Source organism: Triticum urartu, chromosome 3A, assembly GCF_056163025.1.
Source record: "Triticum urartu cultivar PI428250 chromosome 3A, HENAU_Tu73, whole genome shotgun sequence".
Taxonomy (NCBI): Eukaryota; Viridiplantae; Streptophyta; class Magnoliopsida; order Poales; family Poaceae; genus Triticum; species Triticum urartu.
In genome coordinates, this window is record NC_141875.1 from 192,485,945 (window position 1) to 192,558,033 (window position 72,089).

Sequence of the window (72,089 nt, forward strand, 5' to 3'; positions counted from 1 at the left end):
AATATGTCATGCAAGTTCTTTTCCATAAGCACGTATGACTATATTCGGAATACATGCCTACATTATATCAATGAACTAGAGCTAGTTCTGTGTCACCCTAGGTTATGACTGTTACATGATGAACCGTATCCGGCATAATTCTCTATCACCGAACCATTGCCTATGAGCTTTCCATATATTGTTCTTCGCTTATTTACTTTTTCGTCGCTATTGCTATCATCACTACAAAATACCAAAAACATTACTTTTAGTATTGTTACCTTTTTCTACCGTTATCACTACTATCATATTACTTTGCCACTAAACACTTTGCTGCAGATATTAAGTTTCCAGGTGTGGTTGAATTGACAACTCAACTGCTAATACTTGAGAATATTCTTTGGCTCCCCTTGTGTCGAATCAATACATTTGGGTTGAATACTCTACCCTCGAAAACTGTTGCGATCCCCTATACTCGTGGGTTATCAAGACTATTTTCTGGCGCCGTTGCTGGGGAGCATAGCTCTATTCTTTGAGTCACTTGGGATATATATCTGCTTATCATTACAAAGAACTTGAGAGATCCAAAAACCAAGATCTATCCCTCAACTACGAGGGGAGGTAAGGAACTGCCATCTAGCTCTGCACTTGATTCACCTTCTATTATGAGTAAGCTTGCGACACCTACACCTTCTTCTGCTATTCGTTCTGATATGTCGCATGTTATTGATGATGCCACTTCTGATAAGCATGATACTTATGATGAAACTACCTCTATGTCTGATACTACTGTGCCACTTAGTGATTTTCTTGATGAACAACTTGCTAGGGCTAGAGAGATTGAAAATATTGAATCTGATGATACTGATGAAAGTGATGATGAAGAATCACTTGTTATTCCTAAGGGTTATGTTTTTGATCAAGAAGCTTCTTTAGCTATTTTAGCTTGTAAAGATAGAAATGAACTCAAAAGGTTATTAGCTAAATGGAGTAAGCAATCTCTAAATGCTAGAATGAAACCTGACCCTGCTTTTGCTACTTCACCTATCTTTGTTACTGATGAGGATTATGAATTCTCTGTTGATCCTGATATAATTACTTTAGTTGAATCTGATCCTTTTCATGGTTATGAATCTGAAACTGTTGTGGCACATCTTACAAAATTGAATGATATAGCCACCATGTTCACTAAAGATGAGAGAACTCGTTACTTTTATATCCTTAAAATATTTTTGTTCTCATTAAAAGGTGATGCTAAGATATGGTTTAATTCTCTTGATCCTGGTTGTGTGCTTAGTCCCCAAGATATGATTTATTACTTCTCTACTAAATATTTCCCTACTCATAAGAAACAAGCTGCTTTAAGGGATATATATAATTTTGTGCAAATTGAAGAAGAGAGTCTCCCACAAGCTTGGGGGAGGCTTCTCCAATTACTTAATGCTTTGCCTGATCATCCTCTTAAGAAAAATGAAATACTTGATATCTTTTATAATGGACTAACCAATGCCTCCAGAGATTACCTGGATAGTTGTGTTGGTTCTGTTTTCAGGGAAAGAACACCGGATGAAGCGGTAATTCTATTGAATAATATGTTGACAAATGAAAATAATTGGACACCTTTGGAGCCTATTCCTAAACCAACTCTGAAGAAGAGGGGTATTCTATTTCTCAGTCCTGAAGATATGCAAGAGGCAAAGAAATCTATGAAAGAAAAAGGTATTAAAGCTGAAGATGTTAAGAATTTACCTCCTATTGAAGAAATACATGGTCTTAATTTACCGCCTATTGAAGAAACATGTAATCTTAATCCTTTACCTATTGAAGAAACTCATGGTATTGATAACCCGACACAGGTAGTAAAGGTAAATTTTCTCTATAGATATGATAAAGCTGAAATCCCATTTACTAAATTTGCTAGCCCATGCTTAGATGAGTTTGATAAATTTATGGCTAAGCAAGAAGACTTTAATGCTTATTTTGGTAGACAATTGAAATACAATTCAAATATGCTTGAACACTTGGGTGATTATATGGCTAATGTTAAAGATGAACTTAAACTTATTAGTAAACATGCTTCTATGGTTACCACTCAAGTAGAACAAGTACTTAAAGCTCAAAATGATTTGCTCAATGAATTGAATAGTAAAGATAATGATAATGTTGTTAGAGTGGCTACTAGAACTGGTAGAATGACTCGGGAACCTTTGTATCCTGAAGGCCACCCTAAGAGAATTGAGCAACATTCTTAGAGAAATAACATAGATGTACCTAGTTCTTCTAAAAAGAAGAAAAAGAAAAATGATAGGACTTTGCATGCTTCTAGTGATCCTATTGTTGAAACACCTGAGAATCCAAATGATATTTCTATTTCTGATTCTGAAACTCAATCTGGTAATAAACCTGAAACTAGTGATAATGCTAATAATAATGTTCATGATGATGCTCAACCTAGTAATGATAATGATATAGAAATTGAACCTGCTGTTGATCTTGATAACCCACAATCAAAGAATCAACGTTATGATAAGAAAGACTTTGTTGCTAGGAAACATGGTAAAGAAAGAGAGCCTTGGGTTCAGAAACCCATGCCTTTTCCTCCCAAACCATCCAAGAAAAAGGATGATGAGGATTTTGAGCGCTTTGCTGAAATGATTAGACCTATCTTTTTGCGTATGCGATTAACTGATATGCTCAAAACCAATTCTTATGCTAAGTACATGAAAGATATTATTACAAATAAAAGAAAGATACCGGAAGCTGAAATTTCCACCATGCTTGATAATTATACTTTTAAGGGTGGAATATACCCAAGAAACTTGGAGATCCAGGAGTACCCACTATACCATGCTCCATTAAAAGAAACTATGTTAAAACTGCTTTATGTGATCTTGGAGTCAGTGTTAGTGTTATGCCTCTCTCTTTATATCGTAGACTTGATTTGAATAAGTTGACACCTACTGAAATATCTTTGCAAATGGCTGATAAATCAACTGATATACCTGTCGGTATTTGTGAGGATGTGCCTGTTGTAGTTGCAAACGTTACTATTTTAACGGACTTTGTTATTCTTGATATTCCCGAGGACGATAGTATGTCTATTATTCTTGGAAGACCCTTTTTGAATACTGCAGGGGCTGTTATTGATTGCACTAAAGGCAATGTCACTTTTCATGTTAATGGTAATGAGCATACGGTACATTTTCCGAGTAAACAACCTCAAGTTCATAGTATCAACTCTATTGGAAGAATTCCATCGATTATATTTGGAGGTTTTGAATTTCCTCTTCCTACTGTCAAGAAGAAATATGATATTCTTATTATTGGGGATGTGCATATCCCCGTTGAGGTAACATAGTGTTATTCAAAATTTCTCCAGTTCCCTGTTATTCGGAATGAATTCATTAACAAGACTTGATCAACCTTGTTAGTGGATTCCTTTTGATGATCATGAGATGGATGAAACTAGAAGGCACAACCTTCTGTACCCCACTTTTACTTTCTGTTATTTATATTAAATAAAATAAAAACAAATATTTTTTTTGTCTGTTATCTGATTATCCGTGCAATATAAAAATACCTCGAAAATAAAAGTTCTCCAAATGCCCTAAAATTTAAATATGATTTTTTTCTAGAATATTTGAGATTATTTGGCACTGAGAACACGGCAGGGGGGTCAACCACCTGCCCACGAGGGTGGAGGGCGCGTCGTACCCCCCTGGGCGCGCCCCCCTGCCTCATGGGCCCATGGTGGCCCTCCTCCACTTATTCCTGTGCCCACACACTTCATCTTCCTCCCACAAACATGAATATCTAGCTCAAGCACGAGTTCTAGCTCACTTTGCTGCCATTTTCGATCTCCTTGCTCAAAGCACCTCTCACAAAACTGCTTGGGGAGATTGTTCCTTGGTATGTGACTCCTCCATTGGTCCAATTAGTTTTTGTTCTAGTTCTTTATTCATTGCAATTTTTTGCTTCTTAGGTGACCCTGTTCTTGAGCTTGCATGTCAAATTTATATGGTCAAGAGTAGTTTTGATGCATGATATAGGCCCTAGGCACTTGTAGGAGTAGTTGCTATCAATATTATTGATTTTGGTTTACTTTTATTTTGTACTAAAAATTTCAGAATTTTTCAGAAAATGATGAGGAGACTTTTGAGGGGCTCATCGAGCCAAAGCTCGAAGGAAAAGGCACCGAAGCCTAAGTATAATCTGCCTCGCAACGCGGAGGTTCGGGCGTGTGAATGGCCTTCCGACGATTTCTTGAGAGCAGCCGGGATTTATGAAGATTTTCATGAATTGGCTAAGAATGCAGGCCTTACCGCTTTCCTCCACGACCAATGCGATCAGTATCTCTTACTCACAAATATCTTTGTGCAAAACATTCATTTCCATTCTAGGAGCTCACCACCTACGGTGGAGTTTTATTTATATGATGAGCATAAGGAGATCTCACTTTATGATTTTTGGCGGGTTTGTTTAGTCCCTTTTGAGGGCAAGACAGAAGAACCACATCGCGATGACGTGGAGGGGTTTATTGATACTATCACTGTAGGGGAAACAAGGAAGGTTTCCGATGCACGAATCACTAGCATACATTTTCCTGTTTTATGTTATTTTGCATTATTTGCTAGTCGTTGCTTAATTGGTCGCGGAAACTGTGGAAACCTTAGTATCCCTGATATTATTATTTTTCTCCATGGTTTATATGGTGATAATCTGTTAGTATGGGCGGCATTATTGCCAAACGGTTAAGTCTGAACCGTACAAAGGGCCCCATCTTTGGAGGCATCTATGCTTCACGCCTAGCTGCACATTTTAACATACCTGTTAGGCATTATGAGAAGAAAGAAAAAGTGCTGCCTCGTGTTTATCTAGATTATAAAAGTATGGTGGCACATGATTTTATTGTTAAGAATAGGGAAGGAGAGCTTAAATATCAATTGTTCTTTAATAAACACCATCTTGAGACTATTACCTTGCCTGCTTCTTCTTCGTTTGATTTATCTATAGGCACGTACCTTGTTCCGTTGAAGGCTATTCACGCCTACCGGAACCCTGCACCAGCTGAGGAGCCAGAGCCGGAACCACAAATTGATCCTTCACGACAGTCTAATTACCAGTGGGATCCGGAGATGATTGTCAGCCAGTGGCAATCGGAGTCTTCCTCTTCTTCTTCTCAGTACGACCCCAACTATTATTATGGTTATCCGCCAGGCCAGCCGTGGCCATAGACCAACTTAGGCCAAAAGCCTAAGCTTGGGGGAGTATGTATTTCCCACCGACATTACATTTATGTTCACACACTCATTGCTAGATGTCGGTGCTCATACTTTTTCATTGTTCATCCATGCTAGTTTATTTTCCTTTTTATGCTTTCTTCTTGTGTGTTTAATAAACCTTAAGAAAAACCAAAAAAATTAGTTGTATCTTTTAATTAGTTTACTTTCCATGCTTGTAGTAGTAATTAAAAAGAAAACCCAAAAAGATTTCATGTTCTTCTTTTGCTTGTTGGGAGCTTTCCCGTGTAAATAGTTTATTTCTTTTCTTTTCTTTGGGGGTCGATAGGAGAAGACCAAAATTAAATTTTTGAAGTGGCTCTTATATGCATTATTGTTTATCTGACAAAGGAGCCCATATTGCCTTGTCTTCCCCTGTTTATTGAATGCTTGCAGATTCCAGCTTAGTCCAATGCACGTGCACTATTATTATTATTCACATCATTCGATCGTGCAAGTGAAAGGCAATTATGATGATATATGATGGACTGGCTGAGATGAGAAAAGCTGGTATGAACTCGACCTCTTTTGTTTTTGTAAATATGATTAGTTCATCGTTCCTGATTCAGCCTATTATGAATAAACATGTTTGCAATGACAACTAGAGATCATAGTTTCTTATGCCATGCTTGATTAGCTATGAGTTATAATGGTTTACCTTGTGTGCCAACATGCTATTAAAATGGTTATGATGTGGTATGATAGGGTGGTATCCTCCTCTGAATGATTTAAGTGACTTGACTTGGCGCATGTTCACGCATGTAGTTGAAACAAAATCAACATAGCCTTCACGATATTTATGTTCATGGTGGATTATATCCTACTCATGCCTGCATTCGGTGTTGATTAATTTTAATGCATGTTCATGACTGTTGTCGCTCTCTAGCTGGTCGCTTCCCCGTCTTTTGCTAGCCTTCACTTGTACTAAGCGGGAATACTTCTTGTGCATCCAAACTCCTTAAACCCCAAAGTTATTCCACATGAGTCCACTATACCTACCTATATACGGTATCTACTTGCCGTTCCAAGTAAATTTGTATGTGCCAAACTCTAAACCTTCAAATAAATATCCAATTTTGTATGCTCGAATAGCTCATGTATCAACTAGGTCTGCCTGTATCTTCCATGTTAGGCGGGTTATTCTCCAGAGGAGTGGACTCTGCTCCTCACTCACGAGATAAATGGCTGGTCATCGGGATGCCCAGTCCCATGCTTTATGCAAACTAAATCAAAATAATTGCAAACAAAACTCCCCCTGGGACTCTTGTTAGTTGGAGGCACTCGTTGTTTCGAGCAAGCCATGGATTGATGCTTGTTGGTGGAAGGGGGAGTATAAACTTTACCATTCTGTTTGGGAACCGCCTATAATGTGTGTAGCATGGAAGATATCGCCATCTCTTGGTTGTTATGTTGACAATGAAAGTATACCGCTCAAAATATTATTCACCTCTATTTCAAAACCGAGCTCTGTCACCTATACAAATCCCTGCTTCCCTCTGCGAAGGGCCTATCTATTTACTTTTATGCTGAGTCATCATCCTCTTATTAAAAAGCACCAGTTGGAGAGCACCGTTGTCATTTGCATTCATTACTGTTAGTTTACATTGAGTATGACTTGACTGGATCTCTTTTACCATGAATTACAATGTCTAGTCAGTCCTTGGTCTTTAAAGGTGCTCTGCATTTATGTTTTGTGGTCTCAGAAAGGGCTAGCGAGATACCACCTTGTTATATCATATTATGATTGTTTTGAGAAAGTGTTGTCATCCGAGATATATTATTATTGATCGCTGGTTGATTATGCCATTGATATGAGTAAAACTTGAGACCTAAGCGTTATTGTGAATGTGGTTAGTTATAATCTTTGCTGAAAACTTGAATGCTGGCTTTACATATTTACAACAACAAGAGCAAACAGAGTTTGTAAAAGTTTTTCTTTATCACTTTCAGTTTATCAACTGAATTGCTTGAGGACAAGCAAAGGTTTAAGCTTGGGGGAGTTGATACGTCTCCGTCGTATCTACTTTTCCAAACACTTTTGCCCTTGTTTTGGACTCTAACTTGCATGATTGAATGGAACTAACCCGGACTGACGTTGTTTTCAGCAGAATTACCATGGTGTCATTTATGTGCAGAAACAAACGCTCTCAGAATGACCTGAAACTTCACGGAGCCACTTTTTAGAAAATAAGAAAAATACCTGCAAAAGATGAAGGCCAGGGGGCCCACCACCTCTACACGAGGGTGGGGGTGCGCCTGCCCCCCTAGGGCGCGCCCCCCTACTTCATGGGCCCCCTGTTGCCTCTCCGACTCCAACTCCAACTCCATATATTGAGTTTCGGGGAGAAAAAATCAGGGAGAAGAAATCATCGCGTTTTACGATACGGAGCCGCCGCCAAGCCCTAAAACCTCTCAGGAGGGATGATCTGGAGTCCGTTCGGGGCTCCGGAGAGGGGAATCCGTCGCCATCGTCATCATCAACCATCCTCCATCGCCAATTTCATGATGCTCATCGCCGTGCGTGAGTAATTCTATCGTAGGCTTGCTGGACGGTGATGGGTTGGATGGGATCTATCATGTAATCGAGTTAGTTTTGTTAGGGTTTGATCCCTAGTGTCCACTATGTTCTGAGATTGATGTTGCTATGACTTTGCTATGCTTAATGCTTGTCACTAGGGCCCGAGTGCCATGATTTCAGATCTGAACCTATTATGTTTTCATCAATATATGAGTGTTCTTGATCCTATCTTGCAAGTCTATAGTCACCTATTATATGTTATGATCCGTTAACCCCGAATTGACAATAATCGGGATACTTACCGGTGATTACCGTAGTTTGAGGAGTTCATGTATTCACTATGTGTTAATGCTTTGTTCCGGTTCTCTATAAAAAGGAGGCCTTAATATCCCTTAGTTTCTGTAAGGACCTCGCTGCCACGGGAGAGTAGGACAAAAGATGTCATGCAAGTTCTTTTCCATAAACACGTATGACTATATTCGGAATACATGCCTACATTATATCAATGAAATGGAGCTAGTTCTGTGTCACCCTAGGTTATGATTGTTACATGATGAACCGCATGTGGCATAATTCTCTATCACCGATCCATTGCCTATGACCTTTCCATATATTGTTCTTCGCTTATTTACTTTTCCCTTGCTATTGCTATCATCACTACAAAATACCAAAAACATTACTTTTACTACTGTTACCTTTTGCTACCATTATCACTACTATCATATTACTTTTCTACTAAACACTTTGCTGCAGATATTAAGTTTCCAGGTGTGGTTGAATTGACAACTCAGCTGCTAATACTTGAGAATATTCTTTGGCTCCCCTTGTGTCGAATCAATAAATTTGGGTTGAATACTCTACCCTCGAAAACTGTTGCGATCCCCTATACTTGTGGGTTATCAACTGTCCCAACTCTTCTTCCGCTGCACGGCACTGTGCATCTAGTGGTAACGATCTGTGATCCATTCCCGTAGCATGTTCTTGGTTGTTCTATGCGTAGAATTTTTATTTGCAGTCGACGCACCCTACCGTAGATTTCAACAGGGAGACCGAGAGGGAACCACTTTTCGAGATCAAAACCGATAAATTCCAAACATTTGGATTTTAAGCATGGCAGCCCGAACGTTTTTCATGGCATATAGATTTCCCATTCATAGAGATCATCCGCTAATGATAGCGCTTCTTGGACTGTGAGGACTTCTGGGACCGTTGTGTGCGTAGCGCCTTGTATTTCGTACATGATCAGTCAAACCAGTAGAATGCGATTCTATTTTGCAGGGTTTGATGTGAATAGTATGGCTCATGTGTATGTAATGCATGTGTGTAAATTATACATGACCTGCGTGTCATGTTTGTCAGCCGGCGAGAGCCAAAGTGTTGTCATTATGTTGTATAACGACTTGCGTGTTGACTTGTGACTCTATGTAAAATTCATTACTAGTTGTAGTAATTGGATAATAGAGATCGGGTTGGTGGCTTGGCGTCCCAGTGTGACAAATAAGATGGAGTTCCTAGATGGTCATCGGAGTCGGAGCCAACCTAGAAGGGAGCCATACTATTTCACAATATATGTTTATTTGTGATTGTTATGCTTCTTGTTTTCTATGCATGTTAGAATGGTAGAAAGATCCCTCATTAATATCAAGCAATTTGCCATTCCCGATGTTGCACCTTCGCACGTCAAGTACGTCTAGTAGTGGGCTCATAAAATTGGGGTGCTGCTAGGTGTCCTTGAACTGAAGGGTTCGTGTCGGACACAGACATGCACTGCATCAGGTTAACTTGATAAGGCTATCAAAATGGTTTTGGGCCTTGTGGCAAAGAAGGTTGGGGGCAGGGTATGAGATACCTTCTCGACCGACAGGAGTCGTATAGAGATACGATTAGCAAGGAGTTGCTTACCGGATAGGCATGTTGTCTAGCAGTGATGCTAAATCTCACTAGTTGCATGTGCTAGTCGGATCCTGAATCACTAAGAGTTTGTGGAGGGATGCTAACTTTAGTGGGAGTATTTATATTTAAGGCTTGAATTACTCTACATAAACACATTGCTTAGTGATTGCATATTTTCTATTGTAGATCAATGGCACCACCTGCTCAACCCAACTTTGCATTGAAATCAATTCTGGAAAATGATAAACCGAATGGAACAAACTTTACCACCTGGTATAGAAATTTGAGAATTGTTCTCAAGAACGATAAAAAGGAACATGTTCTAGAGAATCCACTTCCAGAGGAACCTGTCAATAATGCTAATGCCACAAATAAGAATGCCTACCAGAAACTCGTTTATGAATCAACGGAGATCAGATGTCTGATTCTGGCTTCTATGGAGCCCGATTTGCAACAGCATTTTGAAAATGTTGAGGCTTATGATATGATTGAGAGTTTCAAGAGCATGTTTCAGACAGAGGCTAGGACCGAAAGGTTCAACGTCTGATGATCCTTCATGGATTGCAAGCTGAAGGAAGGTGATCCACTGAGCCCACATGTGATCAAGATGATCAGATATGTGAAAGCTTTGGATCGACTGGGCTTCCTGCTCTTGGATGAGCTGGCTATTGATGCAGTTTTGGGTTCTCTTCTGCCCAGCTATCGGACGTTCATCTCAAACTATCATATGCATGGCATGGATAAGAAGCTCACTGAATTGCATGGGATTCTCAAAGTGGAAGAGCAAGATATTAAGAAAGGCACGCATCAAGTGTTGATGGTGCAGAAATCGGCTAAGTTCAAGAAGAGTTGGTCCAATAAAAAGGCTAAGGCAAAGGGCACAGAGACGGTAACCTTCGCCGCTGCGCCGAAGTCTGGACCGAACTTGAAGACCATTTGCTATCATTGCAAGGGGACCGGTCGCTGAAAGAGGAACTGTAGCAAGTGGCTTGTAGAGCATGGCAAGAAGGTCGGAAATGCTTCTTCAGGCAAAGGTACACTTGTTGCATATGTTATAGACATTACCTTGCTGACATATCTAGTAGCTCTTGGGTATTTGATACCGGATCGGTTGTTCACATTTGCAACTCGATGCAGGGGTTGGTAAGAACTAGGCATGCGGCACAAGGGGAGATTGACATCAAGGTCGGCAACAAAGCAAGAGTTGTTGCGTTGGAGGTCGGCATGATGCAGCTCCAGCTTCCTTCTGGATTTATTTTGGAATCAAATAATTGTTATTACATCCCTGCACTTAGTCGGAACATTATTTATGCCTCATGCTTGATGAGTCGGGGTTATGAATTCAATTTAAAGGATAATGGTTGTTAGTTTTTTTTTGAATGGTATGTTCCACGGCTATGCACCCATTGTTGATGGGCTATTTATATTGAATCTAGAAATGGAATCGGTCTATAACGTGAATGTCAAGAGGCATAAGCCAAACGACATAAATCCGACATACTTCTGGCATTGCCGGTTTGGGCACATTAGTCTGAAACGCATGAAGAACCTTCATGATGATGGACTCCTAACTTCGTCCGACTTTGGGTCGTTCGAGACATGCGAATCATGCTTGCTCAGCGAGATGACTAAGTCTCCTTTTGCAAAGAGTTGCGAGAGGGCGTCCGAGCTGTTGGAGCTTATACACAGTGATGTGTGTGGTCCAATGAGCACAACTGCCAGAGGCGGCTATCAGTACTTCGTGACTTTTACCGATGACTTGAGTAGATATGGGTATGTATATTTGATGAGGCTCAAGTCCGAAACTTTGGAAAAGTTCAAAGAGTTTCAGAACGAGGTTGAAAATCAGCTCGGCAAGACTATAAAACTTCTATGATCAGATCATGGAGGTGAGTACATGAGCCAGGAGTCTGATGATCATCTGAAAAGACGAGGTATAGTACCTTAGCTCACACCTCCGGGTATGCCACAGAGAAACGGCGTGTCAGAACGGATGAATAGGACCTTGTTGGACATGGTACGGTCAATGATGAGTGAATCGGATTTACCCTTGTCATTCTGGGGATACGCTCTAGAAACTGCAGCTTTCACACTTAACATGGTACCATCAAAATTCGTAGATAAGACGCCACATGAGATGTGTACCGGAAGAGTCCCAGTTTGTCTTTTCTAAAGATTTGGGGTTGTGAAGCATTTGTCAAGCGACTTATGTCAGACAAGCTTACACCCAAGTCGGATAAATGCATATTCGTGGGATATCCGAGGGAAACCTTGGGATACAACTTCTACAACCACGAATAGAATAAAGTGTTTGTTGCTCGGAACGGGGTTTTCCTTGAGAAAGAGTTTCTCGGTCGAGAGGCTAGTGGGAGGACGGTCCGACTCTAAGAAATTTGAGTACCACTCGGGGACGGCTCGACAGGTGATGAGATCATACCGGAGTCAGTCAGGGAACCCGTAGTGGAAGCGGCACCGGAACCATGGAGATCGGAAAGGTTGCACAGAGTGTGTGATGTATTGTTGCTAGAAAGCGACGAGTCGGGCACATTTGCGGAAGTGATGGTGAGCCCCGATTCCGAGGCATGGCTAGAGGCCAAGAGATCCGAGTTGAAGTCCATGGATGAGAATCAAGTTTGGGACTTGGTTGATCTGCCACCTGGCGTAAAGGCCATTGGCTGCAAATGGGTCTTTAAGAAAAAAACCAATGTCGATGGAAATGTTCAGATCCACAAAGCTCGGCTTGTCGTAAAAGGTTATAGACAAGTTCAGGGAATTGACTACGACGAGACTTACTCGCCGGTAGCGATGCTAAAGTTGGTATGGGTCGTACTAGCTATAGTTGCATATTTTGATTACGAGATATGGCAGATGGATGTCAAAACGGCTTTCCTTCACAGAAATTTAACCGAGGACGTGTATATGATACAGCCCGAGGGTTTTGTCGATCCGACTAGCACTAGTAAGGTATGCAAGCTCAAGAGATCCATTTATGGGTTGAGGCAAGCATCTCGGAGTTGGAACATTCGTTTTGATGAGGTTTTCATTGGTCTCGGTTTCATCAAAAGCGATGAGGACGCTTGTTTATACAAGCAGTTAAGTGGGAGCTCGATAGTGTTTTTGATCTTGTATGTGGATGACATACTAATGATCGGAAATGATGTTTCGATGCTGATCTCGGTCAAGGAATCATTGAATGGCAAGTTTTCAATGAAGGACCTTGGTGAGGCATTTTACATTTTAGGCATCAAGATCTATAGAGATATATCGAGGAGGCTGCTCGGCTTAAGCCAGAGCACGTACATAGATAAAGTGTTGAAGCGGTTCAACATGAGTGAGGACAAGAAAGGGTTCTTGCCTGTCTCACATGGTATAAGGCTAAGCGAGACTCAGAGTCCTTCAACATCTGATGAGTGAAGCAGGATGAGTCGGATTATGTATGCCTTGGCAATTGGATCCATCATGTATGCCATGATATGTACACGGCCTGATGTTGGTTTTGCAATAAGCCTAACAAGTAGATACCAGGCCAACCCAGGTGAGATTCACTTGGTAGCGGTAAAGACTATTTTGAAGTACCTGAAAAGGACTAAAGAGATGTTCCTAGTTTATGGAGGTGAGGAAGAGCTCGTCGTAAGGGGTTACACCGATGCTAGTTTCCAAACCGACAGAGATGATTGTCGATCACAGTCCGGATTCGTGTACGTCGTGAACGGAGGAGCAGTGAGCTGGATGAGTTCCAAGCAAGATACGGTGGCCGATTCTACCAAAGAAGTCGAATACATTGCAGCTTGTGAAGCTGCAAAGGAAGGTGTTTGGATCCGGAACTTTATGGATGATCTTGGTATTCTCCCAGCCTCGGTAACACTGTTGGACCTTTATTATGATAATTCTAGTGCCATCGCACAAGCCAATGAGCCGAGGAATCACCACAAGACCAGACACATAGGTCGGAAATATCACCAGATACGAAAGATCGTAAAGAAGAGTGATGTTGAGTTATGCAAAATTCACACGGATGCAAATGTTGCAGATCCGTTGACTAAGCCGCTTCCACAATGCAAGCATGAGGGGCTCGTTAGAGCTATGGGCATTCGATGCCTATTTGATTGACTTTAGTGCAAGTGGGAGACTGTTGGAGATATGCCCTAGAGGCAATCATGTATGATGATATTTCCTATGTGTTTATGAATAAAGATAGTTCTTGGACATTATCAATGATGTGTATCAGCAAGTATGTGACTTGTTTGTGGGACTATGCATTGTATGATGACTATCCTAAAAGGTCCCTAGTCGAAAGGGCTGTGTGGACGCGCAGCCGACTAGACTAGCATATGACACGGTCGATGGTTTGGTATCACAAGCCATGGAGCATTGGATGCTAACCGAATAATATGGACTCGGAAGGATCTGGTTGGATTCGATGTAGTCGGATCCGAGTCGAGATAAGGTCCGAGTCGGACAAACCCAACTATGAGATGCGACGATATGTCATCTGTGAGTCTCTAGTATAACATATGTTCTATGTCCTAAGACCTGAGCTGACGCATCTACTCGAGATGGTGACAGACCTGCTTTTGGCCAACCAAACGCTACTCCGTGACTGGGTAGTTATAAAGGTAGCTTTCGGGCTTGTCCAGACCCATGCTGCGAGACATGGTCGAGCAAGATGGGATTTGCCCCTCCAATCAGGAGAGATATACTCTCGGGCCCTCGTGTGATCCGACCAGGATAAGCATGGCCATGCGACAAGGATTATGAGATAATCCGGTTTTTGGTCGGCTTCACTGGAATGAGAAAGAGGTCGGGCTAGCACAAGGTGAAGGAAATATGCCCTAGAGGCAATAATAAAGTTATTATTTATTTCCTTATAATCATGATAAATGTTTATTATTCATGCTAGAATTGTATTAACCGGAAACATAATACATGTGTGAATACATAGACAAACAAAGTGTCACTAGTATGCCTCTACTTGACTAGCTCGTTAATCAAATATGGTTATGTTTCCTGACCATGAACAATGAGTTGTTATTTGATTAACGAGGTCACATCATTAGTTGAATGATCTGATTGACATGACCCATTCCATTATCTTAGCACCCGATCGTTTAGTATGTTGCTACTGCTTTCTTCATGACTTATACATGTTCCTATGACTATGAGATTATGCAACTCCCGTTTGCCGGAGGAACACTTTGGGTGCTACCAAACGTCACAACGTAACTGGGTGATTATAAAGGAGCATTACAGGTGTCTCCAAAGGTAGATGTTGGGTTGGCGTATTTCGAGATTAGGATTTGTCACTCCGATTGTTGGAGAAGTATCTCTGGGCCCTCTCGCTAATACACATCACATAAGCCTTGCAAGCATTACAACTAATATGGTAGTTGTGAGATGATGTATTACGGAACGAGTAAAGAGACTTGCCGGTAACGAGATTGAACTAGGTATTGGATACCGACGATCGAATCTCGGGCAAGTAACATACCGATGACAAAGGGAACAACGTATGTTGTTATGCGGTCTGACCGATAAAGATCTTCGTAGAATATGTAGGAGCCAATATGGGCATCCAGGTCCCGCTATTGGTTATTGACCGGAGACGTGTCTCGGTCATGTCTACATTGTTCTCGAACCCGTAGGGTCCGCACGCTTAAGGTTACGATGACAGTTACATTATGAGTTTATGCATTTTGATGTACCGAAGGTTGTTCGGAGTCCCAGATGTGATCACGGACATAACGAGGAGTCTCGAAATGGTCGAGACGTAAAGATTGATATATTGGAAGCCTATGTTTGGACATCGGAAGTGTTCCGGGTGAAATCGGGATTTTACCGGGTTACCGGGAGGTTACCGGAACCCCCCCGGGAGCCATATGTGCCTTCATGGGCCTTAGTGGAAAGGAGAAAGGGGCAGCCCAAGGTGGATGCGCCACTTCCCCCTCCCCTAGTCCTATTAGGACTAGGAGAAGGTGGCCGGCCCTCCTCTCTCTTTCCCCCCCTTGGGGAATCCTAGTTGGAATAGGATTGGGGGGGAGTCCTACTCCCGGAAGGAGTAGGACTCCTCCTGCGCCTCTCTCCCTGGCCGGCGCCCCCCTCCCCCCTTGGCTCCTTTATATACTGAGGTAGAGGCACCCTAGAACACACAAATTGATCCACGTGATCTATTCCTTAGCCGTGTGCGGTGCCCCCTGCCACCATATTCCTCGATAATACTGTAGCGGAGTTTAGGCGAAGCCCTGCTGCTGTAGTTCATCAAGATCGTCACCACGCCGTCGTGCTGACGGAACTCTTCCCCGACACTTTGCTGGATCGGAGTCCAGGGATCGTCATCGAGCTGAACGTGTGCTCGAACTCGGAGGTGCCGTAATTTCGGTGCTTGATCGGTTGGATCGTGAAGACGTACGACTACTTCCTCTACGTCGTGTCAGCGCTTCCGCAGTCGGTCTGCGTTGGGTACGTAGACAGCACTCTCCCCCTCGTTGCTATGCATCACATGATCTTGCGTGTGCGTAGGAAATTTTTTGAAATTACTACGTTCCCCAACAGTGGCATCCGAGCCTAGGTTATTTATGTTGATGTTATATGCACGAGTAGAACACAAGTGAGTTGTGGGCGATATAAGTCATACTGCCTACCAGCATGTCATACTTTGGTTCGGCGGTATTGTTGGACGAGACGACCCGGACCAACCTTACGCGTACGCTTACGCGAGACCGGTTCCCTCGACGTGCTTTGCACAGAGATGGCTTGCGGGCGACTGTCTCTCCAACTTTAGTTGAACCGAGTATGGCTACGCCCGGTCCTTGTGAAGGTTAAAACGGAGTCTATTTGACAAACTATCGTTGTGGTTTTGATGCGTAGGTAAGATTGGTTCTTACTTAAGCCCGTAGCAGCCACGTAAAACATGCAACAACAAAGTAGAGGACGTCTAACTTGTTTTTGCAGGGCATGTTGTGATGTGATATGGTCAAGGCATGATGCTGAATTTTATTGTATGAGATGATCATGTTTTGTAACCGAGTTATCGGCAACTGGCAGGAGCCATATGGTTGTCGTTTTATTGTATGCAATGCAATCGCGATGTAATGCTTTACTTTATTACTAAACGGTAGTGATAGTCGTGGAAGCATAAGATTGGCGAGACGACAATGATGCTACGATGGAGATCAAGGTGTCGCGCCGGTGACGATAGTGATCATGATGGTGCTTCGGAGATGGAGATCACAAGCACAAGATGATGATGGCCATATCATATCACTTAAATTGATTGCATGTGATGTTTATCTTTTTTATGCATCTTATCTTGCTTTGATTGACGGTAGCATTATAAGATGATCTCTCACTAAACTATCAAGAAGTGTTCTCCCTAAGTATGCACCGTTGCCAAAGTTCGTCGTGCCCAGACACCACGTGATGATCGGGTGTGATAAGCTCTACGTCCATCTACAACGGGTGCAAGCCAGTTTTGCACACGCAGAATACTCAGGTTAAACTTGACGAGCCTAGCATATGCAGATATGGCCTCGGAACACGGAGACCGAAAGGTCGAGCGTGAATCATATAGTAGATATGATCAACATAACGATGTTCACCATTGAAAACTAGTCCATCTCACGTGATGATCGGTTATGGTTTAGTTGATTTGGATCACGTAATCACTTAGAAGATTAGAGGGATGTCTATCTAAGTGGGAGTTCTTAAGTAATTTGATTAATTGAACTTAAATTTATCATGAACTTAGTCCCTGATAGTATCTTGCTTGTTTATGTTGATTGTAGATAGATGGCTCGTGCTGTTGTTCTGTTGAATTTTAATGCGTTCCTTGAGAAAGCAAAGTTGAAAGATGATGGTAGCAATTACACGGACTGGGTCCGTAACTTGAGGATTATCCTCATTGATGCTCAGAAGAATTACGTCCTGGAAGCACCGCTGGGTGCCAGGCCTGCTGCTGGAGCAACACCAGATGTTATGAACGTCTGGCAGAGCAAAGCTGATGACTACTCGATAGTTCAGTGTGCCATGCTTTACGGCTTAGAATCGGGACTTCAACGACGTTTTGAACGTCATGGAGCATATGAGATGTTCCAGGAGTTGAAGTTAATATTTCAAGCAAATGCCCGGATTGAGAGATATGAAGTCTCCAATAAGTTCTATAGCTGCAAGATGGAGGAGAACAGTTCTGTCAGTGAGCATATACTCAAAATGTCTGGGTATAATAATCACTTGATTCAATTGGGAGTTAATCTTCCGGATGATTGCGTCATTGACAGAATTCTCCAATCACTGCCACCAAGCTACAAGAGCTTCGTGATGAACTATAATATGCAAGGGATGAACAAGACTATTCCCGAGCTCTTCGCAATGCTGAAAGCTGCGGAGGTAGAAATCAAGAAGGAGCATCAAGTGTTGATGGTTAACAAGACCACTAGTTTCAAGAAAAAGGGCAAAGGGAAGAAGAAGGGTAACTTCAAGAAGAACGGCAAGCAAGTTGCTGCTCAAGAGAAGAAACCCAAGTCTGGACCTAAGCCTGAAACTGAGTGCTTCTACTGCAAGCAGACTGGTCACTGGAAGCGGAACTGCCCCAAGTATTTGGCGGATAAGAAGGATGGCAAGGTGAACAAAGGTATATGTGATATACATGTTATTGATGTGTACCTTACTAGAGCTCGCAGTAGCACCTGGGTATTTGATACTGGTTCTGTTGCTAATATTTGCAACTCAAAACAGGGACTACGGAATAAGCGGGCACTGGCAAAGGACGAGGTGACGATGCGCGTGGGAAACGGTTCCAAAGTCGATGTGATCGCGGTCGGCACGCTACCTCTACATCTACATTCGGGATTAATATTAGACCTAAATAATTGTTATTTGGTGCCAGCGTTGAGCATGAACATTATATCTGGATCTTGTTTAATGCGAGACGGTTATTCATTTAAATCAGAGAATAATGGTTGTTCTATTTATATGAGTAATATCTTTTATGGTCATGCACCCTTGAAGAGTGGTCTATTTTTATTGAATCTCGATAGTAGTAATACACATATTCATAATGTTGAAGCCAAAAGATGCAGAGTTGATAATGAAAGTGCAACTTATTTGTGGCACTGTCGTTTAGGTCATATCGGTGTAAAGCGCATGAAGAAACTCCATACTGATGGACTTTTGGAACCACTTGATTATGAATCACTTGGTACTTGCGAACCGTGCCTCATGGGCAAGATGACTAAAACACCGTTCTCCGGTACTATGGAGAGAGCAACAGATTTGTTGGAAATCATACATACCGATGTATGTGGTCCGATGAATATTGAGGCTCGTGGCGGATATCGTTATTTTCTCACCTTCACAGATGATTTAAGCAGATATGGATATATCTACTTAATGGAACATAAGTCTGAAACATTTGAAAAGTTCAAAGAATTTCAGAGTGAAGTTGAAAATCATCATAACAAGAAAATAAAGTTTCTACGATCTGATCGTGGAGGAGAATATTTGAGTTACGAGTTTGGTGTACATTTGAAAAACTGTGGAATAGTTTCGCAACTCACGCCACCCGGAACACCACAGCGTAATGGTGTGTCCGAACGTCGTAATCGTACTTTACTAGATATGGTGCGATCTATGATGTCTCTTACTGATTTACCGCTATCGTTTTGGGGTTATGCTCTAGAGACGGCTGCATTCACGTTAAATAGGGCACCATCAAAATCCGTTAAGACGACGCCTTATGAACTGTGGTTTGGCAAGAAACCAAAGTTGTCGTTTCTTAAAGTTTGGGGCTGCGATGCTTATGTGAAAAAGCTTCAACCTGATAAGCTCGAACCCAAATCAGAGAAATGTGTCTTCATAGGATACCCAAAGGAAACTGTTGGGTACACCTTCTATCACAGATCCGAAGGCAAGACATTCGTTGCTAAGAATGGATCCTTTCTAGAGAAGGAGTTTCTCTCGAAAGAAGTGAGTGGGAGGAAAGTAGAACTTGACGAGGTAACTGTACCTGCTACCTTACTGGAAAGTAGTTCATCACAGAAAACTGTTTCAGTGACATCTACACCAGTTAGTGAGGAAGCCAATGATAATGATCATGAAACTTCAGATCAAGATACTACTGAACCTCGTAGATCAACCAGAGTAAGATCCGCACCAGAGTGGTACAGTAATCCTGTTCTGGAAGTCATGCTACTAGATCATGATGAACCTACGAACTATGAAGAAGCGATGGTGAGCCCAGATTCCGCAAAGTGGCTTGAAGCCATGAAATCTGAGATGGGATCCATGTATGAGAACAAAGTATGGACTTTGGTTGACTTGCCTGATGATCGGCAAGCAATTGAGAACAAATGGATCTTTAAGAAGAAGACTGACGCTGATGGTAATGTTACTGTCTACAAAGCTCGACTTGTCGCAAAAGGTTTTCGGCAAGTTGAAGGGATTGACTACGATGAGACCTTCTCACCCGTAGCGATGCTTAAGTCCGTCCGAATCATGTTAGCAATTGCCACATTTTATGATTATGAAATTTGGCAGATGGATGTCAAAACTGCATTCCTGAATGGATTTCTGGAAGAAGAGTTGTATATGATGCAACCGGAAGGTTTTGTCAATCCAAAGGGAGCTAACAAAGTGTGCAAGCTCCAGCGATCCATTTATGGACTGGTGCAAGCCTCTCGGAGTTGGAATAAACGTTTTGATAGTGTGATCAAAGCATTTGGTTTTATACAGACTTTCGGAGAAGCCTGTATTTACAAGAAAGTGAGTGGGAGCTCTGTAGCATTTCTGATATTATATGTGGATGACATATTGCTGACTGGAAATGATATAGAATTTCTGGATAGCATAAAGGGATACTTGAATAAGAGTTTTTCTATGAAAGACCTCGGTGAAGCTGCTTACATATTAGGCATTAAGATCTATAGAGATAGATCAAGACGCTTAATTGGACTTTCACAAAGCACATACCTTGACAAAATTTTGAAGAAGTTCAAAATGGATCAAGCAAAGAAAGGGTTCTTGCCTGTGTTACAAGGTGTGAAGTTGAGTAAGACTCAATGCCCGACCACTGCAGAAGATAGAGAGAATATGAAAGATGTTCCCTATGCATCAGCCATAGGATCTATCATGTATGCAATGCTGTGTACCAGACCTGATGTGTGCCTTGCTATAAGTTTAGCAGGGAGGTACCAAAGTAATCCAGGAGTGGATCACTGGACAGCGGTCAAGAACATCCTGAAATACCTGAAAAGGACTAAGGATATGTTTCTCGTATATGGAGGTGACAAAGAGCTCACCGTAAAAGGTTACGTTGATGCAAGCTTTGACACTGATCCGGACGATTCTAAATCGCAAACCGGATACGTGTTTACATTAAACGGTGGAGCTGTCAGTTGGTGCAGTTCTAAACAAAGCGTCGTAGCGGGATCTACATGTGAAGCGGAGTACATAGCTGCTTCGGAAGCAGCAAACGAAGGAGTCTGGATGAAGGAGTTCATATCCGATCTAGGTGTCATACCTAATGCATCGGGTCCAATGAAAATATTTTGTGACAATACTGGTGCAATTGCCTTGGCAAAGGAATCCAGATTTCACAAAAGGACCAAACACATCAAGAGACGCTTCAACTCCATCCGGGATCTAGTCCAGGTGGGAGACATAGAGATTTGCAAGATACATACGGATCTGAATGTTGCAGACCCGTTGACTAAGCCTCTTCCACGAGCAAAACATGATCAGCACCAAGGCTCCATGGGTGTTAGAATCATTACAGTGTAATCTAGATTATTGACTCTAGTGCAAGTGGGAGACTGAAGGAAATATGCCCTAGAGGCAATAATAAAGTTATTATTTATTTCCTTATAATCATGATAAATGTTTATTATTCATGCTAGAATTGTATTAACCGGAAACATAATACATGTGTGAATACATAGACAAACAAAGTGTCACTAGTATGCCTCTACTTGACTAGCTCGTTAATCAAATATGGTTATGTTTCCTGACCATGAACAATGAGTTGTTATTTGATTAACGAGGTCACATCATTAGTTGAATGATCTGATTGACATGACCCATTCCATTAGCTTAGCACCCGATCGTTTAGTATGTTGCTACTGCTTTCTTCATGACTTATACATGTTCCTATGACTATGAGATTATGCAACTCCCGTTTGCCGGAGGAACACTTTGGGTGCTACCAAACGTCACAACGTAACTGGGTGATTATAAAGGAGCATTACAGGTGTCTCCAAAGGTAGATGTTGGGTTGGCGTATTTCGAGATTAGGATTTGTCACTCCGATTGTTGGAGAGGTATCTCTGGGCCCTCACGGTAATACACATCACATAAGCCTTGCAAGCATTACAACTAATATGGTAGTTGTGAGATGATGTATTACGGAACGAGTAAAGAGACTTGCCGGTAACGAGATTGAACTAGGTATTGGATACCGACGATCGAATCTCGGGCAAGTAACATACCGATGACAAAGGGAACAACGTATGTTGTTATGCGGTCTGACCGATAAAGATCTTCGTAGAATATGTAGGAGCCAATATGGGCATCCAGGTCCCGCTATTGGTTATTGACCGAAGACGTGTCTCGGTCATGTCTACATTGTTCTCGAACCCGTAGGGTCCGCACGCTTAAGGTTACGATGACAGTTACATTATGAGTTTATGCATTTTGATGTACCGAAGGTTGTTCGGAGTCCCGGATGTGATCACGGACATAACGAGGAGTCTCGATATGGTCGAGACGTAAAGATTGATATATTGGAAGCCTATGTTTGGACATCGGAAGTGTTCCGGGTGAAATCGGGATTTTACCGGGTTACCGGGAGGTTACCGGAACCCCCCCGGGAGCCATATGGGCCTTCATGGGCCTTAGTGGAAAGGAGAAAGGGGCAGCCCAAGGTGGCTGCGCCACTTCCCCCTCCCCTAGTCCTATTAGGACTAGGAGAAGGTGGCCGGCCCCCCTCTCTCTCTTTCCCCCCCTTGGGGAATCCTAGTTGGAATAGGATTGGGGGGAGTCCTACTCCCGGAAGGAGTAGGACTCCTCCTGCGCCTCTCTCCCTGGCCGGCGCCCCCCTCCCCCCTTGGCTCCTTTATATATTGAGGTAGAGGCACCCTAGAACACACAAGTTGATCCACGTGATCTGTTCCTTAGCCGTGTGCGGTGCCCCCTGCCACCATATTCCTCGATAATACTGTAGCGGAGTTTAGGCGAAGCCCTGCTGCTGTAGTTCATCAAGATCGTCACCATGCCGTCGTGCTGACGGAACTCTTCCCCGACACTTTGCTGGATCGGAGTCCGGGGATCGTCATCGAGCTGAACGTGTGCTCGAACTCGGAGGTGCCGTAGTTTCGGTGCTTGATCGGTTGGATCGTGAAGACGTATGACTACTTCCTCTATGTCGTGTCAGCGCTTCTGCAGTCGGTCTGCGTTGGGTACGTAGACAGCACTCTCCCCCTCGTTGCTATGCATCACATGATCTTGCATGTGCGTAGGAAATTTTTTGAAATTACTACGTTCCCCAACACAAGGATGACACACTCGCCTTGAGCCCGACAACATATATCGTGTGGCAAAGGGAACAGAAGTGTGACATGTTGTACAGGTTCGCCTAACCAGCTTCATAATCTAATTTGTGGTTGGCACGCCTTGCTAGAGGCCGCTACCAACCGTGCAGGTTGGAGGTGATCCGAACTGCGACCAAGCCGACTTGAACCTAAGCGGTCGCACGCTTAAGGGAAGGAACCCGTGAGGACCGGTCCGACTCCACAAGTCAGAAGTGGTCCTACTCGGACTCGGATTCAGGCCGAACAGACTTTGGGCTTTAGGATCCGTGCGAGGCCCAAGTGTTGAGCCCACGACAGATGCCTATATAAAGTGGGGTGCGACACACTCATGCGGTTGATCGCTTTAGCGCTGTCACTAGGGTTTGCATGTGTTACGAATAGCTACCTCCACTCGCCGCCGACTGTGTGATCGGACCTAGCAGTCCGCTGCACGATGTTCCTCCTACACGCGGATACTGTTAGAGGAGGTGCACTTGCGCCGCTCCGGCGAATCTGTACGTGGGATCCGACGACCGGTTGTTCGAGGGAGATCGGACGAGGAGGAGACGATCCACACGGATGCGCTGCCCCAACTCTTCTTCCGTTGCAAGGTATTACGCGTCTAGTAGTAACGATCTGTGATCCATTCCCGTAGCATGTTCTTGGTTGTTCTGCGTGTAGGAATTTTTATTTGTAGTCGATGCATCCTATCGTAGATTCCAATAGGGAAACCAAGAGGGAACCTCTTTTCGAGATCAAAACTGATAAATACCGAACGTTCGGATTTTAAGCATGACAGCCCGAACGTTTTTCATGGCATATAGATTTCCCATTCATAGAGATCATCCGCTAAAGATAGTGCTTCTTGGACTGCGAGGGGCTTCAAGTGTGGTTGGATCCGAAATTCCCAAAAAGGTGATCGTCGAGGCTCTGATATAATTTCCCTGTGAATTCCTACACACGCAGCAACAGCTCCTACAAACATGTACGTGAGGTGAGGAACCTATGTGAAAACCGTTTTCATGGCCCATAGCTGCGTGCCACACGGGAGACCGAGAGGGAACCGCTTTTAGAGATCGAAAATGATAAATACCAAACGTTTGGATTTTAAGCTTCAGTTCACGCGAGGTTGACAATCATGGCAATTTTCAAACAAAAAAATGAATTGGGACAACATTGCCATGTTGTAACAACTAAAATTGAAACCTCGCGTCAGTTGCCATGAAGAAACGTTCAAGATGACATGTTTAAAATCCGAATGTTCGGGATTTATTGGGGTCAACATTGTGGTTGATTCCAAAAAAATTAGGAGCTTTATGATAAAACGTTCAAGATAACATGTTTAAAATCCGAATGTTCGGGATTTATGGGGTCAAGATTGTGGGTTGATTCAAAAAAAGTTAGGAGCTTTTTTGTTAAAGATGCATGACGGATTAAGTATACCACATCTCTCCCTTTAGTAGTAGGTATTGATAGAAGCGGAACCACAAAGAAGACCCGAGAGGTATGTCTATATATTCATCTCCAACCCTGCACATCATACAACTCCGCCCACAGCCCTAATCAATGCTAATTCTTCTTCAGTAGCTAGTGACATCCGCTAGATCTTACTGTTATATATGATCATTGTAATAGAGAATAATCAGGCAGCTAGCTCATGAAACTGGCTAGGATAACTAGATCCCCTGCCCGTCTCGGGATGGGATCCACCCCTGACGCAGTTATAAATGATGCTAACATCCTTATGAATGAATAAAGGAGATGATTGTCAAGAAAAAAGACCGCATCATGTTCATACATTAACCACAGCCGGAACTATCATTCAAGATACGATGCACCGAAAGAGCACGTGACTAACTACTGCCAAAACTATCATTCAAGATACGATGCACCAAAAGAGCAGGTGACTATGGTAATATACTGTTTAGTTCAGCAGCAAGCTGCAGCCAACTTGCTCACCCCGAAACCTGGCTACAACATGTACATGATTCCGTAGGGTGGTTTTAGGACAGGACAATTATGAAAGGCAAAAGAGCAGGACGAAAGCAGCCTGAAAGCAGCCCTAAGCTAGTATCTACTGCAAGATCTTCCATGCCATCCAGCAAAGTGACAACATACCAACAGACATCAGCATGGAGCCGCCCAAATACCACCAGCGGTTCAAAGCCACATTCCCCCCAAAGTTATTGCGCTTGAAAATATGTTGCTGCTGCTTGTGAGTCCTTTTCTTAGCACGGTTTCGCGTCTTGCTGTGGCAAACCTTCTCAGCATTAGAGCCAAACGACTGGTGGCCCTTCTTCGTATAGCCTGACTTCTCATATTGTTCAAATATTCCTACTCCTTGGTACCTTTCTTCAGGAGTCACTGATGGTAGCATACTTTGCAGAAGACTGCAAAGAGGGGAAGATATAGAAAGATGAACAAATAATTATTTTTGGTGATAAAGAAGACACATGTGTATGGTTTTCACTTACTTGTCTAAAATTGGAAGGGCCACAATGATTTTGCTCCTCAGGGTCTCATCACTTGCCTCCTCATTAAATGACTCGGTTAGCAGCATATCAAAACCCTCAAATGCACTAGGAAACATAGACATTAGTCAGAATATAATTGCAGTAAACAAGTGCATGAACAGGTTTCTACGTTTATATACCGTAAGAGATGTTGCATATTATTGGAGGCTTCATCAGTGCATGTAGCATATTTCAGTAGCTGCATCAAAATGTTATAGGATTCAGGAAAAATTAAGATATCATAATAAACCAAGAGCATATTAGAGGAATATAAATTTGCTAGCAATCATGTGCGTAGTTCAAAGAGATGATAAATAATTTGAAGCTTGTGGGAGAAAACATAAATATACGTTTAAGGAGTACATCTATGAGTCACCAGAACAGAGCTTACCGCATGAATATGTACACACAAAGAGGATACTGGGCAACACTCGGTAAGCAGTGCTTTGGATTCCTTGTAAGTTGGCAAGTCACAATCTAAGAATAGATCTGCAAAGCACCACATAGACGTGAATCTTCTATTCATGACAGTCACAACTTTGTAAGAACGTATATGTGCAGCAGCAGGAAATAATGCTTCAAGGGCAGTACTTGCTTAACATTTCTATCGGACACAAATGAAGGGGGAAATCAAAAGATATTATACTTGACCCGATCATAGTGATATTGCATATTAAACTAACACATTTGCATATTGCCACAAGGAAAAGGAAAATCATTTAAGGTCAAGACCCTAAATATCCACTTGGTTGAAGTTGGCAAACATTCGCTTGCACATGTGATATATTAGAACAGAAGTCAGTATAAAAGGCTAAATATATCAAGAGCGGACTAATACCAAGTTCCCTAAACCATTCTCGAGTCTGCTGCACTTGCATAACAAACTGCGCCAAACTCATCCTGGCAACAGACATGCAACATCAGCATCAAAGTTCAACAAGATGTCATGCAAATAAAAATAGAGAACTAGAACAAGTGATGGTAGCATAGCAATACATGAATTACCTCTTAAAGTGCATTTCCATGGGATCATACATTTCTGTCCCTGAAAAATTAAACAAATAAATAGTTACATACACAAGATTGGGGAGAACTGCAATTAACTTCTCAAGGGAGCAATTTTAATGGAAGAAGGCATCAACCTTAGTGCCCCCAGAACCATAGGATCGTAATCTAATCATGAAGACAACATGAACGCTTTTGAGATAAAGCCCTAGGCTACAGAAGTGTAACGCCCTCGATGCGACTATATCTCCCACGTGTCGAGGCACGACTTAGAGGCATAATCGCATTGAAGGCATATGTCGCAAGTTAGGCAATCTTCACAACATCCCATGTAATATAAATAATAAAGGGGAGATAACAATAGTTGGCTTACACTCGCCACGTCAATCAAGTACATAAATAACATTACATCATCCAAACACTCATGGCCCGACTACGGTGCCAAAATAAAAGATAACCCAACATGCGACACGGTCCCAATCACCCCCAACTGGGCACCACTACTGATCCTCGGGAAAGGAAACATAGTAACGTTGAGAGTCTTCGTCGAACTCCCACTTGAGCTCATACGCGTCTGCTAGAGCGGAATCATCAGGCCCTGCATCTGGTGTAATAGTAATCTGTGAGCCACAGGGACTCAGCAATCTCGCACCCTCGCGATCAAGACTATTTAAGCTCGTAGGTAAGGCAAGGTAAATATGAGTGGAGCTGCAGCAAGCGACTAGCAAGTATGGTGGCTAACTTATTCGCAAAGGAGAGCGAGAAGAGGGGGCAAAGCACGAGCGAGAAACTAGAGAGCAATCTGCGCAAACATTACTCCAACACCGTGACCACTTCCCGGACTCCGCCGAGAAGAGGCCATCACGGTAACACACTCAGTTGATTCATTTTAATTAAGTTAAGGTTCAAGTTATCTACAACCGGACATTAACAAATTCCCATCTGCCCATAACCGTGGGCACGGCTTTCGAAAGTTCAATCCCTGCAGGGGAGTCCCAACTTAGCCCATGACAAGCTCTCACGGTCAACGAAGGAATAGACCTCCTCCCAAGACGTTCCGATCAGACTCGGTATCTCGGTAATTCAAGACACTTCGACAGGTTAAAACAAGACCAGCAACACCGCCCGAATGTGCCGACAAATCCCGATAGGAGCTGCACATATCTCTTTCTCAGGGCACACTCAGATGAGCCAGACATCGGGTAGGCCAGCCCAGAGTTGCCCCTGGTAGCCCCGGACATCGCTCAGTTGGACCAACACTCAGAGGAGCGCTGGCCTGGGGGGGTAAAATAAGATGACCCTTGAGTTTGCAGAACCCAAGGGAAAGAAAAGGGCTAGGTGGCGAATGGTAAAACCAATGTTGGGCATTGCTGGAAAAGCTTTAATCAAGGCGAAATATCAAGGGGTTCCCATGATAACCCAACCGCGTAAGGAACGCAAAATCCGGGAACATAACACCGATATGACGGAAACTAGGGCGGCAAGAGTGGAACAAAACACTAGGAGAGAGGCCGAGCCTTCCACCCTTTACCAAGTATATAGATGCATTTAAGATAACATAGCAATATAATGATATCCCAACAATTAAATAAAAGATGTTCCAATAGGGAACGGCCTCCAATCTTCACCTGCAACTAGCAACGCTATAAGAGGGGCTGAGCAAAGCGGTAACATAGCCAATCAACGGTTTGCTAGGACAATGGTGGGTTAGAGGTTTGACATGGAAATTTGGGAGGCTTGCAAGCAAGTGGTAGGCATCGTAGCAATGGCATAGCAAAGAGCGAGCAAACTAGCATAGCAAAGATAGTAGTGATTTCGAGGGTATGATCATCTTGCCTGCACAGCTGTCAGAGTTGACTGGATCCTCGAAAGCAAACTCAACGGGCTCCTCGTTAGCGAACTCGTCTCCCGGCTCTACCCAAACAAGACAAACAAGCAACAAGGATACAATCAACCACGTGCAAAAACAAGCAATATGATAAAATGATGATATGCTATGCGAGATGCGATGCGGGATGCAGAATGCAAGATATGACAGGAAATGCATGAACCTGGCCTCAACTTGGAAATCCAAGTGTGCCACTGGAAAGATGAGATGAAATCGTTTGAAAACGATATAAAGAACGCCGGAATCGGAGTTACGGTTTGGAAATGGCAAGCGATTCAAAAATGACACCGGTCTGCGATTTACAGCAAGTAGGCCTCTAAATGCAATGAAATGAACATGCTACAGCACCCAAACATAACAACAAAATACATGGCAGGGATGCACACAAGATGCTTAACAAAAGTCTAGCACTGAGCGGCCAAATCATCCATTAACAGGTTCAAACAAGCATGGCAAAAATGCAAATGGCAAACAGATCTCGGACTTAGTGAAATCAACACTTGTCTGAAATTTCAGATCAGGTAGCCCTCTTCAGAGCAACAAAATTATATGCTACAGGATCTGATCATGGCATGGAGCTACTCAAAGAGCTTAACAAAAGTCCCTTAGTGACCTTGAGCCAAAAAGGATCAGAAAATACAATTGCAAGCATGTGAACATAGCAAAAACATAATCAGTTTCAGACTTAGTGAAAAACTGACACATGCTGAAATATAACTCAAGTAGGCATGTTTACGAGCTCGATGCACTCACTACGGTGCAAGTCATGGCAAGGCAAGCATACACCCATCAAGAAGGCACAAAATGCAAGCTAGACATGGCAAGAACAATAGCATAGCATGCACGGATCAACTACAACATCACCGGCAAAATTGCAAACAAGTTGACAATCTGCCCAGATTCACAAAGTAGCAAAAGTAGAGCTCGATTGACTCAAGCTAGGGTGCTCCATAATTGTGAACAAAGACATGGATGAATAGAGCACTACAATCTTAACAAAACTCCCTTACTGATCCTCCTCAAAAGAGGCACGGATCACTAGAAAACAAGAAGAACATATGGCATCATGAGATAAACAGCTCCAGGACTAAGTCCCTGAAAACAGACTTAGCAAGTGCACCACTTTGCAAGCTTGCACAAGTCACCACACACATCCTAAAAATACATGGGTTGCACCTCTGGAAAGATGACAAAACCCCTAACAAAACACATGTAGAACTCACGGACATATCATGCACACAATAATCATGGCAAAAATGAGAAAAGTGCTAAACGGAGTAACAGATCTGACAATTAACTCAAGTAGCCCTCTTCTAACAGCATTTCGGGCATCAAGATGAACTCAAATGAAAAAGATGCAATGGAATGAAATGATGTACTCCCTGAGATGAACATTTTGATATGCTATATGCATGAATCGGAGCTACGGATGCAAAGTTACGGAGCCGCGAACATGGGCATATGAACTAAAAATTCTGAGGAAAATTCAACCTCCGGATCTGGATCTAGGGTTTCGGGGGCACGCAGGCCGAGGTTCGCCGGCGCGAGCTGGAGCTCGCCGGAGTGGCCGGGGAGCAAGGGGCCGGCCAGATCTTCGCCGGATCCGGGCCGGCCGGCGGCGCGCGGCGAGGCGGCGCGGTGTGGGCGAGGTGGCGGCGCGGGGCGGCGGCGGGGGGGTGCCGCGGTGTGGGCGAGGCGGCGGCGCGGGGCGGCGGCGGCTGGGCGGCGCGATGCAGCGGCGGCGGGGCGGCTCGGCCCAGGCGGCGGAGGAGGAGGGCCCGCCCCGGGCCTGGCGGGCCGGCGGGAGGCGGCGGCGGGGAACGAACGCGGTGGCGACACGTGGCGGCGGCGGGGACGGCCGGACAATGTCCGTCGGCAGATTTTTGTCCGGCGCGGCGTTGGGACGATTTCTAGGGTTTCGGAGGTAGGAGGAGATCCGAAAACGGAGGGGTCTATTTATAGGCATAGAGGGAGCTAGGAGAGTCCAAATGAGGTGCGGTTTTCGGCCACGCGATCGTGATCGAACGCTCTAGATGATGGAGCAGAGTTTGGTGGGTTTTGGGCCAAATTGGAAGGGTGTTGGGCTGCAACACACACGAGGCCTTTTCGGTCCCTCGGTTAACCGTTGGAGTATCAAACGAAGTCCAAATGGTACGAAACTTGACAGGCGGTCTATTGGTAGTAAACCAAGGCCGCTTGGCAAGTCCCGGTCCAATCCGGAAATGTTTAATCCCCACACATGAAAGAAAGCTAGAAATGGCCACCGGAGGAGAACGAAGCGCCAGAATGCAAAACGGACAACGGGGAAAATGCTCGAATGCATGAGATAAACACGTATGCAAATGCAATGCACATGATGACATGATATGAGATGCATGACAACGACAACAACACACGGAGACAAAGACCCAAACCCGAGAAAATTAAATAACTTAACGCCGGAAACGGCAAGAGTTGGAGTACAAATAGGGAAAGTTACATCCGAGGTGTTACAAGAAGTTGCTAGCATAGCCACAATCACAGCAGTGAGCTATACATTGGTACCAGAGAGCGACACAGCCCAACAGTCAAGGCCATCCACAGTGGTAAATTGGGGTTTGGGATGTGCAGAAGTTGGTCGACCAGAAATGGCATGAAGGACCGACAACGTAATGATGAAAGGACACTAGATCTAGCCGACTGCTGTAACACACGAGGCTTGGATGACAACGTGGTGGCATTTTCATGATAGATGTGGCACTGTGCAATTTGCACAAGAGCTACTTGTGCTTCGGTATTGTGTAGTGCAAACGACACTTGAGGATAAACTTGTCTCTCATTTGATACTTTATTAATTTTATTCAGGGAATGAATTTGAATTGGAATCAACAATTCCTTTCTGTTTACGCAAGGAATGGAATGAGCCGGTTAATTACAGCCTCAATTAACATAACATTATGCTAGTAGAACAAGTTAATTAGCCCTGCTGACGACAACAGCTGTATCACCTTGCATACTTTAAACATGCAGTAGGTCTACCTATATGACTGAGGTCTTTATAAATAAAGGGTCCATACTGGCAGAACATTTTGTGTGTGCCGTCTGCTGCCTCATGCCAGTTTCTATCGCGTAAACATGTATGATGAAGGTTAACAAACAGCTAAAAAGTCCAATGGCAACAGCGTCAATACTCGGTACTGAAACGTACATTCAGAACAAACAGAAAATCAAGAATCCAAGTGATAGCATAGTATGAATCAATGCATGGGAAACCCTAATCTATTTCTAATGTTAACGAACAGCTAAACTAATTAACCCGAAGAGCCCAAATAGTGTCAAAACTGAGACGTTCACATGAACACTTACAAGTTACGTATATGACTAGCGTACTAACATACAGACCAAGAATTCAAAGATAGCATTGCTGGTTAAATGACATGGGGAGAAAGAAGGAAGAAGCACCTGGGGGAATGTTGAGGTACTTGGGGAAGACGCATGAGAAGCAGAGTGTAGTGAGGAGTTGTTTCTTCGGTTTGACAGAAAACTTTGCCAGTGCCTTGAGAGCTGCATGTTTCATGTCAATAGTGATGGCCCAGGCTGTGTCGTCTTCATCATTCACCTTGGCCATCATGTAAAGCAAATCGTCATTGAGCATGCTCAGAATTGGGCCTTGGAACATCAGGTTCTTCAACTGCAGTTGTTGAGTCTCATCATCCCACAGCTCAGGCAATTTAGCAGGAAAGCTTTTGTCAACCGAGATTTTGGCAACATCAACTGTGTAGCGCTCGCACCAATTTTGCTCAGAGACCTTCATATTCCACATTGTGGCTTTCCAACCTGAACCTCTGATCATGGCATCAGGGTCATCGTATTTGATGTGGACGAATTTGATGAGATCATCGCAGCAGGCAACATTGTAAAAGTACTCAGGGGCACAGTAATAGTCATACGGCTTGGTTGGCTCGGGCAAGCCAACGGTTGTCACTGGTAATGGGATTATCTTGATGACAGGATGCCTGCCAAACAGGTCGTCCAGAAGGAGAATGCCATAGCGGGTATCAACCCAGCCCAGCGCGCTTGCTCCAACCCTGATCTGCTCGAACAAGGCATGTCGACAACACAATGGCTTGTCAGCAGGGTCTGATAAGTGGGCCTTCCTGGTCGTCCATGCCTGTGTTTGAGACGAGAAGACATAGGCATCAAATCGGCAAACATTGTTTTGGATATTCCACTTGAGGTCGAGGAAGGCCACGGCAAAGTGCTCGTCGTCGGCGTCACCACAAGGCAAGAGGCCAAACTGCTGCCCGCCGAAGTAGGCATGGTTGGGGTTTGGGAGCAGCCGCAGGGACTGCTTCCCGGCCGTGTAGACGAAGAAGCGGGCGGGGCCCCAGAACTTGAGGCTGAAGAGGACGAAGGCGTCCTCGGCGCAGATGAGCCAGGCGTGGTACTCGTGCTTGATGCTGGGGCAGTTGACGGAGAAGTAGGAGATGCCCGGCGGGTCGACGAGCCAGAAGGACACCTCCACGGCTTGGCCGTCCTCGGTGCGGCACTCGGTGGTGGTCGCGTTCCAGTCCGCCGACACACGCGCCACCCTGCAGAGGATGGCCGAGTCGGGAAACCCGGGGCCCATCGGGGTGGAGGGATTGAAGGGCAAGGTGGGGAGCGCCATGGATCTGGAGGTGTTGAGCTCGCCGCAACAGGCTAGGGCAGGATTTGGGGATTAGATTGCCTTGCCTTTTGAACACGGGATCGGTCGAGTCGGGGAAGAGGAGGATGGTGGTGGCGCGACTCGGAGTCGGACTACTGGTGGGGAGGGGGGATTGGCAGCAGCGAGTCGGCGGGGAAGAAGAGGCAGGGGCGGATCGCCGGCGCCGCCGATGCGGGCGCTGAGAGGACAAAGGGGATCCGTCTCGTCTCACACAGATTTTATTTTCTTTTCTTTTGAGGCTAAACACGCTCCGCTCTACTCCTATTATAAATCAAAATCAATCAATAACACACACAGTAAATCGGAATACAATTCTTTTTTAGGATCAAATCAGAATACAGTTTTTTTTGATAGGATCAATCGGAATACAATTGATCGCAGGGGCAGCGACGCCGATTCACTTTGCAGTTTTACAATATAATTCATTCAGGCGTTTGGTAGCCTGCATATACCTTAATTAGATTTCATGGATGTTGTTTTAGGTTGTTTGAATGTTTGGCATGCATGGACGGGCGAGGCGGTGGCGATGGCGCCGACTCCAAATCGCTTGTTGGCAAGCCAGCCTATATCCGGCTGGCTCGTCGGGCCACTCAGTCGACTGCAATATCAGAAAGATCATTCTTCTGTTCATCGGAGAGGTCGTCCCACAAGGCTTTGGAGCCGGATGCCATGGCTGGTGTGGTGCAAAGAGGAGATGGAGTGCGAAGTTCCATGCAAAAATCTGAATAAAAAACAACATTTAGTCAGCATAATGTATGTATGCACGTGACAAATCAACTCTTCATCTGGATTGCATAAGATATGTTGTCGATTTCGTTAGAGCATCTCCAACAGCATGTGTAAATTATGATGTATATATATTCATATTGACAATGGTTTATAAAGATTCTCTGATATACATGTCTAGTTTTGCAGCAGAATGTCTATGTACATAACATTTATATTCTCTCTTCTATATTTTAATATTATTTTATACTTCCTCTTAAACTAATATAAGAGTGTTTAGATCACTATAGTATTCTAAACGCTCTTATATTAGTTTACGGAGGGAGTAACTAGCATCGGAAGTACTCTGCACACGACAGTGCATGGACGAGATCCGGACGATGTCCATCTTAAACGGTGCTGATTTGCTGAAAGATGCCATCCAACAATAATTTGATCCATCGTCCAGCTTTTGGCTGGAGATGTGTCATCCCTGTAGCACTGCTCAACTAGCATTTCAGTTTCAATGGTAATTTAAATGATTTATAATTGCATTGGTTTCACTGATGAATTCATTAATAAAGTCATATTCAAATCCACGTATACCACACTAGTAAATAAATATATCAATTGGAGCTCTCCTACCATACTCCTGCAATGTGTGACTATATATAGTCTACACATAAAGCTCACAAGTTAGCTATGATGGCAACAAAATAAAAGAGAAACAGAATTTACACAAGTATACAACCATTTATACTTGACGTAGGCCAAGCATTACCACATCGTATATGTCTTTAGGAAAAGGAGGCACTGGGGAATGGGGAGGAACTACATGGACTGAAACGGTGACAGTGAAATCAAAATGCCCCATGGCAGTGTGCACCTCCTCCACACAGGCGCTTTGAACATATACCGAGCATCTCCATTGACCTTCCGGTACGAACACTGATAGGCGCCGGCGCGCTGGACCAAATTTGGACCAGACGCACGACAGCCACACGATGCGTGCATTCCGCCCCTCATGATTCAGCCCCTCAAGCGCGTCGTTCCCTCCTTCTTCCTCCTTGATTCTTTCTTCTCCCGCATCGGGAGCAGCCGCCGCGCGCCGGAGAGAGAGAGGCTGCGACGAACGCCTGCGACCCTCGTCATAATCCCCTCGTCGGAGATTGAAGCACCGCCCGCGCTCGCGTTGGCTTCCCGCACTCGCCGTCTTCTGTCGCCAGATGTAGCACGCGATTTCAGCAAAAAAATGAATGTATGTAGCAAAAAATTTCATAGGTCTCAGCAAAAAGAAGCAATGGTTGCAACAAGAAAACATCGTCGCCGCCGTCGAGCCTGCAACTCCATCATGAAAAAAGGATGTAGCAAAAATTCTCGACGGATGTAGCAAAAACTACAATGGTTGCAGCAAGAAATTCGCCGCCATCACGAGACTCAGCTCGGCCGTGAATGAATGTACCAAAAAAATAAAACGGTTGTAACAAAACAAATCACCGGTCGCAGGAAAAACATATACCGGTTGCAACAAAAAAAGAAGCAAAAAAACATCATGGTTACCGTGGTCACCATGGGCGTCGTTGAAGAAGAAGCCCGTTCCAGCAATTCTGGATGCCGGTTCCAGCAATCTCTGCGGCTGGTTGCAGCAAAATGATACGCTCGTGACATAGATTCCAGCAAGTGTGATTGCCGGTTCCAGCAAATCGAGAAGCCGATTCCAACAAATCTCGACGTCGGTTCCAACATTACAACACACCCCATTGTAGCTTATGTGAGCCGGTTGTGGCTTTTTCGCCGGCCGATTGCAGCTTTTCCATGGCCCATGTAGCACAGGTTGCTGCCGCCATTGTAGCACGCACGACGGGTAATCCTTCCTGTCGGTGCTTCCGCTCCGGCCAATGGCGGCAACGACACATTACAGCTTGCAGCTTTTTTTTTACCTATTCACCGCAGCGACGGCCGCTATCGAGCCGGTGGCCGCATGGTGCGTGAAGCAAGGGGCAGGGAGGAGCAGAGGTGTTCTAGCGCAGGGCGAGGTAGAGGATTGGGAGCTGCCGTGGGCGCTGAGAGAGAGAGATGTGTGTGTGGAAGAAGATGCAGAAGGGAAAAGGGATAAGGCTAGGTGTGATAATTCGGTGCGTGGGGCCAATAGGCAGTACGCGAGCAAGGGAGTCGACCGGCGCTGTTTTCAGCCAGTGTGTCGACGCGAAATGTTTTCCTTCCTGTACTGCGCTGAGGGTGTATTGTTGCCAATGTCCGTAAACATGTACATAACTTACTTGCTACTTCACTCATCGCCCATGTACGCTGCACTTTGTTTAAGTTCTACATTGGGTTTGATTAAGTCTTACCTTCTTATCTCCTCTTTACATGAAAAAAAGGGGTAAGTGGGAGCATGTTAAAATTGCTTTCATGTACATATCTACCAGACAAATTTTTACATGCCCCTATACATAAGCCACAGCCTATGCGTATGGCATAGTGGCGTATGACGGGGATCGATCAGTTTCATATATTCTTTTCTGCAGCTTCAACCAGTTACCGTACATTGGTTTAGGATGAAGAAAACATAACACCGTTTAGGACGAAGACCAACACAGAGCCCGCCAAAAATCTCGAAAGTCGACCTTCGACACACTCGGGGACTACTGACGGTGCAATACAACGGGGGTGGCTTCTCCATGGGAGCTCGGCAGCAGACCTACCAAAGGGCCCACCATACCCTTGGCGGCAGCTAGGAGTCCGGAGCCCGGAGGACTGGATAGACACAAGATCGGATCTCTCTATTGTAAAATCCTAGCCCCCACCGAGCATATAAGGTGGAGGTTGCAGGGCTCTCATTTCCCATCAGCTCGCTTAGAAATAACTCACGATAGCATACCATAATCTTCATTGCAATCCCTCACACAAGATACACCCACCATAAATAATAGTAACAAGCAGGACATAGGGTATTACTCCTAACCTAGGTAAAACCCTTGTGTGATCCCCGATCTGAGACTATCGGATCATGCACCGTTATCTACAAACTACAAAGATCCCATATAAGTATGATGGGATTAAGATAACAACTCCAATGAAGATTTCCCACGGGAGGTTACATAAGAACACTATCGGTATGAGTAACCAGCAAATGAGAGACAGGAACCAGCGACAACCCAAGACCACAGCTCCTTCACAGCTCGGTTTCTCACAAGTTTCATATATTGTTTTTCCTCTTTTTTGGTCCCTGGCATCTCCGAGCATCCTTCCTTTCGGCATCAGCTTTAATGGCACAATTTGCAAGATACTAAAAGGATTGAAAAATTATAAAATTAGGATGGCTAGATGGTTCCTTTTAATACTAAAGAAGAGAAATGACTCGTTTTATTGTACTTGTCCAAAGCTTCAATGATGTCAATGATTTTGCTCCTCATGGCTTCAATAGATGCTGACCCATTGCTTGGTGATTCATGTAGTGCCAAGTGAAAATCTTCCAGAGCTCTAGGGAACACCTGACACTTGGTCAGATATAAAGCTAAGTTATCACAAACAATTTTCTGGTTTCCGCATCCATATACCGTAAGCAAAATTCGACAGTCTCCGATGCAGCTTCACCTTGACCAGAATGTTTTACCATCTGCATCAAGATTTTCTTTAGGATTCATAATATTAATTCAAGCAATTGCTCATGAAAGTTGAGAGACCATAATATTGAAATTAAGCAACTGCTTTGTAAACACGTTAGCAATGGCTGTCTCCATAGTTTGGACCCAAAAAAAATGAAGAATCTCAAGCTTGTCAAAGCAAAGACGCTTGCGCAGTTCCAAGAAAAAAAAAACCTTAACCACAAAGGGTTAGCAAAGAGAAAAAGATGCACTCGTAACATGAAGCCTTGGACTATATAATTTGTGAGACAGAATAACATAACTTACTGATCTGTTACTGGAACGCAGAGATGATACCAGAGAAAACTGAAGTAATAATCTACATGTCTTATAAGTTGACCTCTCAATTTCCAAGCATTGATGTGCAAAGGACCATACACATGTGAATCTCCGGGTCATGACAGCCAATTTGCAAGAACATATATACTATCATGGTAGTTCACAGGATGCACTTGCTAAACTTTTCCGCCGAGAAATTTAAAAGAATATTATAATTGACATGGACAAGCATTTAGAGTAATGCTACAAATTACATTCAGAAGATATTCACAGATGGTGTTAAGGAAATTAATTGTTGATCAACAGTCTAATCATCCACTTGTTCACTAGTAGATAAAGGGCCTTTAGTCCGGGTTCATAAGGGCCTTTAGTCCCGGTTCTGGAACCGGGACTAAAGGGTCGTTACTAAAGCCTCCCCCTTTAGTCCCGGTTCTTATACGAACCGGGACTAAAGGCCCTCCACGTGGCCGCTGCCTGGAGGTCCACCTTTAGTCCTGGTTGGTAACACCAAGCGGTACTAAAGAAAATTTTATGATTTTTTTGAATTTTTTGTTTTCAAATTTCTGAAATATTTTAACCTCTAGTCTCTAATCACCCCTCATCACTGCTCAATTTAACCTCTAATCTCTAATTACCCCTCATCATTCCAAATCATCTAACTTCCCGGACGGTCACCCATCCTCTCACTACTCCAGCCTGAGCACGCTTAACTTTCGGGTTCTATTTTCCCTCGTTTCCAAGTCTGCACTTGTTGTTTTCCTGACAATAGTAAGATGTCAATCCTATTAACCCTCAGGAATTTAGCTTGAGCATGAAGTCACACATTTCACTGTTTGAGTTTGAAACTAATGTTCTAAAAAACAATAATTATTTAGTAACACTAATATTTCTTGAATAACTAGTTTGACCACAGTTTGACCATAGTTTGACCACAGTTTGGCCATAGTTTGGCCATAGTTTGACCAATGTTTGACCAAAATTTAAAAAAAAACTGAAATAATTACTTAGTAACACTAATATTTCTTGAATAAGTAGTTTGACCACAGTTTGACCAGATTTGACCAAAATTCAAAAAAACTAAAATAATTATTTAGTAACACTAATATTCTTGAATAATTATTTAGTAACACTAATACTTCTTGAATAAGTAGTTTGACCATAGTTTGACCAGATTTAACGAAAATACAAAAAAAAACTGAAATTTGAGCATAACTTTTTTCCTTTTAGAATTTAAGGATTCTAAAAATTTGCAAACAAGCCGTAGGCTGTCAAAAACGGATGCGGATTTTCGTGCTGAACATTTTGATATATTATACGTTTTTTTCCGACATCGTATGCAAAAGTTATAGCCGTTTTACGTTTTCCCTGCACTTTTTGCAAAACATGTCCAAATTTAAGTTTTTAAATTTTCCTAACTAGTAGATGTAGTAATATAACTACCTCTCGAAGGATTTTATTTTTTTGAAGTTTTTATCATTTTCTTTTGATTTTTTCAAAACAAAAAAGGCGATCCGGGGGGGTGTAGAGTTTGAAAATGGGACCTTTAGTCCCGGTTTGAGACACAAACCGGGACTAAAGGGCTCAGGTGAACCGGGACTAATGCCTTAGTCGCACGAACCGGGACCAATGCTCACATTAGTCCCGGTTCGTGACTGAACCAGGACTAATGTGAATATTGCCCTGTGACCAAAGCCCTGTTTTTTTACTAGTGGTCGAATGTTGGCTGCACATCTAGTGTATTATAACCAAGAGAAATAAATAGAATACATCTAGAAGTCAAACTTCTATTAGTTACCAAGTTCTCGAAGCCAATCCAGAGCCCACAACACTTGCACCACACAGTGCTTTACACTCAACCTGCAACAGGCATCCAACAGAAGCAACAGCATAAATGAAAAAGATATCATGCAAAAGAATCAAATACTTGAACATGTAAAATTAGCGATGTTTGAATTACCACTCAAAGCACTTGTCCACTGGATTATGCATGTCTGCTCCTGCAAAAATTTGGTCAAAGAAACAGTTCAATAAAAAGGACGGCAAAAGTACACACAAGTTGTCAATTGAGCAATTTTGTTGCCCACTCAGCAGATGATGAACCATTTTTTACGAATTATATCAATATAAACAGTCCAGTGTCAATACTGAAACATTGTCCTAAGCACATATAACCAACAAACAAGAAAGAATTCAAAAGATAACACTGCTAGTTAAATCACATGTGGATAAAGATGGAAGAATCGCCTGGGTTCATATTGAGGTACTTGGGGAAGTCGCATGGGCAGAACCTTGCAATGTGGTAGTGGTGCCATCCGAGCGAAAACGGGGCCATTGCTTCGACAGCTGCCCTTTCCATGTCAACTGCGATGGCCCAGGCAGTCTCGTCTTCAGCATTCACCTTGGCCATCATGTAAAAGAGATCGTCATCGTGGGTGCTCAGCACCGGGGCATAGAAAACCAGTTTCTACAAGTCCAGTTTTTGGCTCTCGTCACCCCGCAGCTCAAGCAACAAAGCAGAATAACTTTGGTCCACTGAGATTTTAGCAACATCAACCGTGGATCGGATCTCCCACTTGTTCCAAGAGATCTTCCTGTTCCACACAGTGGCTTTCCAACCTTTACGGCTGGTCCTGACAAGAGGGTCGTCAAATTCTATCTCGATGAACTTGAGGAGATCATCACAGCAGGCCACGTTGCAATAATACTCAAGGCGCGGTGAGGGCGGCCATCCTCGTTGAGAAAGTTCACCCTTGATTCAGGGAATGGGATGAATTCGAAGACAGGTTCACCACCGTCGAAGAGGTTGTGAAGGAGGAGGACACCACGCAGGAGATCAACCCAGCCTAGTGAGCCTGCAACGGCGATATGCCTATAGTACAAGCTATGCTTACAACAGAGCAGCTTGTCAGACTCGGATAAGTGCAGCAACGACAACCTGTGGCTGCTCCATGCCTGCGTTTCAGAGGAACAGACGTGCGCATCAAACCGCCAATAATCGCCTTGGGAGATCCACTGGCGGTCGAGGTAGGCCACGGCGTAGTGCTCGCCGCCGTCGCCGCGGGGCAGGAGGCCGAACCGCCGTCTTCTGTAGACCGGAGGGTCGGGGAGCGCTTCAAGTGATTGTTTCCCTGCAGGGGCAGCTTTGTAGACGAAGTGGTGGGTGGAGCCCCTGATTGTGAGGCTGAAGAGGACGAAGGCGGCCCCGACGCAGACGAGGGAGGGCGATGCGTAGTCGTCGAAGGCGGAGGCGTCGAGGCCGGGGCAGTTGAAGGAGAAGTAGGAGGCGCCCGGTGGGTCGACGAGCCAGAAGGAGACCTCCACGGCTTGGCCCTCGCTGGTCTCGCACTAGACGGTGGTCTCGTTCCGGAGTTCCGAGAAACGTGGCTCCTCGCAGAGCAGGACCCAGTCGGGAAACTCGGATCTGGCGGCGCTTGAGCCCATCAGGGTGGAGGGGTGGAAGGAAAAGGTGGATGGCGCCATGGATCTGGACACCGAGGTCTCGGCCGCAACACGCCTGGAGCTTCTGGCTTGGCCGCCGTTGCCGAGATACCCAGCGCGCACGGCAGGTGTTCGCTGATATGACAACTGGGAGAAAATAAGGATGCCGAATAGTAATAAAAAAAGGAGGGCCGATTTGCAAAAATTCCATACCACCACGTCATCCATATGTTTTTCAAAAAAAGGGCGATTATGTTTTTTTGGGAGATCAAAAGGGTTTTATTCCATTAGACTAGCCACAATGGATAGTAACATACACATATCCCTAGACTATGTTACTACCTTCATAGTAACTTAAGGGTGTTAACATGCAAAGATTCATTTATTAGGTTATAGACTCATATTGCATTGGGACATGTGATGTTACAATAACTAGCTAAGTTACTACAACTACATCTCTCATCATTAACTTATTGCCACATAAACAAATTTGCTGAGTTGGACTCGATGTTACTGCTGAAGTTACTCCCATCGTGGCTAGTCTTATGGTAGGGATCTTTTGGTAAAAGATCCTAAATACATGGGGTCCTCCGCCTAGCCACACAGTCGTAGCTCGCTCAGAGCGACTATACCTTGCCAAGCAATCTGCAACACTATTTTAAAGACCTATGAAATCTCTGCGGAATAGACACCCTATGAACCATAAGGGACTTAATTTCAGCTACTATAAGTGACCAAACAATGATCGATCTAAACTAGAATTTGAAATACAAAATAAAGCAGTCGAAGAATCAGACTGAACTATCACCGGAAGCTCTATATGTTCTCGAGGCGAGCGTCGTATCAATATAAATCATCAGTGCATGAATCTCAGTCTCTAGAGCCTCACTACTGTTGAAGAAATACCGATAGACGAGCAAATGACCGAGCCATCATGTCTGTGTTGAATCATTCCGACCGCCGCCGTGTCGTCCTCTGCTAGGAACGACCCATCCACAGAACAAAGCCATCATGTTGCCAGGCGGCGCCGACCAACGCAGCACTTTGGACTCCCGGTACAGCTTTGGTCTTTCCCCTATGTCTTCCACCACTATCTTTCCTTTTAGCATTTCTTCCATTGTATACTTTTGAGCATCAAGAATCGACTTCAAGTAGCTTTCTAGGAAATCAATGGAGACCTGCGTAGGTGCACACTCTTTTCCATGAGTAATATCAACTCGTATCTACCAAATACGCCATACCAGCATGAAACCATACTATGGGCTATGTCCGAGCAACCCGCTAGCAGAAATAGCAGCCAGTCCCTGCCCGAGTCAAACACCTGCTCCTTGTACGGAATTGGCCATACAGTGCTCATTGCGTCCCACGGTTCGCGTGCATGTGGGCATGCAACCAAGGCGTGAAACGATCGTTCAGCTTCCCTCTCGCAGATAGGACAGGTTGCTCTCATGGACAAGTGCCGGTATTGTTTGTTTTCTGTAGTTGCCAAAGCTCCTGACACAACATTCCAAGCTAATATTTTCATCTTCTGAGGCACTATGGTCTGCCATATATTCCTCCACAATGGAAGCTCCCCGTCTGGATGACAGCTGCTCGCGCCCCCAACAAAATCAACATCGTGTTGTAGAGTAGCTAACTAATACGCACTACGAACAGTAAACCTGCCCGAACACTCCGGCTGCCAAGCCAAGAAATCCTCCCAAAGGCGAGGCGATGTTCTAATCTTTAAAATATGTATCACATCCATAGGCAAAAAAAACTCCTCCACTTTCTCCTTTAACCAAGCTCCATGCTCATCAATAAAATCTGAAACCCGTTTCACTCTACAATTCCTTCTTGGGTTATAGGGCTAAAAGATGAGCCACGGAGAATCCATGGATCTCGCCAAGTACGAATAGAACGACCATCACCTACTCTCCATATCATCCCCTTCTTGACTAGTCCCAGCCCATACTCAATACCCTTCCACACCGCTACCCGAGAAAACTGAATCCAACAGGTTCCATTTGGGAAATATTTCGCCTTCACATAAGCTCCCTGGATTATCCAACAAACGCCAAGCCTATTTTACTAATAACGCTCGGTTGAAGGCGCGCATATCTCGAAAGCCTAGGCCACCTTTTTTTTCACGAATACGCGTGGAGCGTACCATTCCTTTGATAGAAGGAGAGAACAAACAGTGGCGGACCTCATGAAGCGTACACTGGTAGGCGCTTATGAGGTCGCTTTGAACAGAGGAAGGGGGCTCAGCCCGCGTACAACAAAGTCAGGTTACACCAATGATCGAACTAAGCCCTCGAGCACCGGCGTTGGCCCACGTGCGAGCTTCCTCCTTGATGTCATGAATCAGGAGGGTTGTGGAAGGAGTTGCACCGTCGAATATACAAGCGTTGCGATGCCTCCATATGGTCCATGTAGTCAACGCAACGAGAGAAGCAAGGCCTTTGCGCTGGCCCGCCGAGGAGTAGTGGAGGGCCGTAGCCTACCAGTCGTAGAAGTCCATGGTGTCATCCGGTGGAGGCATAGTGAGGCGGCACCAGGATAGGATATCGTACCTCACAGTGCGGGTCACGACGCATCCCACAAGCAGGTGGTGCGTGGTGTCCTCTTCCTAGTCACAGAGGGCACAAGTGGTGGTGTGCGATAGGCTGTGGCGGGCAAGGCGTGCAGAGGTCCAGCAACGATCAAGGACGGCAAGCCAGAGGAAGATCTTGATCCCCTCTGGTGCCCAAGGCTTCCAAGTGAGGTTCCAGGTTGGGGAAGCTATGGATCCATGGAAGAGCGCGAGGTAGCATGACTTGGAGGAGTAGGTGCCGCTCTCGGTCCTCCTCCAGCGGATGGTGTCCGGTGAGCTTTGAAGAGAGATGCCACAAAGGCGCCACCACACGTCCACATATTGGATGGTGGATTCGACCCCCAGGCCCCCCTATTTATTTACAGAGGGAGTAGTATATTTTTTGTGACATGCATTACTAGATACTGCTTGTCAAATACTATATCCAGACGGATGTGGTAATACTGTTAAATCCAGACGGTGGTGCTAGTACTAGTAATAGTACTACCAATATAGTAGTATTGTACTACCCGTTGGTCAAATTATTACGTGCTGCTCCTCACAGTGAAGTGACAAGACCCTGCGCCGGAGATGACACCTGAGTGTAGGTGCCGTGTTCGGCATACCAAAGTTGGCCTCACCGTCTGCAGTCCCTATCATCATGGCTATAGAGCTAGCCTGCTTACAACTAGCCGTGTTCGACATAATTTCCCATGTGTTGCCACGAGTATCTCTACTCTTTTCTTATACGGAGTACAAGTAAGATTCCCGTGCATTGCACGGAACACCAAGATTGGGGGTGGACGGCGCCGGCAGTGGCCATCGATCTAGATTTTTTCCATGGCCTTCTAGATGTGCTGGGGAGGAGATAAGGCCGATTGTGAGAGACAAGGAGTTGTTTGTAAATAGGGAACAAGTGCGGGCATCTTTTTGCAAAACTGCAAAAGTTTGCTTTGTATGCGTCAGATCAAGATCCGACCGCCATTGGTGAAAGATGGCAGGCACACCATCATCACCAACTCAGGACCTCTTTGATTAGCAGGATTTTAAAAACGCAGGAATATGACACGGCAATATTAAAAGTTTCAAACTGATATTACACATGTTAGGAGTAATGTTGCACCTAAGAAGAGGGAATTACTAGGAACTTTATGTAAGAATTTTCGTTACTTAAGGTGGATGCAACATTGTCGTACAAACTAAAATCCATCGCCCTGACAAGTCACTAATGGGCAAATAAATTTTTTAGTCTCTGGCAACTTGATGTTTGAAAAACAAATTTAACTTCTGTGGAGACTTTGTCATTTAGGCTTAGACGCTTGCGGTGATCAACATGCCATTCATTGTTGCGCCAGAGAACACCAAACCTTATTACTTTGAGCACACTTGCCTCCAGAACAAACCTGGCCAATTTAATCTCAGATGTGCTGCCTCGATAGTCGATCAAATCAATTTCTGTAAGATGGAGATCAAGGCATTCGATGAGATTATTATAGTGCAGTACATTTTTCACTTTCTGGTCTTTTTTTATCTGCAAAAGAAGAGAATATATTAGAGCAGCTGGCTGTATAAGATTGTTGTGTCATCAAGAGGTACCAATATCATTCACTCGTACGATAGGGTTGGCTGGCTAGTGATATTTTTTCACTCTCTCTCTTTCCTCTCATTTACCTAGGAGCACGTGAAGAGCTTGGGAATTTGTTGCCTTCTACTATGTGGCCGATGCCATATTTCTCAAAAGAATGCCACATAATACGCATCGATGTCGAATCAAAAGATTTTGGCACCGCTCTAGCAATGTGAGAGAGTTGGCAACACTATGCACATAGACCCACATGTATAAACAAATCAATCAAACCAACTACACCAGCCTCTCACTCTCCCAAACAAGTGTTTTTTATTGCCTTAGTCCTCTTCCTCTCCCACACAAGTGTTTTTTCATTGCATGAGTTAATTTGGCACCGGAGTAAAGTAGGTGATTTAGATTGGGGCACCAGGTGAGCAATGGAGGGGCATCGATGTCAAATGCATCACAAGTCAATTTGGAACGTGTTTTGGCCTACATAGTGGAGGGCCGTTATAGCCCACTTTTGTACTACCTTGTATTTAGTGTAAAATTTTGACCATAGATTTACCTAAGAAAATGTCAATGCATGTCACCAAAAACTATACCATTTGAAATTATGTTCAAATACGAATCCAACGATATAATTTTTAGTGACATGCATTAACATTTTGTTAGTTAAATCTATGGTCAAATTTTGATACTCAAAATAGGAAGAGTAAACCAGGACGGAGGTAGTACTTGCTCTTAGGGTAACCATAGAGTTACTAGTCTAAGTTACTTGCCACTATGACTAGCCTAGGCTACTATTGTAGTACAACAAAAAAACGATGTAGGTGATCACTGAAGGAGATATGCCCTAGAGGCAATAATAAAGTTGTTATTTATATGTCCTTATATCATGATAAATGTTTATTATTCATGCTAGAATTGTATTAACCGGAAACTTGGTACATGTGTGAATACATAGACAAAACAGAGTGTCCCTAGTATGCCTCTACTTGACTAGCTCCTTAATCAAAGATGGTTAAGTTTCTTGACCATAGACATGTGTTGTCATTAGATGAACGAGATCACATTATTAGGGAATGATGTGATGGACATGAGCCATCTGTTAGCTTAGCATAATGATCATTAAGTTTTATTGCTATTGCTTTCTTCATGACTTATACATATTCCTCTGACTATGAGATTATGCAACTCCCAAATACCGGAGGAACACCTTGTGTGCTATCAAACGTCACAACGTAACTGGGTGACTATAAAGATGCTCTACAGGTGTCTCCGAAGGTGTTTGTTGGGTTGACATAGATCAAGATTAGGATTTGTCACTTCGAGTATCGGAGAGGTATCTCTGGGCCCTCTCAGTAATGTACATCACTATAAGCCTTGCAAGCAATGTGAGTAATGAGTTAGTTACGGGATGATGCATTATGGAACGAGTAAAGAGACTTGCCGGTAACGAGATTGAACTAGGTATGAGGATACCGACGATCGAATCTCGGGCAAGTAACATACCGATGACAAAGGGAATAACATATGTTGTTATTGCGGTTTGACCGATAAAGATCTTCGTAGAATATGTAGGAACCAATATGAGAATCCAGGTTCCATTGTTGGTTATTGATTGGAGATGTGTCTCGGTCATGTCTACATAGTTCTCGAACCCGTAGGGTCCGCACGCTTAACGTTCGATGATGATTTGTATTATGAGTTATGTGTTTTGGTGACCAAAGATTGTTTGGAGTCTCGGATGAGATCACGGACATGACGAGGAGTCTTGAAATGGTCGAGAGATAAAGATTGATATATTGGACGATGATATTCGGACACCAAAATGGTTTCAGAATGGTTCGGGTATATTTCGGAGTATTGGGGTTACTGGAACCCCCCGAGGAAGTAATGGGCCTTCATGGGCCATTGGGGAGAAAGAGAGGGGAGCCCGCAGGGTGGTGCCCCCCAAGGGAGTCTGAATTGGACAAGGGGGGAGGGGGCGCGGCCCCTTTCCTCTTTCCCTCTCCCTCTCCCTCTCCTTCCCTTTTTCCCCTCCGATAGATAGGAAAGGGGGGCCGACTAGGATTGGGAGTCCTAGTCGGTTTCCCCCCTATGGCGCGCCCCTGGTGGCTGGCCTCCTCTCCCTCCTTTATATACGTGGGCAGGGCACCCCTTGGAGACACACCAATTGTTCCAAGCCATGTGCGGCGTCTCTCTCCACAGTTTACCCCTCCGGTCATATTCACGTAGTGCTTAAGCGAAGCCCTGCGCGGATCACATCACCATCACCATCACCACGCCGTCGTGCCGACGCAACTCTCCCTCGACCCTTTGCCGGATCAAGAGTTCAAGGGACTTCATCGAGCTGAACGTGTGCTGAACTCGGAGGTGCCGTACGTTCGGTACTAGATCGGTTGGATCGTGAAGATGTTCGACTACATCAACCGCGTTAACCTAACGCTTCCGCTTTTGGTCTACGAGGGTACATGGACACACTCTCTCTCTCGTTGCTATGCATCTCCTAGATAGATCTTGCGTGATCGTAGGATTTTTTTTTGAAATTGCATGCTACGTTCCCCAACAATCACGTGAGAAAAAATACTAAAAGTATTTCTTTCAATGCAGTGCGTAGATGCAGTTTTGAACACTACACTTGTCATCGTAATTTGGGAAAATTACGGACAAATTGAGCTACGTTGTGATTTACGTTTACTAATAGGAAAGAAGTTTCACCTCGATGAGTAGCTTCTCCATGCACGGAAAGCATGTAAGTAATCCAACAACTTGATCTAGATTGGGGCCGATAGATTTTATTGCCAAGATCTTCACTGTGCGCATAGACTGGGTCAAGATTGTGGGAATCATTTTCTGGATAATTGTCGTAAATACATCAAGAAGAAATTTTAAAATGTGAATTTCAAGAAGACGGAGAAGAAGATGAGTGTTGTACCTGAACGATTACGGATCCAATAAAGAGTTTGGAGAATTTGGCAGAGGAGTACACCAACATTGTCAATTTTGGCGCGTCAATTACCCTAATTTTTGTTGGACCTTCTAGATCAGATACAAGCAATCTATCAAGGAAAGGCGCATTCTCAATGACCATAACGTGGAACAGCTGGAGTGATCTCTTCCCAATTGATGTCTTGTTGCAGGGCCAGCAAGACACATACATCCATCAAAGATTCGTTGGTGCGATGTGGAGGCTAATGAACCCGTGGATCTGCTGAAGACGAAGGTACTCGAGCGCAGTACAGCTGCGGAGCAGATGCTCCATAGCCTTCTTCGAGATGCCACTGTCGAAGAGGTCGAGCTGCTTGAGTTGAGGGAGAAGAAGGGCGGGCGCGGCATTAATCTGGGGGAGATAGCAGGAGCTGAAGCTGGCGCGGCGCAGCGTTGGCGTGGGGCGGAGCGCGAACGACGGCAGAGAGCGACATCATCCAGCTTCAAAGCTGAGCAAATCGAGCTGATCTAGGGCGGGGGATAAGAACCACTCGTCGAACTTGGCTTGGACCTTGCAGTTGGTACTGAACATGTGGATGTCAAGGCATCTGGCTAGCCCATGGTGCGATGAAAGGATCTTGGAGACTGCGGCCATGCGCTTGCAATCCCCGTCACAGAGGCAGCTATCGATGGTGAGGTTGAGTGGGACGCGGCGCCAGAGGGGGCGCCACCGCTGGGAGAGTAGGGTGGTCCGCACGGCAGATTTGGTGGGGAGGAGGCCGATGATGACGAGCAAATGTCATCGGGGAGGCTGCTGATGAAGTCCAGGCTCGCCGGATGCAGTTTTGGCTCGAGCCGCCTCCGCTTGTTGGCTCCTCGCCGTCCATCTCAGCTGGCGGCGACGCTGGTGTACACGTGTGCTGGTGTGTGTTGTGTGCTGGGTGTGCGCGAGTGTGTCCTTCTATGCATGCCGCCGCGCAGTGGTGAAGTGTGCGTGAGTGCGTCCTTCACGCGAAAGAAGTGTGCCCTGATACATCTCCAACGTATCTATAATTTATGAAGTATTCATGTTGTTATTTTATCATTCTTAGATGTTTTACGATCATTTTATAGCAACTTTATATCATTTTGGTACTAACCTATTGACATAGTGCCAAGTGCCAGTTGCTGTTTTCTGCATGTTTTTTACATCGGAGGAAATCAATATCAAACGGAGTCCAAACACCGCGAAACTTTTTGTGGATTTTTATGGGCTAGAAGACTCTGATGGGCCAGATCAGCACCGAGGGGGTGCCCCGAGGTTGTGCCCACCTCGGTGGCCTCCCGCATGCCCTCTCTACACTATAAATTTCCAAATATTCCGAAACCCTTTGGGGTTAACCTAGAACAGAAGTTCCGCCGCCGCAGGGCTCCGTAGCCATCGAAACCAATCTAGACCCGTTTTGGCACCCTGCCGGAGGGGGGGGGAATCATCTCATGTGGCCATCTTCATCATCCCGGCAGCCACCACGATGAGGAGGGAGTAGTCCACCCTCGGGGTTGAGGGTTTGTACTAATAGCTATGTGTTTAATCTCTCTCGCTTTCTCTCTCTCTCTCTCTCGTGATCTATATCATGGGCTTTGTTAATATAGTAAGATCATATGATGTTTCTCCCCTCTATATATACTCTTGTTGTGATGAATTGAATCTTTACCCTTTGAAGTTTTGTCATGTCGGATTGAATATTCAGAGATGAGAACACATGATGTATGTCTTGCGGTATGAATACTTGAGGTTGCATTGGGGTATCTTATTGATTCACTTGATATATATATGTTATGGCATTCAACTTGCGGATTCCTGCGGTGATATTGGGGTAATCTTTTCATAGGGGTTGATACATGTTTTTATTATCTTTTCTTCGATAGAAACTTTGGGGTCCCCTTGTAGTTCTTTGTGTGGATTGAGTATTATGAATATGAATTTGCTTTCGTGTTATTTTAGTACGAACTCTTGATTAGATTGATCGGAAAGAATAGCTTGTGTTATTTTAGTACAAACTCTAGGATAGACGATTGATCAGAGAGAATAGCTTTGAGGTGGTTTCATACCCTACAAAACAATTTCTATCTTTTGTTCTCCGCTAATAGGAACTTGGGAGTGATTCTTTATTGCACTTTGAGGGATAATCATATGATCCAACTATGTTAGCATTGTTGAGAGGTTGCACTATTGAAAGTACGAACCCTAGGCCTCATTTTCAAGCATTGCAGCACCGTTTTTGTGTCTGTTTACTATTTGCTACCTTGCTGTTTTTATTTATTCAGATTATAAAAAAATATTTTTACCATCCATATTACACTTTTATCACCATCTCTTCGCCGAACTAGTGCACCTATACAATTTTCCATTGTATTAGGCGTGTTAGGTACACAAGAGATTTCTTGTATTTGGTTACAGGGTCGTTTGAGAGAGACCATCTTCATCCTACACCTCTCACGGATTGATAAACCTTAGGTCATCCACTTGAGGGAAAATTGTTATTGTCCTACAAAACTCTGCGTTTGGAGGCCCAACACGTGTCTACAAGAATAAAGTTGCGTAGTAGACATCAAGCTCTTTTCTGGTGCCGTTGCCGGGGAGGTGAGTGCTTGAAGGTATATCTTTAGATCTTGCAATTAAACCTTTTAGTTTCTTGTTTTATCACTTGTTTGGTTTATAAAATAAAACTACATAAAAATGGAATTTAGGTTGCATCCTACTATTGATCATCTTTATAGTATCTTTCTTGAAAATTATGGTTCGGAAAATTGTGCTCAGTTGTTAGAAGAAGAAGTCAATAAATGCTTGGCTCAAAATATTTGAATGATGAGCATGATTGCAATGTTGTTGTAACATCCCAAATTTTCAATTTGGAATGTTATACACTAGATCATCATGCATAACATATTTTCTTGCATTTTCATTGATCCTAGAAATTTCACGCAACTCAAGGACCCTCGGAGAGAGTTGGAGCTTTCGTTATTTTCCTATTTGAGTTTTCTCAAATTTTGAAAAGAGGATCATTTGATTTATTTATTTCATCTTCAATTATTTTTCCAATATCAAAAAAATAAGAGAGAGAATAATATGACTTTCCCAAAATTGAGGAAAAATGAAGATCTAATGGATAAATCAATTTTTGTTTTCCGGTGTTTATTTTGCATTTTATTTGGATAGGGAAAAATGCGCGTTTTCAAAAATTTCACTCTAGGTCCGGAGTAAAGTTCATTTTGTTCGGCTCATTTTTAGGAGTCGGGGAAAATTTACTTTAGAATTTTTGGAGGCCATTTAGATTTTCTTTTCTGTGTTTTTCTGCGCGTGAAACCGTTTAAAAAAAATCCAGCAGGCCAGCCGGGCCAAGGCCCAGGCCAGCCACCGCCTCCCCAGCGCAGGCAGCCGGCCGCGCCAGGCCATCGCGCGCGCCAGGCGCCAGAGGCAGGAGCCGCCGCCCCTTTTTGTTTCCTAGTAGGACTTTAGTCCTACTCCGTTTCCTCTTTTTCTTTCCTATTCCTACTCTATTTCTTGTCCCCTACCCCAAGAAACCCCCTCCCCTCACCAATATAAATACCCCCACACCCCCCTCCAAATCATCAAATCAAAACCCCAAGCCCTCTCCTCCTAAGCCGCAGCAAGCAGCAGCGCGCAGCCCCAAACCGCGCCCCTCACCCGCCGCCGCCTAGCCGCACCGCCCCGCGCCTAAGCCGCCGCCGCCGCCCGGAGCCCCGCCTCCCGAGGTAGCCGCACCCCTCTTTTTCTTCCCCGGTCCGGTTTTTCCTAAAAGAACCGTTCCGTTTTCTCTCCAATTCTTTTCTTTTCTTCCGGTTTTTGTTTCGGTTTTTTCCGAAACCCTAGATCGGTTTTCCGTTTCTTTTTCGGTTTCTTTTCCGAAAACCCTAGATCGGTTTTCGTTCTTCTTTCGGACCGTTCGTCTCAACGAACGTGATCACTGATTTTTCCCGGTTAACGACGTCCGTTCGTTTAACCGTTCGTCTCTTTCTTTTCGTCGGTTTTATTCCGCGATCGTGATCTCAGATCCGATCTTCGTTCTAGTCTTTCTTCTCGCTCGTTTATCGGAATTAGGTGATTCAAGCGCCTGGTGTTTCGTTTCGAAACCGCCGTTCCGTCTAATCAACTTAAACAAGTTTTGCCCCGGTAAAATTTGACCTAGTTTCAACTTGCTAGAACCGAGTTGTTTTCTTCCGCCGTTTGATTTCTTTTGCTTCGTTCGATTTGATTCTTTTTGCAAACCAGGGTTCTTAAGTTGAACTTTCTGGTTAGATCTTCTATTCGAGTTTTACCTGTGCATTAGATGAGTACTTATTGTATGCTTGTTGTTTGTCTGCGATAGATCACCCGGATTGCGCCGCTTGTTACTTCGAAACCCTAGGTCTCGCGGATCATCAGCAAGGCAAGTAACACTTTGATCATACCTTTTCTACAACCCATGTTTTATTGCATTAGATCAATCCTCCCACATTGCATGATTAGGATCTAATTAAATTGTGGGATGGGAAGTAGATGAGGTAGTACCTATCACCTGTGTTATTATGAAACCCTTGGGAGTTACTTCTACATTTGCATATTATGCCATGCTATGCTAGTAGACGTGGATTGGGTGAGTGATGTCCATGACAGATGTGAGTTGATAATTTTAATGGTTTATCTAAGGTGGCAACTTAAACACACATCTGGGTGGATTGAGGCACCTGATGTCTATCAGGACTTGCCTGTTTTTTTTTCGGACCGCCACCCAGGCTCAAAGGGATCATAAGATCTTTCATGCTAGAAACTTCCTGTGCAGCCACAAGCCATTATGGGCTTTGGCATAGTTGATTAAGTCATGCGAACTCTTACGGGGTGGACTAGCAGATGTAGGGGTTGTAGGTGGTACGGTCTACCCCACATGTAAGGTGCTAGCGCTTCTGAAAGACTGTGTCTCGGTCATCCGTCTTCTCAAACACCCTGTAGTGCGAGAAACCAAACGGAGGCGATCGAGTCTTGTGGGGAAAAGTGCGCAAACCTCTGCAGAGTGTACAAACTAATCATGATTAGCCGTGTCCCCCGGTTATGGACAACTTGAGTATCTAGTACTTGAATATCATGTGAATCTCATCATGTTACTTCTAATTAATGTTGTTGGGTTTTAATTGTTCACTTAATTGGGATCGGAATGCTGTCAACCATTCTCGATGTTTCACAACCACCATGATAGTTAAATAAATTTATTCCTTTGCAGTAGGGAAAAAACTAGCTTTACGCAAAACTGTAACCATAGAGCTTTCCACCAGCCATATATGCATGTAGTATAGCTGTTTCATTCCATTACTCTCTATGTGTTACATTGCCAGCATATTCCATGTGCTGACCCGTTTTCGGGCTGCAACTTTCATGTTGCAGACTTTTCAGATGACGAGTAAGGTGCTTTTAGGTCGTGGTTCTATACTCAGTGATGCCGTTGGAGTTGATGGACCCATTTATCTTCCGAGTCTTCCGCTGTTATCGACATTAGATGGCCTTAAGCCATTTTTATTGTAATAAGTTCTCTTTGAGACAACGATGTAATAAGTGTGTGATTGCCACTCTGCTATAAATCCTTCGATGTACTGTGTGGTGTCAGCATTACTGATCCAGGGATGACACCCGAGCACAGTAGACTTGATCCATTCGGGTCGGGTCGCCACAGTTGTTAGTGTGAATTCTTTGAATATCCAAAATGCTAATGATGATTGCACAAGTCATGATAGAAATGTTTCTTATAAGCATGTCACTTTTTGCGGAGTGAATTGGAGTGCCTTTGCACACTAAAAAGGGAAGATAGATTTTGTTAGAAGCATAAGTATTTAGAAACGAAAAAGTTTCAAGAGAGGCTAGATGATTGTGCTGAAAGATATAATTTTTTCGCCATCCTTGTGAACTTTTGCAATGAACGTGGTCATTTAAATCTCCAATGCAATTTATTGCATTATCAAATTGTGTCCAAAAATTGTGATAACTTAATTACCCTTGAGCATCATAAAGAGCTTAGCCTTCTTTTGTGTATGAAGAAATGAAAAATATAACTAAGGGTTTTCCAAATCCCGAGAGATTTCTTGGTTTTGATCTAGAAGAAATTTATATGTTTTGTGCAGTAAATTGCATTGAGAATCCTATATTGCCAACTATCTAAAGACAACAAAACAAATAGAAAATGAAGAGAGTACTAATGAACGGGAAAATATATCCCAATACCCTCCTAGTGTTTATTATGATGAATCAGGTATCGAGGAGGAACTTCCTATCCAATCAATCTCTTCAGCAAGAAGCTTGAAAAAAACTAATTAAACCCACACATGATGTGGTGAAGAAGAAGAAAAGAAAAAAGAATAGAGGTAAAAAGGTATCTCTCCCAAATAATGTTGCTCCTATCACCATTGTGCCTCATGAAAGTGAATCAAATATTTTGATGGAAGATGATGATATTGAGTATGATTTTGTGATACCTACTACTTATTGTAATGATTATGATTGGGAAGACAATGATGTCCCTTATGATCTTGAAAATCTTTTTAGCACTTGCTTGGAAGAATATGATAATAATGTTTTCTATACTATTGGTGCCATTCATGCTATTGATAAGAATGATTATGATGATTTGCAAAACCACAAGCTTGTGGATGCTATGTTTGATGAGTATGATATGTTTGACGATTTATTTGCTAGAAATAATGCTTGTCCTAAGCTTGGGGATGCTTTGCTTAATGAATATGATCCTTTGATTCCTTCTACTTTCGATAAGAAAATTTATTATGATGATAGCATGCCTCCTATTTATGATGATTACATTGATGAAAGTGGGTTTGGAAGAGTGTCAACTCTAGGTAGTAGTGATCCCACTATTTTGGAGGGTGTTGAATCTTATTACAATATTGATGAAAGTGGATTTGAAGAGGTCATGACTTTATTTAGTGATACATCCACTATTTTGGAAGAGTTTTCAATTGATTATGACAATGAAGTTGCTATCTATGATGATTACTATGATGACATGTATGCCATAAAGAGTGATAAATCTTCTATGCTTGTGCATCATGAAAAGAGTGTTGTATGTGATAGTTACATTGTTGAATCCATTCATGATGCCTCTGGAAATTATTATGAGGAAGGAACTTATGCTCTTACATATCTCAATAATATCAAGTTTCTTATCTATGTGTTGATTGTTTTGAAGTTACACCTGTTTTGCCTTCCTATGCTAGTTGATTCTTGTTCCCATAAGTTGTTTGCTCACAAAATCCATATGCATAGGAAGAGGTTTAGACCTAAATTTGCTATTCATATGCTTCATGATGCTCTCTGTGTTTCAATTCTTATCTTTTATGCGAGCATCATTGAAATCATCATGCCTAGCTTAAAAGGCATAAAAGAAAAATGCTTGTTGGGAGTCAACCCAACACTTTTACCTACTGTTTTTGTGTGTTCACATGATTATGCTACTATAGTAATCATGTTTTATTGCTTTTGTTTCAATAAAGTGCCAAGTAAAGCCTTTGGGATCATGTTGGGTGATAGTTGATTTGATCTTGCTGAAAAACAAAAACTTTTGCGCTCACAAAAATAATTCTCATTTTTAACAGAAGGGTGCTTTTGAGTTGATTGTTTTATGCTATCCAAAAATTCAGTATCATTTCCGATCAACAATATGTCATCCACATATAATATTAGAAATGCTACAAAGCTCCCACTCACTTTCTTGTAAATACAGGCTTCTCCAAAAGTCTGTATAAAACTATATGCTTTGATTAACTCATCAAAGCGTATATTCCAACTCCGAGATGCTTGCACCAGTCCATAGATGGATCACTGGATCTTGCACATTTTGTTAGCATCTTTAGGGTTGACAAAACCTTCTGGTTGTATCATATACAACTCTTCTTTAAGAAATCCATTAAGGAATGCAATTTTGACATCCATTTTCCGGATATCATAAAATGTGGCAATTGCTAACATGATTCGAACAGACTTAAGCATAGCTATGAGTGAGAAAATCTCATCGTAGTCAACACCTTGAACTTGTCGAAAAACCTTTTTACGACAAATCGAGCTTTGTAGATAGTAACACTACTATCAGCATTCGTCTTCCTCTTAAAGATCCATTTAATCTCAATGGCTCGCCGATCATTGGGCAAGTCAATCAAAGTCCATACTTTGTTCTCATACATGGATCCCATCTCAGATTTCATGGCCTTAAGCCATTTCATGGAATCTGGGCTCATCATCGCTTCCTCATAGTTCATAGGTTCGTCATGGTAAAGTAACATGACCTCCAGAACAAGATTATCGTACCACTCTGGTGCAGACCGTACTCTGGTTGACCTACGAGGTTCGGTAGTAACTTGATCTGAAGTTTCATGATCATCATCATTAGCTTCCTCACTAATTGGTGTAGGAACCACTGGAACTGATTTCTGTGATGAACTACTTTCCAATTCGGGAGAAGGTACAATTACCTCATCAAGTTCTACTTTCCTCCCACTCACTTCTTTCGAGAGAAACTCCTTCTCTAGAAAGGATCCATTCTTAGCAATGAATATCTTGCCTTCGGATCTGTGATAGAAGGTGTACCCAAAAGTTTCTATTGGGTATCCTATGAAGACACATTTATCCGATTTGGGTTCGAGCTTATCAGGTTGAAGCTTTTTTCACATAAGCATCGCAACCCCAAACTTTAAGAAACGACAGCTTAGGTTTCTTGCCAAACCACAGTTCATACAGTGTCATATCAATGGATTTAGATGGTGCCCTATTTAACATGAATGCAGCTATCTCTAATGCATAACCCCAAAACGATAGTGGTAAATCGGTGAGAGACATCATAGATCGCACTATATCCAATAAAGTACGGTTACGACGTTCGGACACACCATTACGCTATGGTGTTCCAGGTGGCGTGAGTTGTGAAACTATTCCACATTGTTTTAAATGCAGGCCAAACTCATAACTCAAATATTCACCTCTGCGATCAGATTGTAGAAACTTTATTTTGTTGTTATGATGATTCTCCACTTCACTCTAAAATTCTTTGAACTTTTCAAATGTTTCAGACTTTGTGTTTCATTAAGTAAATCTACTCACATCTGCTCAAATCATCTGTGAAGGTAAAAAAATAACGATACCCGCCGCAAGCCTCAACACTGATTGGACTATATACATCAGTATGTATTATTTCCAATAAGTCAGTGGCTCGCTCCATTGTTCCGGAGAATGGAGTCTTAGTCATCTTGCCCATGACGCATGGTTCGCAAGCATCAAGTGATTCATAATCAAGTGATTCCAAAAGCCCATCAGCATGGAGTTTCTTCATGCGCTTGTAGCAACTCAACCTCAGACGGTCAAGTCTTTGTGCTTAAGTGTCATCCCTGGATCGGTATGCTGACACACACAGTACTCGAGGATTTATAACAGAGGTAAATCACATGTATAAAGTATACTATTACCTCAATCCAAAATAGCGGAAGTAACGACAAGGTTGTGGATTCCCATCAACACCAACGGCAAAGTTGAGTGTAGAAATTGTAACCCTAACGTATCACTTACTCGTCGTAAGAATCCTGCAACATGATGAAGGAAATATGCCCTAGAGGCAATAATAAAGTTATTATTTATTTCCTTATTTCATGATAAATGTTTATTATTCATGCTAGAATTGTATTAACCGGAAACATAATACATGTGTGAATACATAGAAAAACAGAGTGTCACTAGTATGCCTCTACCTGACTAGCTCGTTAATCAAAGATGGTTATGTTTCCTAACCATAGACAAAGAGTTGTTATTTGATTAACGAGGTCACATCATTAGTTGAATGATCTGATTGACATGACCCATTCCATTAGCTTAGCACCCGATCGTTTAGTATGTTGCTATTGCTTTCTTCATGACTTATACATGTTCCTATGACTATGAGATTATGCAACTCCCGTTTACCGGAGGAACACTTTGGGTGCTACCAAACGTCACAACGTAACTGGGTGATTATAAAGGAGCATTATAGGTGTCTCCAAAGGTAGATGTTGGGTTGGCGTATTTCGAGATTAGGATTTGTCACTCCGATTGTCGGAGAGGTATCTCTGGGCCCTCTCGGTAATGCACATCACATAAGCCTTGCAAGCATTGCAACTAAGATGTTAGTTGTGAGATGATGTATTACGAAACGAGTAAAGAGACTTGCCGGTAACGAGATTGAACTAGGTATTGGATACCGACGATCGAATCTCGGGCAAGTAACATACCGATGACAAAGGGAACAACGTATGTTGTTATGCGGTCTGACCGATAAAGATCTTCGTAGAATATGTAGGAGCCAATATGGGCATCCAGGTCTCGCTATTGGTTATTGACCGGAGACGTGTCTCAGTCATGTCTACATTGTTCTCGAACCGTAGGGTCCGCACGCTTAAGGTTTCGATGACAGTTATATTATGAGTTTTGATGTACCGAAGGAGTTCGGAGTCCCGGATGAGATTGGGGACATGACGAGGAGTCTCGAAATGGTCGAGACGTAAAGATCGATATATTGGACGACTATATTCGGACATCGGAAAGGTTCCGAGTGATTCGGGTATTTTTTGGAGTACCGGGTAGTTACGGGAGAAGTAATGGGCCTTGATGGGCTTTAGTGGGAAGAGGAAAAAGGCTGCTGCGCCCCCCCTCCCCTCTAGTCCGAATTGGACTAGGGAAAAGGGGGCCGGCCACCTTTCCTACTCCTCCACTTCCTTCTCCCTTCCTCCCCTCTTGGTGGACTCCTACTAGGACTTGGAATCCTAGTAGGACTCCACACCTGGCGCGCCTCTCCTAGGGCCGGCCTCCTCCTCCTCCATCCTTTATATACAGGGGCAGGGGGCACCCCATAGACACACAAGTTGATCCTCGTGATCGTTCCTTAGCCGTGTGCGGTGCCCCCTTCCACCATATTCCACCTCGGTCATATCATAGCGGTGCTTAGGCGAAGCCCTGCGACGGTAGAACATCAAGATCGTCACCACGCCGTCGTGCTGACGGAACTCCTCCCCGAAGCTTTGCTGGATCGGAGCCCGGGGATCGTCATCGAGCTGTACATGTGCTAAGAACTCGGAGGTGCCGGAGTAACGGTGCTTGGATCGGTCGGATCGGGAAGACGTACGACTACTTCCTCTACGTTGTGTGATCGCTTCCGCAGTCGGTCTGCGTGGGTACGTAGACAACACTCTCCCCTCTCGTTGCTATGCATCACCATGATCTTGCGTGTGCGTAGGAATTTTTTTGAAATTACTACGTTACCCAACAGTGGCATCCGAGCCTAGGTTTTATGGTTTGATGTTATTTGCATGAGTAGAACACAAGTGAGTTGTGGGCGATATAAGTCATACTGCCTACCAGCATGTCATACTTTGGTTCGGCGGTATTGTTGGATGAAGCGGCCCGGACCGACATTATGCGTACGCTTACGCGAGACCGGTTCTCCCGACGTGCTTTGCACAAAGGTGGCTAGCGGGTGACTGTCTCTCCAACTTTAGTTGAACCGAGTGTGGCTACACCCGGTCCTTGCGAAGGTTAAAACGGAGTCTATTTGACAAACTATCGTTGTGGTTTTGATGCGTAGGTGAGATTGGTTCTTACTTAAGCCCGTAGCAGCCACGTAAAACATGCAACAACATAGTAGAGGACGTCTAACTTGTTTTTGCAGGGCATGTTGTGATGTGATATGGTCAAAACGTGATGAGATATAAGTTGTTGTATGAGATGATCATGTTTTGTTGAAGTTATCGGCAACTGGCAAAAGCCTTATGGTTGTCTCTTTATTGCATAAGATGCAAGCGCCAAATAATTGCTTTACTTTATCGCTATGCGATAGCAATAGTTGCAAGAGCAATAGTTGGCGACACGACCATGTGACGACATATTGATATAGATCAAGATGATGGAGATCATGGTGTCATGCCGGTGACGATGGAAATCATGATGATGCTTTGGAGATGGAGATCAAAGGCACAAGATGATGATGGCCATATCATGTCACATATTTTGATTGCATGTGATGTTTATCTTTTATACATCTTATTTTGCTTAGTTTGATGGTAGCATTTTAAGATCATCTCTCACTAATTATCAAGAAGTGTTCTCCCTGAGTATGCACCGTTGCCAAAGTTCATCGTGCCCAGACACCACGTGATGATCGGGTGTGATAAGCTCTACGTCCATCTACAACGGGTGCAAGCCAGTTTTGCACACGCGGGATACTCAGGTTAAACTTGACGAGCCTAGCATATGCAGATATGGCCTCAGAACACGGAGACCGAAAGGTCGAGCGTGAATCATATAGTAGATATGATCAACATAACGATGTTCACCATTGAAAACTACTCCATCTCACGTGATGATTGGTCATGGTTTAGTTGATTTGGATCACGTAATCACTTAGAGGATTAGAGGGATGTCTATCTAAGTGGGAGTTCTTAAGTAATATGATTAATTGAACTTAATTTATCATGAACTTAGTCCTGGTAGTATTTTGCAAATTATGTTGTAGATCAATAGCTTGCGTTGTTGCTTTCATATGTTTATTTTGATATGTTCCTAGAGAAAAATTGTGTTGAAAGATGTTAGTAGCAATGATGCGGATTGGATCCGTGATCTGAGGTTTATCCTCATTGCTGCACAGAAGAATTATGTCCTTGATGCACCGGTAGGTGACAGACCTATTGCAGGAGCAGATGCTGACGTTATGAACGTTTGGCTAGCTAAATATGATGACTACTTGATAGTTTAGTGCACCATGCTTAATGTCTTAGAATCGGGACTTCAAAGACGTTTTGAACGTCATGGAGCATATGAGATGTTCCAGGAGTTGAAGTTAATATTTCAAGCAAATACCCGAGTTGAGAGATATGAAAGTCTCCAACAAGTTCTATAGCTAAAAGATGGAGGAGAATCGTTCAACTAGTGAGCATGTGCTCAGATTGTCTGGGTACTACAATCGCTTGAATCAAGTGGGAGTTAATCTTCCAGATAAGATAGTGATTGACAGAATTCTCTAATCACCATCACCAAGTTAGTAGAACTTCGTGATGAACTATAATATGCAAGGGATAACGGAAACAACTCCCAAGCTCTTCGTGATGATGAAATCAACGAAGGTAGAAATCAAGAAAAACATCAAGTGTTGATGGTTGACAAGACCACTAGTTTCAAGAAAAGGGCAAAGGGAAGAAGGGGAACTTCAAGAAGAACGGCAAGCAAGTTGCTGCTCAAGTGAAGAAGCCCAAGTCTGATCCTAAGCCTGAGACTAAGTGCTTCTACTGCAAAGGGACTGGTCACTGGAAGCGGAACTACCCCAAGTGATTGGCGGATAAGAAGGATGGCAAAGTGAACATAAGTATATTTGATATACATGTTATTGATGTGTACTTTACTAGTGTTTATAGCAACCCCTCAGTATTTGATACTAGTTCAGTTGCTAAGATTAGTAACTCGAAACGGGAGTTGCAAAATAAACAGAGACTAGTTAAGGGTGAAGTGACGATGTGTGTTGGAAGTGGTTCCAAGATTGATATGATCATCATCGCACACTCCCTATAATTTCGGGATTAGTGTTGAACCTAAATAAGTGTTATTTGGTGTTTGCGTTGAGCATGAATATGATTTGATCATGTTTATTGTAATACGGTTATTCATTTAAGTAAGAGAATAAATTGTTGTTCTGTTTACATGAATAAAACCTTATATGGTTACACACCCAATGAAAATAGTTCGTTGGATCTCGATCGTGGTGATACACATAATCATAATATTGAAACCAAAAGATGCAAAGTTAATAATGATAGTGCAACTTATTTGTAGCGCTGCCGTTTAGGTCATATTGGTGTAAAGCGCATGAAGAAACTCCATGCTGATGGGATTTTGGAATCACTTGATTATGAATCAGTTGATGCTTGCGAACCATGCCTCATGGGCAAGATGACTAAGACTCTGTTCTTCGGAACAATGGAGCAAGCAACAGATTTGTTGGAAATCATACATACTGATGTATGTGGTCCGATGAATATTGAGGCTCGCGATAGGTATCATTATTTTCTGATCTTCACAGATGATTTGAGCAGATATGGGGATATCTACTTGATGAAACATAAGTCTGAAACATTTGAACAGTTCAAAGAATTTCAGAGTGAAGTGGAAAATCATCGTGACAAGAAAATAAAAGTTTCTACGATATGATCGCAGAGGTAAAATATTTGAGTTACGAGTTTGGTGTTCAATTAAAACAATGTGGAATAGTTTCACAAACTCATGCCACCTGGAACACCACAGCATAATGGTGTGCCCGAATATCATAACCATACTTATCTATGATGTCTCTTACCGATCTACCACTATCGTTTTGGGGTTATGCATTAGAGACAGCTGCATTCACGTTAAATAGGGCACCATCTAAGTCCGTTGAGACGACACAATCTGAACTGTTGTTTGGCAAGAAACCAAAGTTGTCGTTTCTTAAAGTTTGGGGTTGTGATGCTTATATGAAAAAGTTTCATCCTAATAAGCTCAAACCCAAATCGGAGAAATATGTCTTCATAGGATACCCAAAGGAGACTGTTGGGTACACCTTCTATCACAAATCCGAAGGCAAGACTTTTGTTGCTAAATTCGGAGTTTTTCTAGAGAAGGAGTTTCTCTCGAAAGAAGTGAGTGGGAAGAAAGTAGAACTTGACGAGGTAACAGTACCTGCTCCCTTACTGGAAAGTAGTACATCACAGAAAATTGTTTCAGTGACACCTACACCAGTTAGTGAGGAAGCTAATGATAATGATCATGAAACTTCAGATCAAGATACTACTGAACCTCGTAGATCAACCAGAGTAAGATCCGCACCAGAGTGGTACGGTAATCCTGTTCTGGAAGTCATGCTACTAGATCATGATGAACCTACGAACTATGAAGAAGCGATGGTGAGCCCAGATTCCGCGAAATGGTTTGAGGCCATGAAATCTGAGATATGATCCATGTATGAGAACAAAGTATGGACTTTGGTTGAATTGCCCGATGATCGGCAAGCCATAGAAAATAAATGGATCTTCAAGAGGAAGACGGACGCTGATAGTAGTGTTACTATCTACAAAGCTAGAATTGTCGCAAAAGGTTTTTGACAAGTTCAAGGTGTTGACTACGATGAGAGTTTCTCACTCGTATCTATGCTTAAGTCTGTCCGAATCATGTTAGCAATTGCCGCGTTTTATGAAATCTGGCAAATGGATAAACAAAACTGCATTCCTTAATGGATTTACTAAAGAAGAGTTGTATACGATGCAACCAGAAGGTTTTGTCAATCCGAAAGGTGCTAACAAAATGTGCAAACACCAGCGATCCATCTGTGGACTGGTGCAAGCATCTCGGAGTTGGAATATACGCTTTGATGAGTTGATCAAAGCATATAGTTTTATACAGACTTGTGGTGAAGCCTGTATTTACGAGAAAGTGAGTGGGAGCACTACAGCATTTCTGATAAGTATATGTGAATGACATATTGTTGATCGGAAATAATGTAGAATTATTCTGTAAAGCATAAAAGGAGTGTTTGAAAGGAGTTTTTCAAAGAAAGACGTCGGTGAAGCTGCTTACATATTGAGCTTCAAGATCTATAGAGATAGATCAAGACGCTTGATAAGTTTTTCCAATGAGTACATACCTTGACAAGATTTTGAAGTAGTTCAAAATGGAACAGTCAAAGAAAGAGTTCTTGCCTGTGTTACAAGGTGTGAAGTTGAGTAAGACTCAAAGCCCGACCACGGCAGAAAATAGAAAGAGAATGAAAGTCATTCCCTATGCCTCAGTCATAGGTTCTATAAAGTATGCCATGCTGTATACCAGATTTATTGTATGCCCTACCACTGAGTTTGGCAAGGGAGTGCAATAGTGATCTAGGAGTAGATCACTGGACAGCGGTCAAAATTATCCTTAGTAGAATAAGGATATGTTTCTCGATTATGGAAGTGAAAAAGGTTCGTCGTAAAGGGTTACGCCGATGTAAGTTTTGACACTAATCTAGATGACTCTAAGTCTCGGTCTAGATACATATTGAAAGTGGGAGCAATTATCTAGAGTAGCTCCATGCAGAGCATTGTTGACATAGAAATTTGCAAAATACATGCGGATCTGAATGTGGCAGACCCGTTGACTAAGATTCTCTCACAAGCAAAACATGATCACACCTTAGCACTCCTTGGGTGTTAATAACATAGTGATGTGAACTAGATTACTAAATCTAGTAAACCCTTTGGGTGTTGGTCACATGGCGATGTGAACTATGGGTGTTAATCACATGATGATGTGAACTATCGATGTTAATCACATGGTGATGTGATCTAGATTATTGACTCTAGTGCAAGTGGGAGACTGAAGGAAATATGCCCTAGAGGCAATAATAAAGTTATTATTTATTTCCTTATTTCATGATAAATGTTTATTATTCATGCTAGAAATGTATTAACCGGAAACATAATACATGTGTGAATACATAGACAAACAGAGTGTCACTAGTATGCCTCTACCTGACTAGCTCGTTAATCAAAGATGGTTATGTTTCCTAACCATAGTCAAAGAGTTGTTATTTGATTAACGAGGTCACATCATTAGTTGAATGATCTGATTGACATGACCCATTCCATTAGCTTAGCACCCGAGCGTTTAGTATGTTGCTATTGCTTTCTTCATGACTTATACATGTTCCTATGACTATGAGATTATGCAACTCCCGTTTACCGGAGGAACACTTTGGGTGCTACCAAATGTCACAACGTAACTGGGTGATTATAAAGGAGCATTATAGGTGTCTCCAAAGGTAGATGTTGGGTTGGCGTATTTCGAGATTAGGATTTGTCACTCCGATTGTCGGAGAGGTATCTCTGGGCCCTCTCGGTAATGCACATCACATAAGCCTTGCAAGCATTGCAACTAAGATGTTAGTTGTGAGATGATGTATTACGAAACGAGTAAAGAGACTTGACGGTAACGAGATTGAACTAGGTATTGGATACCGACGATCGAATCTCGGGCAAGTAACATACCGATGACAAAGGGAACAACGTATGTTGTTATGCGGTCTGACCGATAAAGATCTTCGTAGAATATGTAGGAGCCAATATGGGCATCCAGGTCCCGCTATTGGTTATTGACCGGAGACGTGTCTCAGTCATGTCTACATTGTTCTCGAACCGTAGGGTCCGCACGCTTAAGGTTTCGATGACAGTTATATTATGAGTTTTGATGTACCGAAGGAGTTCGGAGTCTCGGATGAGATCGGGGACATGACGAGGAGTCTCGAAATGGTCGAGACGTAAAGATCGATATATTGGACGACTATATTCGGACATCGGAAAGGTTCCGAGTGATTCGGGTATTTTTTGGAGTACCGGGTAGTTACGGGAGAAGTAATGGGCCTTGATGGGCTTTAGTGGGAAGAGGAAAAAGGCTGCTGCGCCCCCCCTCCCCTCTAGTCCGAATTGGACTAGGGAAAAGGGGGCCGGCCACCTTTCCTACTCCTCCACTTCCTTCTCCCTTCCTCCCCTCTTGGTGGACTCCTACTAGGACTTGGAATCCTAGTAGGACTCCACACCTGGCGCGCCTCTCCTAGGGCCGGCCTCCTCCTCCTCCATCCTTTATATACAGGGGCAGGGGGCACCCCATAGACACACAAGTTGATCCTCGTGATCGTTCCTTAGCCGTGTGCGGTGCCCCCTTCCACCATATTCCACCTCGGTCATATCATAGCAGTGCTTAGGCGAAGCCCTGCGACGGTAGAACATCAAGATCGTCACCACGCTGTCGTGCTGACGGAACTCCTCCCCGAAGCTTTGCTGGATCGGAGCCCGGGGATCGTCATCGAGCTGTACGTGTGCTAAGAACTCGGAGGTGCCGGCGTAATGGTGCTTGGATCGGTCGGATCGGGAAGACGTACGACTACTTCCTCTACGTTGTGTGATCGCTTCTGCAGTCGGTCTGCGTGGGTACGTAGACAACACTCTCCCCTCTCGTTGCTATGCATCACCATGATCTTGCGTGTGCGTAGGAAATTTTTTGAAATTACTACGTTACCCAACACATGAGACGTTGCAGCCACAAAGGGTCAGTACATTGAATGTACTGGCAATTTCATACCATAGGATAAAGATGAATAATGGCTATCACTACATGCATATTTGGCTGGTGGAAAAGCTCTATGGTTATAAAGTTTTTGCGAAAAGCCAATTTTTCCCTACTGCAAAGGAATATAATTTATTTAACTACAAAGTTGGTTGAAAATATTGAGAAGGTTCCTCCAACTCAATCCCAAATTAACATCAATAACCCAACAAATTATTTAAGTAACGTGATGAGATCAATATGATAATCCAAGAACCAGATACTCAAGATGTCCATAACCGGGGACACGGCTAACCATGATTAGCTTGTACACTCTGCAGAGGTTTGCGCACTTTTCCCCACAAGACCCGATCTCCTTCGTTGGATTTCTCGCACTGCCGGGTGTTTGAGAAACGGATGACCGAGACACAGTCTTTCAGAAGCATTAACTCTCTTCTCCGGATAGACTATACCACCTACAACCCACTACCTGCTAGTCTATCTCTTCAAGAGCTTCACGCAACTTACTCAACTATGCTAGAGCCATAATAGCTTGTGGCTGCACACGGAAGTTTCTAGCATGAATAATCTTATGATCCCTTTGAGCCTGGATGGCATTCCATAGGGTGATCACACGGGTCCTCCGGGATCCCCTTGGGCAAACACTGGGTTCTCCAGGTGCCCGGGCAAACCACTGGGTGCTCCAGGGTGCCCCAACCAATCCACCCATATGTGTATTAAAGTAGCCACCTTAAGTTAACCATTAAATAATAACTCTCACATCTGTCATGAATTCTCTCAAACCAATCCATGTCTACGAGCATAGCATAACAATATGAGCATAACGTAAAAGTAACTCCCAGGGTTTGAATGCAGGGCAATAGGTTCCTACCTCATCAACTACTTCCCGATACCCACATGTTGTCAAATCCTAACCATGCAATGTTTAAGGGTTGAAACTAATGCATAAAAACTGGGTATGAAAGGGATATGATCAAAGTGTAAACTTGCCTTGTACTGTTGATGAAGATGATTCGCACTCATAACTCCTGATAGTTCTACTCATCACACTCCGTTCAATCTATCGTGAGCAAGCAATAGTAACCACACATAAGCAATCACTCAAAAGATCGGGAAGAACGAAGAAGACAGTTCGGAAAACATCAAAACCAACAAATAACTCTTGCAACACAAAACAATTTCTAACAGTACCAAAATTATGTGAATTTGGCCTTATCAGAAAGTTGAAGTCAAGAGCTTCGATTTGCAAAAAGAATCAACTAAATCGGAGTTATAAAACTCAAGTTATGAACAAAAGAAGTTTGAATACAAATCTGTTTGAATTCAAATTTTAAAACTTTCAAAAACATGTTTAAGTTGTTTTACTGGATAGAGGAGATCGTAACGAATAAGTGGGCGTTGGTTTCATCTAATTTGGATGAACGAGTAAAAAGTTATGACTATTTAAAAAATCAGGGTCAAGCTATTTTACGGAAGAAAAATAGGTACGGCTAAGGTCTAATGTATAAATACGTAGACTAATTGATAATCTAATTATTCTATCGTATTAGTCTAGAAATAATAAACTACGGAAGTATAAAAAAACACAGAAAGATATATTTATAAGGCAGAGAAAAAACGACTTTAGAGAGAAGAGACAATTTGCAGAAGTCGTGCCGGAGAGGAGAAATATATTTTTCTTAAATGAATCTAGTCAAACGAAAATATTAATTTAATCCGAATCGGATGATTTTTGGAGGCTCTATAGGTCTATATTTATAGATGGAAAAGCGGTTTAAAGGTCAAGGGCTAGACAATGTGGGACTAAACGTATACGAAACGGAGAAGAAAAAGGCTAACGCCTCGCACGGGCCTAAAGGCCTCGGCCGACCGCGCGCCGTACACGGGTTGCATTTTTTCTGAAGTATATTTTTTTTCTAAAATTTGTTTAAAAAACTAAATATTAAAAAAACTAAAAAAATAAAAAGAAAACAAAATAAAAACGGGCCGGCCTGCTGCTATGCTACGCATTTGGGTAGCGGTTAGTTCCAGGCGCACACGTATATTTTTTCCTTTTTTATATAGAAACAAAAAAAGAAAACTGGATAACGATAATAAAGTAAAATTTTATATAGGCATATTATATATCAAAATTGTCAAAAAAAGATTTTCCACAACATGAACATTTCTCTAGTGCCAAATAAAATTCACAAAAATCCAAATAATTCAAACAGTGCTACTTCTACAATAAAACCCAATAAAAATCATTTTAGAAATACCAAAATGATTTCAAAATTATTTATCTCCAATTTTCTGTTGTAGGGAAATCATTTTACCCTATTTTCCAGTTATTTTATTTTTGGAGAAAAATAATTTGAATAAAACCCAAATAACTCCAAATTGAAAATAATTTCAAACGGACTTTAAATTTGATCCTTTTAAACTTCTAAGTCGTATTTCATATATTTTGAAGAAGTCATTTTATCTTCTCTCATGAAAATCATTGAGTTGCTTAAAGTTTCTGAATTTGAAATATTTCCAAATAAAATTCAAATCTTTTCAAAAAACCCTTTTCATTTAGTTAAATGGAAGAAGTCATATCATCTTCTCTTGAGGGTTTTGTATTTGAAAATAATTTGAATTCACGGAGATCAAAATGCAAAAAGGTGAAAGTTTGGGAAAGTCCTTTTATTCCCTCTCATTTAACTTTCAAAAAGTTTCGAATTTCACTCAATCAATCACACAACAATCAAACAAACAATCAATCTATCTATTTATTATAACATTCCAAAATTTAGAATTTTGGGATGTTACGAACCTACCACCCTTAAAATGAATCTCGTCCTCGAGATTCGGAGAGGCTAGCAAGAAAAAGGTTAGGGTTTGGGGTCTCCTCAAAATCCATCAATTGTCGCAGGAGGGGGTTTGGGGTGCTACCACCCTTAGAAGTACGGTTATGGTTCCATCAAAACTCATAGACTTCATCCATATTGTTAACAGTGTCGGTCTTCTCAGATCTTCAGGATAATTCCTTATCTGGGCTCTTTCGGTAGTGGCATAACCTTTTCCTCAATTCTTCTGTCTTTCATCTAGGTAAGGTTCTTCTGTGACTGGGTCTTCTTAGCTGACGGGTCTGGCGCCAATACTAAACAACTATCGATATCTCATGGTGGTCAACAATTTATGGTTTCTCCTACAGGAAATGAGTCTGGGTTGAACCTCACCGTATAACCTATGGTTGGCAAAGCTGCCTTATACAAGGGAAAATACTTATACCATTCTAAGGTTCAAACAAGGTTTCGATCGTCGTCACTCTACTATGGGTAAGTCACTCAGATTTACCATCCCATATAGCAAGGCGAATAATAAGAGTAAGTCGGTATGGTGATCAATCCATCCCACACCCAAATCATTACCATGTATACAGTTTAGCGAATCTCGCGTTCTAACTCTCGGTCATCCTCACAAGCATTGCAGAATTTCTCTTATCAACGAACTAATTTCGGATAAATCCATTGATTCTGCAAGCCAAACAAACATCTATCGTTCTTCACAACTCTCATGTTTTGCGTTACTCTATAAGATCGTCTGCCGATAAACGTAACTTCTTCCAGGGTTTTTCCTTCAGCAAGAGTGTGCTTGCTCCTTGGTAGGTCCTAGGGCCTGTGGGTTATGGCCCATCTCATTACTTGTAATCCTTGAGCTCATCCTAGGGGCAACTGATTATTTTCCAAACATCCAGCTTCCTGGCATTCTTAAATCCTTCCAATTGTACTGTCTCTCTTCCTTCTATTGGCACCAAACCAAGACGTGATTACTCAGACTCATCAGGGAGTTGAAAGATCGTGGATGTCGCCTAGAGGGGGGGTGAATAGGCGTTTTAAAATAATTACGATTTAGGCTAGAATAAATGCGGAATAAACCTATCAGTTAATTTGTCAAGCACAAAACCTAAAACAACTAGGCTCACCTATGTGCACCAACAACTTATGCTAAGCAAGATAAGCAACTATCTGATAGCAAGATATATGACAAGAAACAATATGGCTATCACAAAGTAAAGTGCATAAGTAAAGAGCTCGGGTAAGAGATAACCGAGGCATGCAGAGACGACGATGTATCCCGAAATTCACACCCTTGCGGATGCTAATCTCCGTTTGGAGCGGTGTGGAGGCACAATGCTCCCCAAGAAGCCACTAGGGCCACCGTAATATCCTCACGCCCTCGCACAATGCAAGATGCCGTGATTCCACTAAGGGACCCTTGAGGGCGGTCACCGAACCCGTACAAATGGCAACCCTTGGGGACGGTCACTGAAACCGTACACTTTGGCAACCCTTGGGGGCGGTCAACGGTACCCGTCAAATTGCTCGGGGCGATCTCCACAACCTAATTGGAGACCCCGACGCTTGCCCGGAGCTTTATACCACAATGATTGAGCTCCGAACAACACCAACCGTCCAGGGCGCCAAGGAACCCAAGAGGAACAAGCTCTAGGGTGCCCAAACACCCAAGAGTAATAAGCTTCTCAAACTTCACTTCCACGTATCACCGTGGAGAACTCAAACTGATGCACCAAATGCAATGGCAAGGCCACACGGAGTGCCCAAGTCCTTCTCTCTCAAATCCCACCGGAGCAACTAATGCTAGGGAGAAAAATGAGAGGAAGAACAAGAAGGAGAACACCAAGAACTCCAAGATCTAGATCCAAGGGGTTCCCCTCACATAGAGGAGAAAGTTATTGGTGTAAATGTGGATCTATATCTCCTCTCTCTTTTCCCTCAAAAACTAGCAAGAATCCATGGAGGGATTGAGAGTTAGCAAGCTCAAAGAAGGTCAACAATGGGGGAAAAACGAAATCAAGAGATAGGGAACCATTGGGGAAGAAGACCCCCTTAAATAGGTCCCCACGAATCTGTCCGTTATGTATAGAATAACATAGGAGCGGTACAACCTCTATAAGCATCGGTACAACTGGTAACAGGCAATAAGCGGTACAACCGGCCGACAACCGCACCACAACAGAGACCAGTCCGGTGGTAGAGCGGTACATGACCGGTACAACCTCCGGACCAATTCTGGAGCGGTACAACCGCTCCAAACACCGGTTGTACCGGTCAAGCGGCACAACCTCTCCATGGGGCGGTACAACCTCTCTGTGTAAAATAGGCAATATCAAAATAGCCACAACTTTCGCATACGAGCTCCGAATTCAACGAAACCAAGTTTGTTGGAAAGATAACGACAAGGGCTGACACAATCTTGAGAGAAATATCAATAAGAAGCAAATGATAAAAGGACCATAATAAAATGGTGAGAACCCTTCCTCGGATAAGACCGGTAAAACCTCCAACACCGAAAACATCATAGAAGATGCATGCGAACTCCGTTTTCGATGAACTCAAGCTTGTAATCAAGATGACCATAAGATATAAGACTCACAAATGGAACCAAACAAGAACCAAGAAAGATGATGCAAGGATGCAATGGTTTGAG

At 43.2% G+C, this 72,089-nt stretch overlaps 1 protein-coding gene, 1 long non-coding RNA gene and 1 pseudogene across 3 annotated transcripts; all 3 read right to left on the reverse strand.

Moving 5' to 3' along the window:
- Positions 1 to 24,990: 24,990 nt before the first annotated feature.
- Positions 24,991 to 33,561, reverse strand: LOC125531440 (uncharacterized). 2 transcript variants are annotated; one of them, XM_087546763.1, is made up of 8 exons: positions 32,073 to 33,561; positions 28,580 to 28,657; positions 26,744 to 26,783; positions 26,577 to 26,638; positions 26,130 to 26,227; positions 25,879 to 25,937; positions 25,700 to 25,804; positions 24,991 to 25,615 (listed from the first exon to the last, which is right to left on the reverse strand). In XM_087546763.1, exons 1-8 carry the CDS (start codon positions 33,277 to 33,279, stop codon positions 25,300 to 25,302), a joined length of 1,965 nt encoding a protein of 654 aa, XP_087402889.1. In that variant the 5' UTR covers positions 33,280 to 33,561; the 3' UTR covers positions 24,991 to 25,299. The 2 variants fall into 2 exon arrangements, with proteins under 2 accessions (XP_087402889.1, XP_048551801.2); XM_048695844.2 differs by lacking the exon at positions 28,580 to 28,657.
- A 1,158-nt stretch (positions 33,562 to 34,719) lies between these two features.
- Positions 34,720 to 36,162, reverse strand: LOC125540113 (uncharacterized). The gene is made up of 2 exons (XR_015599687.1): positions 35,584 to 36,162; positions 34,720 to 35,239 (listed from the first exon to the last, which is right to left on the reverse strand). It is a non-coding gene; the product is annotated as an uncharacterized LOC125540113 (long non-coding RNA).
- An 883-nt stretch (positions 36,163 to 37,045) lies between these two features.
- Positions 37,046 to 41,429, reverse strand: LOC147979157 (uncharacterized; annotated as a pseudogene).
- Between the last annotated feature and the right edge of the window lie 30,660 nt (positions 41,430 to 72,089).

Excerpts from the sequence above, each read along its gene's own strand:
- LOC125531440 (XM_087546763.1), bottom strand. The coding sequence starts at position 33,279 with ATGGCGCTCCCCACCTTGCCCTTCAATCCCTCCACCCCGATGGGCCCC. Across the intron at positions 26,784-28,579 it reads CAACTCTGACAGCTGTGCAG|GGACAGAAATGTATGATCCC; the intron begins GCAAGATGATCA and ends TTAATTTTTCAG. Across the intron at positions 26,639-26,743 it reads ATGGAAATGCACTTTAAGAG|GATGAGTTTGGCGCAGTTTG; the intron begins GTAATTCATGTA and ends GTCTGTTGCCAG.